This window comes from Salmo salar, chromosome 06 (genome assembly GCF_965601325.2).
Source record: "Salmo salar chromosome 06, fSalSal1, whole genome shotgun sequence".
NCBI lineage: Eukaryota > Metazoa > Chordata > Actinopteri > Salmoniformes > Salmonidae > Salmo > Salmo salar.
The window spans coordinates 37,096,952-37,161,416 of NC_138296.1; the positions used below are offsets into that span (position 1 = coordinate 37,096,952).

At 43.4% G+C, this 64,465-nt stretch overlaps 2 protein-coding genes across 2 annotated transcripts; both read right to left on the minus strand.

Moving 5' to 3' along the window:
- Positions 1-26,418: 26,418 nt before the first annotated feature.
- Positions 26,419-40,600, minus strand: LOC106607079 (uncharacterized). The gene is made up of 2 exons (XM_014203670.3): positions 40,294-40,600; positions 26,419-30,656 (listed from the first exon to the last, which is right to left on the minus strand). The coding sequence occupies exon 2, from the start codon at positions 30,149-30,151 to the stop codon at positions 28,418-28,420; it is 1,734 nt and encodes a 577-aa protein (XP_014059145.3). The 5' UTR covers positions 30,152-30,656; positions 40,294-40,600; the 3' UTR covers positions 26,419-28,417.
- A 4,872-nt stretch (positions 40,601-45,472) lies between these two features.
- LOC106607080 (uncharacterized) lies at positions 45,473-49,424 on the minus strand. Its single transcript, XM_014203671.3, has 2 exons — positions 49,163-49,424; positions 45,473-47,897 (listed from the first exon to the last, which is right to left on the minus strand). The coding sequence occupies exon 2, from the start codon at positions 47,800-47,802 to the stop codon at positions 46,636-46,638; it is 1,167 nt and encodes a 388-aa protein (XP_014059146.1). The 5' UTR covers positions 47,803-47,897; positions 49,163-49,424; the 3' UTR covers positions 45,473-46,635.
- Positions 49,425-64,465: the final 15,041 nt, after the last annotated feature.

Sequence of the window (64,465 nt, forward strand, 5' to 3'; positions counted from 1 at the left end):
AAGTCAGCACCTCAAGAGTAAATGTCAGTTGGCTTTTCATAGCCGATCATTGAGAGTATCTCTACTGCTCCTGCTGTCTCTAGAGAGTTGAAAACAACAGGTCTGGGACAGGTAGCACGTCCGGTGAACAGGTCAGGGTTCCATAGACGCAGGCAGAACAGTTGAAACTGGAGCAGCAGCACGGCCAGGTGGACTGGGGACAGCAAGGAGTCATCATGCCAGGTAGTCCTGAGGCATGGTCCTAGGGCTCAGGTCCTCCGAGAGAGAGAAAGAAAGAGAGAATTAGAGAGAGCATACTTAAATTCACACAGGACACCCGATAAGACATGAGAAATACTCCAGATATAACAGACTGACCCTAGCCCCCCGACACATAAACTACTGCAGCATAAATACTGGGGGCTGAGACAGGAGGGGTCAGGAGACACCGTGGCCCCATCCGATGATACCCCCTGACAGGGCCAAACAGGCAGGATATACCCCCACCCACTTTGCCAAAGCACAGCCCCCACACCACTAGAGGGATATCTTCAACCACCAACTTACCATCCTGAGACAAGGCCAAGTATAGCCCACAAAGATCTCCGCCACGGCATAACCCAAGGGGGGGTGCCAACCCAGACAGGAAGACCACATCAGTGACTCAACCCACTCAAGTGACGCACCCCTCCTAGGGACGGCATGGAAGAACACCAGTAAGCCAGTGACTCAGACCCTGTAATAGGGTTAGAGGCAAATAATCCCAGTGGAGAGAGGGGAACCGGCCAGGCAGAGACAGCAAGGGCGGTTCCTTGCTCCAGAGCCTTTCCGTTCACCTTCACACTCCTGGGCCAGACTACACTCAATCATAGTACCCACTGAAGAGATGAGTCTTCAGTAAAGACTTAAAGGTTGAGACAGAGTCTGCGTCTCTCACATGGGTGGGCAGACCATTCCATAAAAATGGAGCTCTATAGGAGAAAGCCCTGCCTCCAGCTGTTTGCTTAGAAATTCTAGGGACAATTAGGAGGCTTGCGTCTTGTGACCGTAGTGTACGTGTAGGTATGTACGGCAGGACCAAATTGGAAAGATAGGTAGGAGCAAGCCCATGTAATGCTTTGTAGGTTAGCAGTAAAACCTTGAAATCAGCCCTTGCCTTAACAGGAAGCCAGTGTAGGGAGGCTAGCACTGGAGTAATATGATACCATTTTTGGGTTCTAGTCAGGATTCTAGCAGCCGTATTTAGCACTAACTGAAGTTTATTTAGTGCTTTATCCGGGTAGCCGGAAAGTAGAGCATTGCAGTAGTCCAACCTAGAAGTAACAAAAGCATGGATTAATATTTCTGCATCATTTTTGGGCAGAAAGTTTCAGATTTTTGCAATGTTACATAGATGGAAAAAAGCTGTCCTTGAAACAGTCTTGATGTGTTCTTCAAAAGAGAGATCAGGGTCCAGAGTAACGCCGAGGTCCTTCACAGTTTTATTTGAGATGACTGTACAACCATCAAGATTAATTGTCAGATTCAACAGAAGATCTCTTTGTTTCTTGGGACCTAGAACAAGCATCTCTGTTTTGTCCGAGTTTAAAAGTAGAAAGTTTGCAGCCATCCACTTCCTTATGTCTGAAACACAGGCTTCTAGCGAGGGCAATTTTGGGGCTTCACCATGTTTCATTGAAATGTACAGCTGTGTGTCATCCGCATAGCAGTGCAATTTAACATTATGTTTTCTGAATGACATCCCCAAGAGGTAAAATATATAGTGAAAACAATTGTGGTCCTAAAACGGAACCTTGAGGAACACTGACATTTACAGTTGATTTGTCAGAGGACAAACCATTCACAAAGACAAACTGATATCTTTCCAACAGATAAGATCTAAACCAAGCCAGAACATGTCTGTGTAGACCAATTTGGGTTTCCAATCTCTCCAAAAGAATGTGGTGATCGATGGTATCAAAAGCAGCACTAAGATCTAGGAGCACGAGGACAGATGCAGAGCCTCAGTCTGATGCCATTAAAAGGTCATTTACCACCTTCACTCAGTGCTATGATGGGGTCTAAAACCAGACTGAAGCGTTTCGTATACATTGTTTGTCTTTAGGAAGGCAGTGAGTAGCTGCGCAACAGCTTTTTCAAACATTTTTGAGAGGAATGGCAGATTCGATATAGGCCGATAGTTTTTTATATTTTCTGGGTCAAGATTTGGCTTTTTCAAGAGAGGCTTTATTACTGCCACTTTTGTGAGTTTGGTACACATCTGGTGGATAGAGAGCCGTTTATTATGTTCAACATAGGAGGGCCAAGCACAGGAACAACTCTTTCAGTAGTTTAATTGGAATAGGGTCCAGTATGCAGCTTGAAGGTTTAGAGGCCATGATTATTTTCATCATTGTGTCAAGAGATATAGTACTAAAACACTTTAATGTCTCCCTTGATCCTAGGTCCTGGCAGAGTTGTGCAGACTCAGGACAACGGAGCTTTGGAGGAATACGCAGATTTAAAGAGGAGTCTGTAATTTGCTTTCTAATGATCATGATCTTTTCCTCAAAGAAATTCATGAATTTATTACTGCTGAAGTGAAAGCCTTCCTCTCTTGGGGAAGGCTTTGCGACAGCTTTGCGACAGCTTTGCGACAGTATCAAAAATACATTTCGGATTGTTCTTATTTTCCTCAATTAAGTTGGAAAAATAGGATGATCGAGCAGCAGTGAGGGCTCTTCGATACTGCACGGTACTGTCTTTCCAAGCTAGTCGGAAGACTTCCAGTTTGGTGTGGTGCCATTTCCGTTCCAATTTTCTGGAAGCTTGCTTCAGAGCTCGGGTATTTTCTCTATTTCAGGGAGCTAGTTTCTTATGACAAATGTTTTTAGTTTTTAGGGGTGCTACTGGATCTAGGGTATTGCGCAAGGTTAAATTGAGTTCCTCAGTTAGGTGGTTAACTGATTTTTGTCCTCTGACGTCCTTGGGTAGGCAGAGGGAGTATGGAAGGGCATCAAGGAATCTTTGGGTTGTCTGAGAATTTATAGCACGACTATTGATGCTCCTTGGTTGGGGTCTGAGCAGATTATTTGTTGCGATTGCAAACGTAATAAAATGGTGGTCCGATAGTCCAGGATTATGGGGAAAAACATTAAGATCCACAACATTTATTTCATGGGACAAAACTAGGTCCAGAGTATGACTGTGGCAGTGAGTAGGTCCAGAGACATGTTGGACAAAACCCACTGAGTCAATGATGGCTCCGAAAGCCTTTTGGAGTGGGTCTGTGGACTTTTCCATGTGAATATTAAAGTCACCAAAAATTTGAATATTATCTGCTATGACTACAATGTCCGATAGGAATTCAGGGAACTCAGTGAGGAACGCTGTATATGGCCCAGGAGGCCTGTAAACAGTAGCTATAAAAAGGGATTGAGTAGGCTGCATAGATTTCATGACTAGAAGCTCAAAAGACGAAAATTTGCTATCGTAAATGTTAGCAACACCTTAGCAACACAGCGATGATGATGTTTCTCCATTGAGCTTCTCCTTTTCTATCTCTGCCTCTCCGGTGTAGGGGCAGTGATGGAGCTCAGACTGACAGTAGTGAGGAGAATATAAATAGTTCTGTAGTGATGCAGGTATGGGGGCTTTGATGGAGGAGCCACATCTGAGAAGACACAGGGGAACTGTCAATGGCACTGCACACACATCAGTAAATGTAAATGCCATAAAACCTCACCCTTTTGTTGTGTACATACAGATAACTGGCAAAATAAAGGAAACACCACCAACATAACGTGTCTTAATAGGGCATTGGGCCACCACGAGCCAGAACAGCTTCAATGCACCTTGACAAAGATTCTACAAGTGTCTGGAACTCTATTGGAGCGACACCATTCTTCCATGAGAAATTCGATCATTTGGTGTTTTGTTGATGGGGGTGGAAAATGCTCTCTCAGGTGCTGCTTCAGAATCTCCCATAAGTGTTCAATTAGTTTGAGATCTGGTGACTGAGACACACACACAAAAAAAACACATAATCCTACTCATTACTCCAACTGACTAACCTACGTCCCTTTTGTTTTGAGCCGACTTCGCCGTAGGCCAGAACGGGGCACCTGGCTCACGCCCGGTTCCAAATTGAATGCAATTAACGCTAACCCGGTTCATGCCTTGGGCATGAATAGAATCCCCTCATTGGCACACACACACCCTTTAAACCCCCTATGCTCCTTTGACACGCCTCTTTCAAAGTCCCAGATCTCTCCTTCTTGCCTTAGCATCCATGATAATGGGCAACTGGGCATTTTTAAACATGACCCTAAGCATGATGGGATGTTAATTGCTTAATTAACTCAGGAACCACACCTGTGTGGAACCACCTGCTTTCAATACACTTTATCTTTCATTTACTCAAGTGTTTCCTTTATTTTGGCAGTTACCTGTACCTTTTACATCCACTTTTACACCTCAGTGGTGTGAAGAAGGTAAGAAAGAGAGGCACTCAAGTTGTCATAAGTGTTGGGAATTCTCATCCATATTTCCAAAGCAGTTTTGCTGCCATTGGGACTGTGCCTCCTTTACCACGGTGTAACTGCAGACTGTTAACTCACCCACTGTTCCATTCTTAGCCAATGCAGCTTTTGCCATTCAAGCCTTTGCTGCTGCCACTGGTTGTACAACCCCGCTGCTACATTTTGCCCTTCTGTGCACTGTGGTGAATTTTACCCCAGTGGCCTAAAGGAGGTCTCGCTGTTGCCATGACAATGTTTCAAATCAGGCTATTTCTCTTCTCTAATCCAGTATAGAGCATGTTCCTGTTCCTCAGTTTTTGTCATTGAAGAGTTACATGGAAATGTTTCCTATCATTATTCTGTCATTTGGCCCGGTGTGTTAATGTTTTCCATTCTCTGACTTCTCTAACTGTGTGTGTGTGTGAATGGAGGTGCAGTGGCTCCTCCAGTATGACTCATGCTCTGATGTTCACAGCTCCACTTAAAGGCTTGGCTAAGCAGATGGCTCCCAGACAACACACAATCTGACTTCATGTGCTGGCCTTCTCTCCTACTCACTCTCTCTCTCTAGCTCTTTCTCTCTCTCTTTATTTTCTCCCTAGCAACCCACCCATATGTCCCTTTTTCTTTCTCTCTGTTGGTTTGAGGACATTAGCAGTCTTTTTTTCCTGGAAGTTATTAGTTCATAACCCATATTTGCTGAAACAGTGAACAAAGAGCAGGATTACTTTAAAGTTCCCTTCTGTCTTCTTTCTGTCACATATTGTTTCTGTTTCTCTCTCACACACAAACTTTAGAAGTATTTACAGTACAGAGGAAATGTTTAATAGTTTGCATTGTGGTTGAGATACTTTCCCTTGGAATTCCTTACTTTTTTTGCATCAAGATTTTCAGTACAAATGCTTAGATATCAAAGATTAAATCAATTTAAATGAAATAGTAAAGATAATATAACGGAACTAAAAAGATAGTATGATGGTGTGGATTAGGATGCATTAATTACGTTCCAGAGGAATAAGCTAGGTGAGAGGCCTATTAGTGGAAAGATGAATATGAAGTTATCGTTGGAAATGAATGTGTATGAGGACGGGCTTGGAGGCTAAAATACATCTACAGTGCAGTGAGTGTACTCAACTCAATCCAATAGCAACTCGGCAGCACAGCTACATAGCACAGATCTGTTTACTACAGAGCATGTTAAAGCCTAGTTGTCAACCTGAACCTCAGAAGCCATGCTCACTTTTCTCTTTCAGTCTAATGGTGAGGACACATCCTCTTACCACAGAGATGGGCCTGATATGCTCCCAAGCTTTTACAAAATAATCTCTAGTTTTGCTTACTTGGTGTTTATTTGCCCATGGCTGAACCTCCACAAGGTCAAGTAAAAGCAGTGTGTCTTGACAAGAACTGAGATTATCATCTGGAGAACCTGGGTTTACAGGTTTAGTGGACCTCAATACTCTCTGCCTTAACTCCTGCTTAAAGCCCTCCAGAAATGTGTTGTGTGTTTCCCAGTACTGTTGACTGTCTGCCCTTCTGTGCACCGTTGTGAACTTTACCCAGCGCAGATACCCCCCCCTTGTCCTCACTGAACACATGCCTCTGGAGCTGGAGGACAGAGTCTTTTCTAAAAATAGAAATGTTCACACTCTGGAAACCTGTGAATGTCACGGGCGTCGTAGGGTTTAGACCAAAACGCAGCGGGAAAATGTATACTCATCTTCTTTTATTTAAGGACAAAGAAGGAAAACCAAAACAAACACGTATACAAAAAAAACCACGCCGACAAAGAACAGGCCGGTAAGGCACAAAGCTATACACAGCAACAAAATCCCATGACAAACAAACTCCTAATTATAGGACCTTCAATCAGAGGCAACGATAACCAGCTGCCTCCAATTGAAGGTCCAACCCCAATTAACTAAACAAAGAACTACAATAGACTAGACAGAACATAGAAATACACTAACATAGAACATAGACTAACAAACCCCGGACCACATAAACCAAACACCCCTCTACCTAAATACATAGCCCGAACCACATAAAACAAACACCCCCTGCCATGTCCTGACCAAACTACAATAACAAATAACCCCTATTACTGGTCAGGACGTGACAGTGAAGTTGAATGGTTTCAAAGGACTTATTTTGCCTTATCTGTTATGGTTATTTATTGGCTTGTGAAGTCACACAATATCTTGGCCTTATGTTGTAACAACCAGTGAAATATCCCTATGTAATTATTAACCTATAGTAAGGACCGGCAGTTATGCAGTACTTCCTACTTAAGCCTAAACCATAGTATTTTCTTGCCAAACATTGTTTAGGAATGTTACATAAGTCATTCCTATATATACTGCTCCAAAAAATAAAGGGAACACTTAAACAACACAATGTAACTCCAAGTCAATCACACTTCTGTGAAATCAAACTGTCCACCAAGGAAGCAACACTGATTGACAATAAATTTCACATGCTGTTGTGCAAATGGAATAGACAACAGGTGGAAATTATAGGCAATAAGCAAGACACCCCCAATAAAGGAGTGGTTCTGCAGGTGGAGACCACAGACCACTTCTCAGTTCCTATGCTTCCTGGCTGATGTTTTGGTCACTTTTGAATGCTGGCGGTGCTTTCACTCTAGTGGTAGCATGAGACGGAGTCTTCAACCCACACAAGTGGCTCAGGTAGTGCAGCTTATTCAGGATGGCACATCAATGCGAGCTGTGGCAAGAAGGTTTGCTGTGTCTGTCAGTGTAGTGTCCAGAGCATGGAGGCGCTACCAGGAGACAGGCCAGTACATCAGGAGACGTGGAGGAGGCCGTAGGAGGGCAACAACCCAGCAGCAGGACCGCTACCTCCGCCTTTGTGCAAGGAGGAGCAGGAGGAGCACTGCCAGAGCCCTGCAAAATGACCTCCAGCAGGCCACAAATGTGCATGTGTCTGCTCAAACGGTCAGAAACAGACTCCATGAGGGTGGTATAAGGGCCCGACGTCCACAGGTGAGGGTTGTGCTTACAGCCCAACACCGTGCAGGAGGTTTGGCATTTGCCAGAGAACACCAAGATTGGCAAATTCGCCACTGGCGCCCTGTGCTCTTCACAGATGAAAGCAGGTTCACACTGAGCACATGTGACAGACGTGACAGAGTCTGGAGACGCCGTGGAGAACGTTCTGCTGCCTGCAACATCCTCCAGCATGACCGGTTTGGCGGTAGGGCAGTCATGGTGTGGGGTGGCATTTCTTTGGGGGGCCGCACAGCCCTCCATGTGCTCGCCAGAGGTAGCCTGACTGGCATTAGGTACCGAGATGAGATCCTCAGACCCCTTGTGAGACCATATGCTGGTGCGGTTGGCCCTGGGTTCCTCCTAATGCAAGACAATGCTAGACCTCATGTGGCTGGAGTGTGTCAGCAGTTCCTGCAAGAGGAAGGCATTGATGCTATGGACTGGCCCGCCCGTTCCCCAGACCTGAATCCAATTGAGCACATCTGGGACATCATGCCTCGCTCCATCCGCCAACGCCTGGACAGTCTGCGCCGCAGACTGTCCAGGCGTTGGTGGCTGGATGCTTTAGTCCAGGTCTGGGAGGAGATCCCTCAGGAGAACATCCGCCACCTCATCAGGAGCATGCCCAGGCGTTGTAGGGAGGTCATACAGGCACGTGGAGGCCACACACACTACTGAGCCTCATTTTGACTTGTTTTAAGGACATAACATCAAAGTTGGATCAGCCTGTAGTGTGGCTTTCCACTTTAATTTTGAGTGTGACTCCAAATCCAGACCTCCATGGGTTGATAAATTAGATTTCCATTGATTATTTTTGTGATTTTGTTGTCAGCACATTCAACTATGTAAAGAAAAAAGTATTTAATAAGATTATTTCTTTCATTCAGATCTAGGATGTGTTGTTTAAGTATTCCCTTTATTTTTTGAGCAGTGTAGTTACCTTGGACTCTTTCTTACAGACAATTCCACAGTAACAGAGTGATGCTGTGTTATGCAGAGCAGCACAAGGGAACCCAAGAGCAGACTCAGACCAGGAAACAGGGATGAATGAACCAAGATATTTATTGTAACACAGGGAGAGATGAAGTGCAGATCCAGGGAAGCTCTGAAGAGTTGTAGGAAACCAGATGTGGAGGCTGAGGTTGGAGTGAGCTGGGTTGGGACAGGGTAAACAGGTCCGGAGGGGAATCCAAGGGAGTGGTGGTGTGGTGAGTCCAGAACAGGGTAGCAGGGTGGTGAGATGTGGAACAGGAGACAGGAACCAGAGTCAGAGAGGCAAAACTGCAGTGAGAGTAGAAACAGCGTCAGGCAAGGTAATAGGCACAGCAGGATACAGGATCTTAAATAACAACAACTAGCTAGACCCGTATACTGACTGAACAGAGATTACGATCTGGTAGAGTGGAAGTGGCAGGACTGAGTATTTGTAGAGGTCTTGATTATGGAGTGGGTTGCAGCTGCTGGGGAACTGCTCTGACTCCAGCACACCTGTCTCCAACAACACAATCACACACACACAGAGAGAGAAGAGGGAGATAACTGGGGGAATGGCTGCAGGTCAAGGAGACACCGGATGTCCACTAGGGGGTGTAGCAGGAGCAGATGTGACATGCTAAAACAGATTATTTTTCACTTTGAAATGTATGCCAAACAAAAAACAATGATACAAAAGTTAAACAAACCATACAACTCTATGCACAAGGACTACTTTTAACAATTTACGCAGAAAAAGTTTACAATTACTGTTTTTTGTTTGACATGCATTTTAAAGTGAAAATTTGAGACTCACCATCACTCTGTTACCATGGAATCCCCCTAAGTAATGTAATGTTTTCATAGTCTTGTATTTCATTTGTGTAAATATGATTTGTGAATATTACAAGTTAATGATTGATGCAACTTATGATAGTGATCTGTATAACTCATTTCTACTCCTAGTTCCAAAATCTGTCAGCAATGTCCCTAACAAAATTATTAAAAAGTTCAGCTAATGTACAGTACTTCTATTTTTGAGAACACAAAGCAAGTTGTTTGATTCTTACAACCCATATGGTGGCACACACCAGCTGATACATGACTTCTTAGACTTGATGTCACCCCACCAGCTGGCCCGCCGCCCCCTCCCGTGCCCTTGGCAGATTGTGCCGAGCAGGTCCTGCTTTACTTAACCTCCCTGGCTCCAGTCAAGGTGTTACAGTAACACGTTGCGTAACGCTGCATGTGAGCTCCCAGTCACATGGGGCCGTCTCTTCCCCCTCCTCCCTCCTCCCTACCCTCCAGGTGTTTGGATTAGTGGAGTAAGGCAAGAGAATAATAGTGAAAAGGGAGGAGCGTTGGCCTGTAAACTGGCTCTTCTCCTGTCTGTTTGTCCATTTATAGGCCCCTGCTCCCTCACTACTCAAAGGTCCTCACACTTTATTGGTCTGTTTTTGTTAATGCTACCGTCATCACTTTTTCTCCTCTGTCCAGCGATGAGAGTGGCTGTTTGCACTTGGGGCTGCTGTCTCTCCTAATGCAAGGTGAGACAGCTGCCGAGTCCTACTGACGATCTGTCAACAGATCAACAGGCACCTCACGTATGTTTTAGTGTCATTGCACCCTTTGACATCCTATGTAAGCTAACCAAACAGAAAGAGCTCTCTTTGTCCTGGGGCTGTTCAGTCTCATTCTACAACCAGTAATGTCATGTAATCCACCCCAACTCTGTGTGTGTCTTACTCTGTGGAGGATGTCCAGGAGAACAGTGCTCTCGTTTCAGTCATTTGATCTGTGTCTGTAAACAGATGAATGGACCTGTTGACACTAATCTACTGTAAGAGGTAATGGAGTCAGTGACTTTGTGGTGCCACTCCTGACTGTCTGTCTGTCCTACTTAATTCACGTGGCATGGCCCATATTGAAACACACGCTCAGTGCGAAACCTTACGTGCCCTAATGCCAGAAGCCACTCTGCGTATGGCTTTGAGAAGAGCACTGATTTCACCCTGCCACTTTGTTGTCAAACAAAGATAAGGCTCTGGGCTACTCATTAATGAATCAGAGGTTGAAAGCTAGTACAAGCCTACCTACCTTGTTGTGTGAGCAGGTATGTAATAGAGGAGCCAGTGCAGTATTGGTGGTGAGAGCAGGAACTCAGTGGTAAAGGTCAGTGGATTGTCTCTTGAGTGCCCCTGGCAGGTGGGCCTAGTGCTGCTGACACTCTGGAGGCCTGTGGGGACACCCTCCCTGACCCACATGGGCATGTGCACATCCAGCCGCTCCACTCACACTACACCCTGCCCACTGGGCAGCACAGGGACAGACCGGCATGGCTGAACTAATGCTGCTTGCAAACAATTACAGACTGAGTAGTATGCCTCATTAGCCACAGTAGTACACAGTATTTAAGTTATCATAAATATTCATGGTATAAGATGAAGAGACTGATTGATACAATAATGCCCATTACACAAGCATAAAGAAATAATGTGGATTTCTTTTTTTTATATATATATAATCGAGGGACTCATCCAAAGGTTAGATTCAGTCTAGATAGAGCTGCTGTGTGTAGTCTGTGACTGTAGGCTAGATTTAAAAATAAAAATAGTTCACTTCAACAAGTTACATTTCCTCCACTGCTACCACACATGGCTCCCGGCAACCACATTAAAGACAAAGAAGACTAAAAGAAAAGCTATTTATGTAATTAACTCCTCTAATTTCCAGAGCGGGTTTCTTCAATGTTTTTCCCTTCATGTAACCACAGGCTGCAGGCTGTGAGGAGAGCTAATGCAGATAGCATGACTGTGTGGCAGGTGAGAGGGAATGTAGGTCAGCGAGAAGGAGCGAGACCAGGGACACTGTCTGCTGAGAGACAGCTTTGTGTGAGACCCTGAGACTGCCTGCCAGTGGCACAATAGCACAGATCCACATGGAGGCTCCCCTGGAATTCAGGACCCCAGCCCAGGCCTTTGTGTTGGTCAGAGAGCCAGCCTCTGGCCGGGATAAGATATCCTGCAAGATGTCAATCAGCATGATGCTCGTTGCACCTGCACTCACAGGTGGTTTGGGCTGTAATCTGTTGAGAAGAACTGATATTTCACTATACAGCATAGTGAAGGGTCTCTCTGTGAATCAGGCTAGATATAACTTGTCAAATCTTGTACGTGCACAGGGAAGCAAACTCTAGTCAGTGTTGTGTGACTGGTAGGGAGGTGAATAGACAGTGGTCCGGTGGAGTAGCTGCTCTGCTCTGACAGAGATATTTGAAGTTGCAGTGACCTCTATCCTTTAGAGGAAATGGCAAAGGTCTGTGTAGGTTTGTCCTGACATCTGACCCCTGTAATCAGACTAACACAAGGTTGAGTGCTCTGGAATTGACCCACTTTTTTTCTCAGGTCTCATTCACCTGCAGGCGTTTATTAATGTGCATGCACAGCGACATTACGGAGAACACTTTGCTACTCATTTACAGATGTACAAGTTGTAGTAGTTATAACCGGTCTCTCCACCAGCAGAAGTAGTGGACTGGTCACACTAACTAGATTTACAATGCCTGGTTGATTTGGTGGTGATACAGCACCAAGCTCTACTGTAATGACCATCAGTGTAGGCTTCCTCTTTTCACACCAAAAACATTTTTTTTTTTTAATATTACATAACATGAGATTGACTTTCAGTCAAGCCTCTCGAGTTTCATACTGGTATCTCACTATGGGATTATATTCTCCATTGAGGTAAGCCTATCTTGAGATCCTCCTTCCTCCCAGGGTATCGTATTCCATCTGTAAACCACGGCTGTGCTGGTGTCTGCTGCTTTGTATGGCACTTCTGTCATCACTTCAATATGATTAATGCTTGTTTTTATTGCCATTTGGCTCAAATTCCCTGCTGAAATGAGACACTTTGTTTTGAGTGTTGATGAACAGTGGGAGCAGTACATCGATGAGCTCAGGTACCAGCTTGGCCTTGTTACCCAACAAGTGGGAACTACTGCAGGGTCACAAAGACGGGTCCTAAATCACCCACACTTGACAAAATCTACCTTTTGTTGCACCCTTCTGTTTTTATTGTAAAAATAATGATCTCCTATGCCTTTGCTTTATCCTTGTCATTCTTGAACTGCAAGAATTATTTCGAATTTTAGAATCACACCTCATTGAAATTGAAATACTAGTGACGCACAAGTCATTTTGCACACGTCAACTGTAAATATTTAAATATCTGGTGAGGCATACTATCAGCAATGTGTTGCTTTCCTGTTTTAGTTTTTTTGTATGTGTGTGTGTGTGTGTGTGTGTGTGTGTGTGTGTGTGTGTGTGTGTGTGTGTGTGTGTGTGTGTGTGTGTGTGTGTGTGTGTGTGTGTGTGTGTGTGTGTGTGTGTGGACAATTTTAACTATTCTTGTGGGGCCCAAAACCTTGACCAACTGGGGACATTTTGTTGGTCCCCACAAGGTCAAAAATCTATTTCTAGGGGGTTTAGGGTTAAGGTCAGAATTAGTGTTAGGGTTAGAATTAGGTTTAGGAGCTAGGATATGTTTTAGGGTTAGGATTAGGAGCTAGTGTTAGGGCTAATGTTATGTTTTGGGGTTAGGGTAAGAGTACGGGCTAGGTTAGGGGTTAGGGAAAATAGGATTTTGAATGGGACTGAATTGTGTGTCCCCACAAGGTTAGATGTACAAGACTGTGTGTGTGTTTGTGTATTTTATCAGTAAGACGGAGACAACCGTTGACCAGCGTGTAGTCATACAGCATTTCTTGCAGCCTGCCATTTATATGATGGTGTGTGTGATTTCCCAGTACCTATGATGGTCTGTATATGAAGCTGTTTGACCTGGCCTTATGGTGGAAGTCATTCATTCACCCACGCCCTGACAGTCAGCTGCCAGCAAACCAAAAGTGGCCTGCTCACGTTTCACCCTTGGTGAGGGAGGTTGATTTTCTCCTCTTCTGACTCACCCCTCCCCTTCAATAAACCAGACTCAAACACCCCCTTTGTTTTTGTCTCCTTAAAAGGTTGCCTTGTTTTACCACTTTTGCATTTCCCAAAAGACAAACAGTTATGGCACAGTATCAACACGACAGAAAAATTAAACACTGTTGAGCGATAATGGGTGCCTTGCCTGAGAGAGACCACGACAACACATTCTTCTAGTACACAGAACAGAACATGCATATCCTTAAGCCTGTAATCCGGGGGCTGTATATGGACAGGATTCCTGGAGAAGGGAGACCAGAGACCAGTTCCTCAGAAGTGAAGAAGACAAATCGGAGGGGGTGCAGGCATTGTGGGTAGTGTCTGCCATGGCCTATTTTGCCTGGAACTCTTCCCCCTTTTACCCCCAGCCAGACAGGCCACAGCTGCGTTGCCATGGGGAGCGGGTTCACTCAAGGTTCTGCTGGTGAAAACTTGTTTTGTGGTGGTATGAGAGGTGTGGCCTGGGACAGGGAGGGTGGGGCTGACTTACATTCTGCCTGGGCCTGCAACAGCAGTGTACTGTAGCAGATCCTCAGGAAAACCGCAGAAAGAACAGGGCTCCCCTTAACAGAAAGTCTCTCAGACTGAAGCGCAGCCAGGACTCACTGGAACTCCAATACACACACACATTCCCAGTCATTCCACACACTCTGGAACCTCTAAAATAACAGCTGGCCTGAGGGACGCTAAAAATCTCTTTAGGATTGACTGTTAAGTTGTTGAACTTGTCTCCGTGTCCCTCCCAAGGCTCACTGTCTCTCCCTGTTCCACCCACTAAATACGCTCATCAGGGCTATATTCCATGCGGACACATAACACCTGTTGCCACAGTGAAAGGGCAGATGGCTGGGCCATTTCCAAAGTCCCCACTGGGCACACACTGGTTGAATCAATGTTGTTTGAACCAACGTGGAATATATGTGGACTTGACGTCTGTGCCCAGTGGGTCAACACTGTCAGAGCCAGGGATGGACAAAAATGACAAAATACAGAATACCATAAAGATCAATGTATCAAAATAAACCACAAATTACTTGAAAGTAGCCGGCCCAAACAGCAACAATATTCTCAGTAATGGTTACAAAAAGTTTTACTTGCTATGAATGTTATATGTTGTTGTTTATCTATCTTAGTTGAGCAAGTCACTCTGGATAAGCTGTCTGCTAAATTACCAAAATGTAAAAAAGCACACTGTGTATTGTTTCGGGGCGGAGCTCATTAGAATAATACTCAGCATGCTTTGCAATTGTTCATTTTTACATATACCTTTATATTTAGTTCATTTGGCAGACGCTTTTATCACACCATAGTGCTATTAGACTTCTGATACCAACGCAGGCTGAAAGGGGGGTAACAAAATGTGAACCGCTATGAACAATTGCATGGAAAATGATTTGAAAATACAAATTACAGTATTTTGAAAATACTAAATATATTGGAGTGTAGTTCAGCCCAGCGTAATTCAAAGGACAAATACTCAAATAATTAATGTTAAGCATTTTTTTCCTCTCTCTCTCTCTCTCTCTCTCTCTCTCTCTCTCCTCTCTCTCTCTCTCTCTCTCTCTCTCTCTCTCTCTCTCTCTCTCTCTCTCTCTCTCTCTCTCTCTCTCTCTCTCTCTCTCTCTCATACACATTACATGTGAAGGCTGATGCATTTTTTGTGCCACAGATGAGGAAATTAAAACAAAGGGAAGGGAGGGTAATTTGCTTTAAGCCCGCCCCCTTTCACACATGCAAGGGGCATCATGCACCCCGAAAAATATTATGGGGCACAAAGCACATGAGGATGGATGTGGGAAGGCCCCGACGGGGGCAGGCCCCCCAGGAATTTAGCATTTTTCAAACACATGAAACAGCTTTTTCCTGCAATTCCTGTAGTCATAATCATTATGCTTAATTCTGCGTAAAAAACGATGGTGTTTTTTTAAATAAACTAAATATGCTTCTCTACATCTCAGCTAAACTCTGGGTAAAAAACAAAGGAAGTTGAGTCGTATTCAGTACATGCAGTTTTTGCTTGCTTTTCTAAAGCAGGGGTCTTCAATCTTTTCTTGTAGCTACAACATACCTAATACATACAATACAGCTTTAGTGACACCCCTGTCTCAAAAACGAATGGTTTTAGCTGCTTAAATTTAGTAAATTAAGCTTTTCCTCCCAACTGTGCCGTTCTGCTTGTAAAATGATGACTAACTTTACCCCCACTTCAAGTAAAAATGGAAAACTGCTATTGGTTAAACTATATCTACTTGATTATAAAGTTGAATCCCCCTTCTCCTAAAATGTAATGTATTAAGACGATTATCCTCTTCAGCGTCTCATCCCGTCAGCGGGATCAAAATCCAGCGAAAAATCATATCGCCAATTAGCATTAAAAAAAATCATAATTAAAAAAAAAAGAAAATTCATATATATTTTTTTTTTATAGATACACCTCTCCTGAATCGACCCACGTCGTCCGATTTCAAAAAGGTTTTACAGGAAAAGCAAATCATTAGATTATGTTAGATGAGTCCATCGTAAAAAGCAGCAACATAGCCATTTTCCGACCAACCACTTGCATCACATATAACCAAAAAACAGCTAAATGCAGCACTAACCTTTTACAAACTTCATCAGATGACACACCTAAGACATCATGTTACACAATGCATGCATTCTTTTGTTCAATAAAGGTCATATTTATATATAAAAACAGCATTTTACATCGGCGTCTGACGTTGACTAACGAATTTCCCCTCAAATGCGTCCCGGGAAACAATGCTACAATTCCCTAAATTACTATCCTATAACGATTTTTTAAATTTATATTGTCAATCTAACATTTATAGATGAATATCTCTTGAGAACACCTGTCATACCAGATTTTAAATTAACTTTACTGGATAATCACACTTTGCGATAAAAGGAGATGCGATACTCAGAAAATGAGCTAATATACAGAGCTCGGCGCCATCTTGGAACAATCGCATGTCACATCTCATCTTGTATAATATTGTCAATAATCGCCTACCTTTAGTTGTCTTCATCAGAAAGAATCCCAGGTCCACAACAGATGTATTTTCGGTCGAAAAAGTCCATACTTCACGTTCCATTAGCCTGCTCTTGGTAGCGCGTCCTTGGGCTCTCTCCAAATTCTCCGATGTGCGCAGGGCTGAAGTTTCGGATAAAATGATTCTCCCGCCTGTAGGTTCGTTCAAACATGTCAAACGTTGTAAAACATTAATCTTCAGGGCCTGTAACACCAAGAGAGCCAATAAGATTCGAGGGGGATGATTTAATTGTCTTTCAAACTGTTTCCAAAGGTGGGGGTAGACATGGCCGCCGGCGTCATAATGGTGATGGCCCATCCCCTGTGACCAATTTCCAATGAGTCTCATTCACTGAGTTTCGACTGTATAAGGCTCAAACCACTGTGAAAAGACTGGCGACATCTAGTGGAAGCAATAGGAAGTGCTCACTGAACCATGGTTAACGGTGTGATTTATAGGGAAAGATGAGAAGTCGAGTCCACAATTCTGAATTCCACTTCCTGTTTCAATCGGTCTCGGGGTTTTGACTGCCATTTGAGTTCTGTTATACTCACAGACACCATTCAAACAGTTTTAGAAACTTTAGGGTGTTTTCTATCCATATATAATAAGTATATGCATGCCCTAGCTTCTGAGTTTGATTAGTAGGCCGTTGAAAATGGGAACGATTTTTTTCAAAATGCGCTGTGGCGCCCCCTATCCTAGGGTATCCTCAAGAGGTTTTAAGACGATTTATTATTTGATAATCTTGCCGTTTGCTAATAGCAGCTGTTTTGCTGGTTATACAAAGTTTAGCAATATGTTGTTGAAAGATTTGCGCCGGAGGGGATGGCTGCCGTTTTATGGGCTTGTTTTTTTCACATTGTTTGTAACTTATTTTGTACATAATGTTGCTGCTACCGTCTCTTATGACCGAAAAGAGCTTCTGGACATCAGAACAGCAATTACTCACCTATTTTTTTCTTTAATGAGTCGGACGAGAGGGATTTACTCCAAACACTTGAACAGGCCCTCATCCCCATCATTCTCAGGAGAAGATGGAGGTATTGCGGAAGGAGATCAGGGTGCCTTGTGAGGATCCGGCAATGAGTGGCTAATCTGCCTTTGCAATCGATACTATTGGCCAATGTACAATCGCTGGCTAATAAAGTGGACAAACTAAAAGCACGTATATCCTACCAACGGGACAATAAAAACTGTAATATCCTATGTTTCACCAAGTTGTGGCTGAACGATGACATGAATAACATACAGCTGGCGGGTTCTATACTGTATCGGCAGGATAGAACAGCAGCCTCTGGTAAGACAAGGGGTGGGTGTCTACGAATATTTCTAAACAACAGCTGGTCCACGATATCTAAGGAAGTCTCAAGGTTTTGCATGCCTGAGGTAGTGTGGTCTACAACTTATCATGAGATACTCTATCTACCTAGGGAGTTTTCATGTATAGTCTATTTACCACCACAAATCGATGCTGGCTCTAAGACCGCACTCAATGAGCTGTATACGGCCATAAGCAAACAGGAAAATGTTCATCCAGAGGCAGCGCTCCTAGTGGCCGGTGACTGTAATGCAAGAACTTAAATCAGTTTGACCTAATTTCTACAAACATGTTACATGTGCAACCAGAGGGAAAAAAACTCTAGACCACCTTTACTCCACACACAGAGACGTGTACAAAGCTCCCCCTCGCCCTCCATTTGGCAAATCTGACCATAATTCTATCCTCCTGATTCCTGCTTAAAAGCAAAAATGAAAGCAGGAAGCACCAGTGACTCAGTAAAAAACCATGGTCAGATGAAGCAGATGCTAAGCTACCGGACTGTTTTGCTAGCACAGACTGGAATATGTTCTGGGATTCCTCCAATGGCATTGAGGAGTACACCACATCAGTCACTGGCTTCATCAATAAGTGCATCGATGACATTGTCCCCACAGTGACTATACGTACATACCCCAACCTGAAGCCATGGATTACAGTCAACATCCTTACTGAGCTAAAGGGTAGAGCTGCCGCTTTCAAGGAGCGGGACTAAGAAATCCCGCTATGCCCTCCGATGAACCATCAAACAGGCAAAGCGGCAATACAGGATTACAATCGAATCGTACTACACCGGCTCCTACGCTTGTCGGATGTGGCAGGGCTTGCAAACTATTACAATCTACAAAGGGAAGCACAGCCGACAGCTGCCCAGTGACACAAGCCTACCAGATGAGCTAAACTACTTCTATGCTCGCTTCGAGGCAAATAACACTGAAACATGCATGAGAGCACCAGCTGTTCCAAAAGACTGTGTGATCATGCTCTTCGCAGCCGATGTGAGTAAGAACTTTAAACAGGTCAACATTCACAAGGCCGCAGGGCCAGACAGATTACCAGGACGTGTACTCCGAGCATGCGTTGACCAACTGGCAAGTGTCTTCACTGACATTTTCAACCTCTCCCTGTCCGAGTCTGTAATACCTACATGTTTCAAGCAGACCACCATAGGCCCTGTGCCCAAGAACACTAAGGTAACCTGCCTAAATGACTGCCGACCCGTAGCACTCATGTCTGTAGCCATGAAGTGCTTTGAAAGGCTGGTCATGGCTCACATCAACACTATTAGAGAACTGGCCACCCCTCATAGCCTGGTTCCTCTCTAGGTTTCTTCCTGGGTTTTGGCCTTTCTAGGGAGTTTTTCCTAGCCACCGTGCTTCTACACCTGCATTGCTTGCTGTTTGAGGTTTTAGGCTGGGTTTCTGTACAGCACTTTGATATATCAGCTGATCTAAGAAGGGTTATATAAATACATTTGATTTGATATTATCCCAGAAACCCTAGACGCACTACAGATCCACAGATGATGCAGTCTCTATTGCACTCCACACTGCCCTTTCACACCTGGACAAAAGGAACACCTATGTGAGAATGCTATTCATTGACTACAGCTCAGTGTTCAATACCATAGTGCCCTTAAAGCTCATCACTAAGCTAAGAAGCCTGGGACTAAACACCTCCCTCTGCAACTGGATCCTGAACTTCCTGATGGGCCGCCCCCAGGTGTTAAGGGTAGGTAACAACACATCCGCCACGCTGATCCTCAACACGGGGGCCCCTCAGTGGTGCATGCTCAGTCCCCTCCTGTACTCCCTGTTCACTCATGACTGCACGGCCAGGCACGACTCCAACACCATCAAGTTTGCTGATGACACAGCGGTGGAAGGCATGATCACCGACAACGACGGGACAGCCTATAGGGAGGAGGTCAGAGACCTGGCCATGTGATGCCAGGACAATAACCTCTCCCTCAACGTGATCAAGACAAAGGAGATGATTGTGGACTACAGGAAAAGGAGGACCGAGCACGCCCCATTCTCATTTTCCCCCGGGGCTCTAGTGGAGCAGGTTGAGAGCTTCAAGTTCCTTGGCGTCCACATCACCAACAAACTAACGTGGTCCAAGCACACCAATATAGGCGTGAAGAAGGCACGACAAAACCTATTCCCCCTCAGGAGACTGAAAAGATTTGGCATGGGTCTCAGATCCTCAAAAGGTTCTACAGCTGCACCATCGAGAGCATCCTGACGTGTTGCATCACTGCCTGGTATGGCAACTGCTCGACCTCCGACCGCAAGTCACTACAGAGGGTAGTACATATGGCCCAGTACATCACTGGGGCCAAGCTTCCTGCCATCCAGGACCTCTATACCAGGTGGTGTCAGAGGAATGCCCTAAAAATTGTCAAAGACTCCGGCCACCCTATTATAGACTGTTCTCTCTGCTACCACACGGCAAGCGGTACCGGAGTGCCAAGTCTAGGTCCAAGAGGCTTCTAAACAGCTTCTACCCCCAAGTCATAAGACTCATGAACATCTAATCAAATGGCTACCCAGGCTATTTGCATTGCCCCCCCCCCTTTTACGCTGCTGCTACTCTCTGTTATTATCTATGTGTAGTTACTTTAATAACTCTACCTAGATGTACATATTGCCTCAATTACCTCTACTAACCGGTGCCCCCGCACATTGACTCTGTACCGGTACCCCCTGTATATAACCTCGCTATTGTTATTTTACTGCTGCTCTTTAATTATTTGTTCCTTTTTTTTGTGGTATTTTTCTTAACTGCATTGTTGGTTAAGGGCTTGTAAGTAAGCATTTCACTGTAAGGTGTTGTATTCGGGCACATGTGACAATTATTTTTTTTTTTACAAATGTTAATGTCCAGGTCAAGAAAGCTTGCCAGCAGCCAGAGTACCCGCGGTTACAGCAAGTGTAATTAGCTCCAATTAGTGTAATTTGCTCAATATAGAAGTGTTGCCCTTATTTTCTACTAGTCTGTTATATTTGTATTTATTATGGATCCACATTAGCTGCTGCCAAGGCATCAGCAACTCTTCCTCGGGTCCGGCCAGGACCAGAAGTCCCCAAAAGAATAGTAAACAAACAAAAATCTGACCAACTGGGGACATTTTTGATGGTCCCCAGTTGGTCAAATGCTATTTCTATGGGGTTTAGGGTTAGGGTTAGAATTAGTGTTAGGGTTAGAATTACGTTAAGGGTTAGGAGCTAGGTTTAGTTTTAGGGTTAGGTTTAGGGTTACGGTTAGGTTTTTGGGTTAAGGTTAGGGTTAAGGTTAGGGTAAGAGTACAGGTTAGGTTTAAGGTTAAGGTTAGGTTTTTGGGTTAAGGTTAGGGTAAGAGTACGGGTTAGGGTTAGGAGTTAGGGAAAATAGGATTTTGAATGGGACTGACTTGTGTGTACCCACAAGATTAGCTGTACAAGACAGTGTGTGTGTGTGTGTGTGTGTGTGTGTATACACACACCCACACTCTGAGTGTACAAAACATTAGGGAAACCTGCTCTTTCCATGGCATAGACTAACCAGGTGAATCCAGGTGAAAGCTTATTGATGTCACCTGTTAAATCCACTTCAATCAGTGTAGGTGAACGGGGGAGAAGACAGGCTAAAGAAGGATTTTTAAGCCTTGAGACAATTGAGACATGGATTGTGTATGTGTGCCATTCAGCAGGTAAATGGGCAAGACAACATATTTAAGTGCTGCTGAGTTTTTCACACTCAACAGTGTTCTGTGTGTATCAATAATGGTCCACCACCCAAAGGACATCCAGTCAACTTGACACAACTGTGGGAAGCATTGGAATCAACATGGTCCAGCATCCCTAAGGAACTCTTTCTACACCTTGTAGAGTCCATGGCCAGACAAATTGAGGCTGTTCTGAGGGCAACTCAATATTAGGAAGATGTTCCTAATATAACCGGACCTCCGGTTGAATACCCATGTTCTAAAATATACCAACCTTGCCAGCAAGCATGCTAGCTAAGATAGTTAGACAAGCTAGCTACTGTAACTTGATTGATAGCCGGAAATGGTTTCCTGGTAGCTAGTTATGAGGTTTGGAAATTGGGAAGCTATCTGGGCTAGCTAAAGCCAACTTCCTAAAATTGCTAAGTGGCTAGTAGCCTAGTATTACAGAGAGAAAAAAGCAAAATGTGACAAATCTTAATGGGGCACATGCCCCTGTGCCCCCTATGGGCATGACGCCTATGCACACATGCACGCACGCACACAACCATGACCAGGCTGAGGAACTATGTTCTGGGCTCCTAAACTGAGCCATATGAATGGAAAACAAACACTTGTAACACTTCACACTGAAACACAGAGCCCTGTGTTACTCAACACACAGTAGCAGGTTGTTTCATACTCCCATAATGTTTTCTACACCAGATCAGTAATCCTTTCATAAATTGCCTGTTCACAGGCATATTGCACACATTTTTGGAGGATTGCCAAGGCCCCACCGAAACTAGGTCTGGCGTATGCCCTGATCTCAGCGACAAACTTCATATCTGGTTGATTGCCAGTTGTTGTTGTATTTGGTTGCATAATAAACCATTCTACACTACCGGTTATCCCTGACATTTTAATGTGTATCATAAACTATTATGATGACCATAAAGTATATGTTTGAATGAGATTGTCAGAGTCCTGTTTATGACTTTGACTAATTTTATAGTGCTGCTTGCCTGCTTTTGTTTTTGTCAGCTGCATATGATCACACTTTTAGATTCTGCAAATGATCACACTTTAGACTAGAACGTGATTGTGACAGTTTTAATATTGTCTCGGAAATGTCTACTAATGTACTAATAGTATCTATTAGTGCTTTTCAAGATAACTTTTGAAGGTTTTCAACGTCACATTTGTTTTGTTGTGCATAACAAGTTGCGTCATATTGACGATGCTGTACTAGTTTATGAAGCCAAGTGTTACAGAGCTAGCTATCGTTTTAATCAGTGATTTCATCACATTGAATGTGTCTGTTTGCAGTGATAAGCCCTGTCATGAGGCCCACAATATCTCCATTGTCCCCCTGCTGTGGGTAACCCAAACAGCAGAGATCACCTGGCTGAGAGGGAGGGTTGTTTGGGAGGGGCACCACCACCTGTTAGGTGACGCATGGCCTCTGAGCTCATGAAGCTCTGCTCTGGTCCAACAGGAAGGAAACTCGGGTAAGAAACACAGCCAGCTCTTTGTTATTACTTAGACTTATGCTCCGCTCCATTACTGCCCCTCCTTTCCCCATTGCTCTCTTTCTCTCTCTCTCTCTCTCTCTCTCTCTCTCTCTCTCTCTCTCTCTCTCTCTCTCTCTCTCTCAATTGTTTAAACCATTTCTATCTCTTCTCTCCCTCGCTTATCCCCTGATTCCCCATGTAGGCCTCTCTCTCACCCTCAGTTTCCCACATGTTCCCCTCTCTCTGTTATATATTCTGACCTATTTTCTAATAAGAGCTACATTATATGGTTACATAAGAGCAAGACTGTCTCTGCAGTTGATACCCTGATTCAGTCCAGCTCTGCTGTGTTCTGTCTCACAGAGGGGTGCTGGCACTGGAAGACTCCCAGCACCACAGTGCCTGAGGCTACAGATTTGGGAGCCCGTAGGTCCTTAGTGAGAAATGATGAAAGTGTGAGCTCTTATTCCTTTGTCAAATCTCCAGCCCTCACCTGCGTACCATTCAATTCCAGGACTGCAGCAGTTGACTAAAATGAAATTAAATAAATGAACACCCGAACATATCATTGAAATACTTTTGCCCCCAAAACAGCCTCGATTTGTGGGGCATGGACTCTACAAGGTGTCGAAAGCGTTCCACAGGGATGCTGGCCCATGTTGACACCAATGCTTTCACCTGGATTCACCTGGTCAGTCTACGTCTTGGAAAGAACAGTTCTTAATGCTTTGTATACTCAGTGTATAAACCATATCGTTTATCTTATTTACATTACGACACTCCTTATATCACGTCAATAGACACACCTATGTAAGTGACGCTTGTGATTGGAGGTTGGGTTGTGACTGGAGAGGAGTTGGTCTGAACGCAGGGAGGAAGGGGTTAGAAGTAGACTTTGAGATGGGCCACTCCCCAGGTCTATTCACTGAGCCGCTCTGGACCAGTTTGAGGGCTGTTATGTTGCGTAACCATTATGTAACAGAGTTTAATGGGACACACAGCCCCTCATTCACTCCCCCCTGCCTCCCACCTACTCACGTTTTTTGCACAGTTAAATGTATGTCTATTGCTAGGAATGTTTTGAATCTTTCCATTCAATTCCAATGCTCTTTTGATTTGATGCATAGAGGCAAACAATACCAGGATATTAAAGCATGAGCCATGTAACCTTTTTGAGTACTGTTTTCAAAACAGAGATTTGTATACTCGTATGTTTATTTAATAGTTATGTTTATTCCATCACTGTCAGCATTGTATGATAACAGCCATGCTAGAGTTTTTTTCAAATAATGAACCGCAAGGAATTGCTCTTTTAGGCCATGCTTTGTGGAAAAATGTGGTCCTGTCAACAGCGGAGAGGTGCGACTATGCATGCCATTTTTGTGCTGTGTGTGTGCATGGTAGGACCTGATGGCAGTCGGTGGTTTTGAATCAGGGTTGTAGTTGTCGCTTACCACAGCTGAGCAGGGATTAAGTAGTGGTTTGGACTAAAATTCAATACCTGTATTTTCCTCACATAAAAAAAAAGAATATTTAACCATTAAATACATGTCTTTCATCAAATGAGTAGGTCCATATGTACTGTAAGTATCATAGTCTTTCACAGCCTGTGGTTCAGGTGTTGCGTGCTGTAGAAGCTGGGGGAATTCCACTCTATAACATTAATACCTGACTTTGATTTGCCCCGGCTGTGAAACCCAGAGGTGTCTGCAACCTGCCCCAGAAATGTGTGAAAAGGTTGCAGCGTGTCAGACTGGACATGAGACAGGCCTGTGTAATCCTGTGGCCCCCTCCCACGCTGGCTGCTCCACTGACCCTCTTCTCCAGGCTGGGAGGGACAGCCAGGTAACTGGAGAGCCTTGTTTGTGCTCTGTTTTCCAGGAGGTCTATTCTGCAGGAATCATTTTGTGACACGCACATCCAGCCCCCACCTCTCTCTCCTCCCTCCCTCCCTCCTTTCCTCTCCTTTCCTCATGCCTTCCTCCTTCTCTCGTTCCACTCTCTCACGTTGACCTACTTTTCTCCTAACCTGTTTATGGAAGCGACCCCGTGCTCCAATCAAATCAGGAAAAGGGGAAACACAGCAGAATCCAGTAGACGAGTGCTGCAGTTGTCAGGGAATGTCACCTTGACACTATTGCAGGGTGACATCAGTCGCACCACCCAGACCAAGCATGGGCTGAACACAAAGTAAAAATATTTTGTGTGCGTTTGTGAAGGGCATTGAGGTGTCAGCCCTCAAAGAGCTACTTTGTTTGCAGGCTTAGTCCAGGTCACTCCCTTCCTTTGTCTTTGTGTTGTTATGAACATAACCTCGTTGTTGTGTGTTTTGGGAGGGCGGCAGAGAAGATAGCATGAGAAAAAGACGCTGCCCCACTGGGCTCTGCCTTGATTTACAGCCCCATGTATTCTTCTCATGACAGGTCTGCTGTGACACTGAACTTGGGCCTGGAGAGTTGGCAGCAGGGACGGACTATTTCTGTCCTTACTTTGTAGGTCAAAGAGCCATGGACATGCCTGCTGAGCGAGAGCCTGAGAATAGGCTGTGAGGTATGTTAGGACTGGGCTTAGAGAAGGAGAGGAAGCTTGTCCAGTTTTCCCTCTGGGTAAAGTGGTTTGTGTCTGGTTGAATGAGGCCTTTATAAAGTGGACTGGGGCATAAGAGAGGTCTTCCGTTCCGTAATCTATAGGTGTATGTGCGTGCGCGTACATCTGAGGGCGTTTGTGTGTTTAGTGTGGTTGTACGGGACATCTCTGCCCTGCATGCGTAGGTCCGCAGGCTTATAGAGAGTTAGCGGCAGGAAGTAGGCCACTGTTACATCAGGGAGGTCAGACGGGCGGTCTGTCTAGAAAATGTGTGTCAGTGTGTCATTCCAAAGCTCCTCTCATTTCAAATTAATCCTGTGTGTCAGGAAAGTAAGGAGCCCAGGGAGTGACTGTAACCAAGCTATTTGTGAGGACTGGAAACAGGGTGTCCCCACACCTGCTAAAAGAGATGAGGACTCAGAGTCTCTGTTAAACATGCCTGTAGTTACAAACACCTAGGTTAGGCCATCATTTGTGTCTTGCCTTGATTTAGATTGTGTCTGTCTAATCATTGTACCTTGCGGCTCTGCTTTGTGGCTGTGTTAAATTAGTAGGCAGTAATTCAAATGACCATAGAAGAATGTTGGTTGTCAGCAGCTGCTCTGTATAAATTATGGTTTGTTTATTACGCTAGCTAGCATATGGTTATTATTATTCTTTGCAGTGTTATAACTAACCTATGAACCAGTTTGTATTCAGTATCAAGTGATAACTACAGGGAGGTTTTGGTCTTTATCCGTATGGCATACGCACAGCTGCTTTTCAATCAGACCCATCATGAACTGTGTGTATCCCCCATAGACAAGAGTAAAGAAAGGAGAAATCTGACAATATTTTTACGATATGTTGAGAAATTCAACATCCTTTTTATTGTTTTCAATCTTGAAATGCCTCCATCTTCCATGATGAATATTAGTGTCTTTACATACACAGCCATGTCAAAAAGAAGGGGGGGTGGCGACCTAGACACCACCTACTGCTAAACACCACACAAGTCTCGTCTGCATCTTTGTCTTTTTTAAATCTTTTTCATAAAACCATCAGCAAAAACACAAGCATCACTGATTTAAAACACATTGAAAAAAGGGAGGATGGGGGTATGGCGCAAATACATCATCACGGTCAATAGGAGAAAGACACACGAAGATAATAACAGAACAACACTTATCAGAAAATAAATCAATGACATTAACATTACAGTGTTGTCTGGGAGAGGGAAAGCTTTACATTTATACACAAGTGGCAAAAAAGCTAAACATGGTACATATACTTTATAAAACTGGGTGGTACAGTGCAGGCTTCTCATTGTCACCCAATACGAGGAAAATAAAGGCCGGGGGTGGATGCCCCATGTATTACACTACAGAGGCACATTAGAAAAAGGGGAAATCCCTATTTCATTAACAAAGTAGAGATTGTCCTTGGTTTTTACAAAACTTAATTGCAATAGCTCTGAATATTCTAAACCAGGTTTTTCTAATGTCATGGGCTATTTGTGTAATATAGTAAATTAGCCTCTGTTTCAGAGATCCAATTACCTAGTATCTGGGTTTAACTGTGTGTCTCTAGGGCAGTGGATCGACGTCAGGTCAGAAGCCTGAGGTTCTGAGCTCAGTGCATTGTGTAGTGTGCTGATTTGCAGAGGAGACTAAGTGGTGGGAGAGTTAAAATATCATACAGATATCATTTAGATTATATTACTATATTTAAAATAACTCCCTCCCCTATATTTCCCCACTTTACGGTTTTAACTTGAGCTTTTATATGTTAAAGTTTATACACATTCATATTTTAGTCTATGTTCCTATTGGCTTTTCTGCAGTGGTGGGCGTAGGAATAAATACACTGGGCTAAGAGATGGGAACAGTGGAAGTCTAGACTGTTGATGATGCTCAACTTTAGGCCAGCAGCCTAGTTCTGTCTCAGATTGACTTTGATTGAATGGTGTCTAAGATCTTCAAAAATCTACTGTAATAACAGGTAAGCTGCATTTCAAAAGCTATTGGCCATGTTTCTGTAAACAGAGTTAAAGTGATTACATTAAAGGCTTTTTAATTTAAATGGAGTTTGCAACAGTAGACACAATGTGACTGTACAGTAATTCTGACAAAAACAGGATGATAACGTCCAAGTCCTTTCTTGCCTCAACAGTATGTCGCATTGTTGTGACATTATTTGTTTTTCTTCAAAAATATATATTTATAAATTATTGGTATATTTACAGTAATATACAAACCAAGTGCTTGAACAAGAAAGATAATGGATGGGCTGTGTGAGATCATGGAGATGGGAAGGGAAATATGGATTGGTAGAGGTAGGGTTAGGGAAGAGGGATGGAACTTCTCATTGTGTTGCATCTTTGGTCAAGGGAATGTTGCCAGAATGTTGCTGCTATGTTTGTCTAACGCCAGATGTGCACAATAGGAGGGGCACTGAAAGCTGACAATATAGTTCCAATAATGGTCAACTTATATTCTCATTTGAAATGACCAACTGTGGTTTGACGAAAAACGATATGAAAGAGTTTCATCCCTCCTCCCATTTATAAACAAAAGTCCTTCTGTAATTATAGAGAAGATGCAGGAACTGAAAAGTGTATATACAATATATACACATAGAATACTGTTCCCCCAGATGTCCAGCCCTGTTTTGGGCTTCAGTCCAGCTTTTTAGTCCCAGGACATGAAGGTGAGGGAGGTGTAGCTGGGGGTAAAGGAATGATAGTGGATTGAGATTGAGGAGGGGAAAGGGAAAGAGCAAATGTTGATCTAAGGCAGCATCAGAGACACCTCACAATGTGTTGTGTTGCCCTCAAGTGTTCTATAGGCACTTAGTCTCGTCTGTTACGGCGTCCGCTTGATGACTCCTTTTTCCCACTCTCCTCCCTTGACTCAGCTGAGGACGGCTGCTTATAGAACCCTGTGGGGGGCTGGCTCTCACTCTCCCTCTCTTTGCCGCTCTGCTGTTGCGTGAGGGCCAGGTAAGGGTGCTGGGGCAGGGGTAGGATAGAGGAAGGAGGAGGGGTGGTGGGAGAGTCCTGCTGGGAGCTCATGGCTTTGTGTTTCAGACGCAGTTTGTGAGGCAGGGCAGTGCCCTTAACCTCTGCCTGTGTGTCCCTGCTTTGGCATTGGGAGGAGCCCTGCGGGGAGGGCAGAGGGGACCCTGGCTGGTGTGAGACAGACAGGTGCTGGAGGTAACTCCCGGTGTCAGAGAAGGAGGAGGACGGGGACTCGTCGTCCGTGGAGGCCTCCTTGTCGGAGCTGCGGGGGTCATTGTCACTAGAGGAGGTTTCTTTGCCTGAGGTTGAGTGTTCTTGGTAGTACGCCTCACTCCTGGCCCCGCCCTCATAGGTCAGTATGGGGGGCTCCTCGTCCTGGGCGCTAAGATAGCAGTGACTAGCCTGGTTGTGGTACAGATGGGACGTGACGGCCTCCTGTTTTTGGAGGATGTCTGGAGCGAGGCCCGTCTGGGTCTTTTGCTCCTGTTGCAGAGCTCTGTACACCTGCCTCTCTCCTGCCTCGCTGTGGCAGTCTGAGTAGTGGTACGGAGGGGAGTCTAGTGTCTTCCTCTCCATCTGCTTGGTCACCTCTGCCAGTCTCTCTGAGCTGTCCGTGTGGCTCTCTCGAGCCTGGGCCAGATGGCTGGCCTGAGCACTCTGCAGTTGGGCTGTCTGTTGATCTATGTCCTGCTGCCTTTGGCTCTCCCCAGGGTAGGAGGCACTACTGGAGCGGTATAGTATGACACTCCTCTGTTGGGTGGGAGGAGGGACTTGACTGGTCTGGCTTGTGATGCTCTCCTGGTGGTGGTATGAGTGGGAGTGGTGCTGCTGGCTGTGGTAGACCGACTCTATCTCCTCCTGGTGATGTGTGGAGGACAGGCTATGGTGGACGTTGAACATGCTGCTTCCAATGTCCATCTCCAGGCTGCTTTCCTCCTGCTTGATCTCGTAGACCGTAGGTTCTGGGCTGTCCCGGGAGGATCCGTCTGACATGTCTGAAAGGGATCCATGGGGGGAGTACGTCACCAGTTGACTATGCCCTCCTCCGCTCCCTGACTGCTCAGTCTCCGAGGAGTCAGAGTTCATCATCACCTGGGAGCTGCTGGAGTAGCCGCTGGAGTAGTAATTGGATGTGGAGGATCTCCCATTGCCTCCATTGTTACCTCCACTAGTGAGCTGCTGGCTCTTCTCCATGTAGGAGGCAGTGGTGATAAGGCCAAAGCGCAGCTTCAGCTGCAGCAGCTCCGTCTTCAGGCGGCAGTTCTCGTCATTCAGCACCATGACGCGGTTTTCCAACACCATGTCGTTCAGTCGTCGCTTCTCCCTGGAGCGTTTGGCCGCCTCGTTGTTCTTACGGCGCTTCTCCCAGTAGGATGCATCCTTCTTTTCATCAGAGATGAACTCACGCTTGCGTCTGCAACTCATGCTGGGCTTGACGAGACGCCCCTGGCGAGAGGGGGTTCCTTGAGGCGATGGGAGAGACTCTTCGTAGTTAGAGTATGTCTCTAGGCTGTCCAAGTTCTTTTCTGAGCTTGCTGATTGGAGTTGTGAATTCAGGCATTCCATTGTTGCTCAGTGGAGGACAGTTTGGAATATTGCTACAACCACTGGAAAGGAAACTCAAGGAATGGGGTGATAAGAAAGAGTGGGATTCAGCTATATCTCACTGAATGAATGAGCTTATAGTTCAAGTGTCTAAACTGGCCAAGAAGATCAATAAACGGCAGAACTCTGCATTAATTCCCCTCATTTATCCAATGTATGTTCAGCCTTTCTCTAGGCAAGTCTCTTCAGCTTTCTCACAGAAAAGTGGGTCAAAGCTGCCTTGTAGAGAAAAAAATGAGTTCCTGGAGTGGAGAATGTGACAACCTTCACTGAGCAATTCTCTAACCTTCTTTTCTTTGTTTTGTTTTTCAATCTTTTTGCAAGAGCGCTGTGCTGAGCAGACAGAGAAGTGCTCTACTGCTCCAGGCGTGTTGCAGGATGTAGGTCACTCAGTCTATCTCGGCTTGTCAGTCTCTTGGGAGGGGCGCTACCTCTCTCCTTCTCCAGTAGGTTGCAAGATGAAAGGCTGAGGAGACAAAGAAAGAAAAGGCAAAACTCTTAATCCTCGTGGACTGCTGTCAACCACTATGCATTCAGATTGAAGCAATAATATCTTCTTTATGTCATTGTTAATGAAATCCATTTTAGTTTTTGGCATGCCTGGTGATCAAAGAATTTTGAGGGATAATTAATAATACGCTCCTTCTCACATCCTCCTGCTTTCATCTATGTTCTGCATGTCTGGCTTTGACTGAATTGTTACCCCTGGCAACCAGTGAATATTCACTAGACCCTAGTAACCACTGTCTGACCTCATGGCCCTTCTATTGAGCTTCTCTGTCGGTGGTCCATGACCCCTTAAGGTGTCAGCATGCTTCAATTCGGCTGGCGCCTTGCCAAACCGAACGAGTGTGCTTGCACACTCCCTTAAAATACCTTCGCTTGGAAAACTAGAAAAAAAAGCGGCAATAGTATTTTGTCCATATTGAGATGCCGTAGCCAATATACACTTCCTCAAAATAGTCAGAATTAATCTATGATAAATCAAGAAATCTGTCAATAATTTTGACGTTTTTGCAGAGGAGATCTTAGTCGCTCAATTTTACATCTAACTGGGGTGTTTGGTGCAGTATTTCTCAATGAGAAAATGTGCATGAAAATGATTCTGTACCCTTACACAATATATGCACAAACTCTTCCGAACTGTTTCGGCTGGGAAGCATGCAGACGCGTTTAGCCCTGCATGTTGACGTTGACTTGCATGGTGTAATAAACATGAGGCCAATATAGTCGTTTCTGAGTTACTATCTTTTTCTGAGTAAGACATTACACATTTGCTATTGTGACATTATTCCTCCACCTTTGTAATCATAACTGCATGTCTGACAACCAAGTCGAGAGCACATGATTACCATGTAAACTCAGAAACAGTAACACTACCCGAAATTACATCATTCAAACACATGGAATGATTGGACATTGAATTTGTAAGCTTTAAACAGCCGTTATTGACTTATTTCATGGCTGTTCTAAATAGTCTTTCAGGCAGATTTATTTTAAGAGCCAGGACAGTGAATCACACAGGTGCAGTGGGTATAGGCTTCCCCTCATTCCATTTTAGAATTCTAGGTCAGGAACAAAGATTCCAAAACAACCATATTAAGAAACAGCCCACTACGTTTACATAGAAATGATCATGAATTGGAGAATTTACTGTAAGTGTAATAACTGTAAAAATTCACATTCTATTTGGACAACCAGTTCTTGGCAGTGAATGAAGACAAAGGTTCCCCGCCAAGGAAAAGAGGTGGAGAGGGCACGGGATTTCAAAGTAAGGGCGGATAAGGATGTTGGGGGTTAATTAATGAATATAGGTCAAGTCTCAGGAAGGAGGAGGCTGGAGAATGTGCCAAGCTCTCTTGAATTATGATACCAGGGTGGTCAGCCTCATAACTATGAAGTGTCTGGGAACCTGCTCAGCAGGGACTCTCCTGGTAATGAGGTAAACAGAGATAGATGTGTCACTAGCCAAACCACTTAAGTATGATTTTCATGAATAAGCCAAATGGCTTTTCATGTTTCCAATTTGTCTCTGCTGGTTGTGTACCAGTTAGCCTATTTTATCTGTGTTGCTGAATAACTGGTTCAATATCAATTACATTCCATACAGGTGACTTGAGGAAAGCAAAGGAATTCAACAGGCATCTGAGGATGGATTCTTCCTGGAACATTTCTGAGGTAACTCATTCAGACTATGTTCCCTTGTTCCATGGTTCCATTAAACTGGTCTTGTATTCTTTAAAATCAAATTACTTAAATCAAATTAGTTGCTGGCCAACAGGAGTTGTTTTATCCCTGCTTCCCTGCCTCATTCATTCTCATTTTCTTACTGAACATGAGTTGAGACACACTGATTCTCTCTGCCTCTGTAATCTCATAATCTGTTTTTTCCATGGGTTATATTCTCTCAATAGTCTGGGGCAAAATTATGTAACTGCCAATTGCTCTACACTTTTCAAATGTGGGTTCAACACCAATTTTTCTTTCCAGGCACAATTCAGCAACAAAATGAGCGCAAATCTAGATGGGATATTACACCCCTAGTTCTTAAATTCAACATGTTTTGCTTCCCACAAAATGATGACAAGCCTTCTAGGTATGGGTCATTTGGGTCCCAGTAGAGACTAAATAGGGATACAGGCTACGATTATGCCTGGAAAAACGGTTGAGACAGGGCCTGATAATGCACTGCTAAATGCAGTACTTTAAGGTCCTCATTCCCCAAGCCATTTGCGTGTGGCTCAGGGGCAGGGGGGAAAGAGTGGAAAGACCACAGAAACCAGGGACCACTCAGTAAACACTGGCTGTGACTATGCTGGAATATAGGTCAGTGGAACCATGGTTGAGGCAGGGAGAGAGATACAGAGAATTAGAGAGTACTCTATTTATAGAGGTGAAAGATGCACGGAGCGAGGGACAAAGAGATTGAGAGAAGGTAGACAAAAGAAAGGGGAAAATGAGCTCAGATGATAGCACCTCGCAGGATGTAAACAAACGGGGTACTGTACCAGCGTTAACAACATATCACCCATGGAAACAAAAGTAAAAAAGGGGGCAACTAATCATGTCAACATCAATCTCTCGTCATCGAACAACACACTTCAGCTACTCGCCCGAGCCTCCCCAGCTTCTCCTTCACCCAAATCCAGATAGTAGATGTTCTGAAAGAGCTGCAAACCTGGACCCGTACAAATCAGCTGGGCTAGACAATCTGGACCCTCTCTTTCTAAAACTATCCGCCGCCATTGTTGCAACCCCTATTACCAGCCTGTTCAACTTCTCTTTCGTATCGTCCGAGATCCCTAAAGATTGGAAAGCTGCCACGGTCATCCCCCTCTTCAAAGGGGGAGACACTCTAGACCCAAACTGCTATAGACCTATATCTATCCTGCCCTGCCTCTCTAAAGTCTTCGAAAGCCAAGTTAATAAACGGATCACTGACCATTTCGAATCCCACCGTACCTTCTCCGCTGTGCAATCCGGTTTCCGAGCCGGTCACGGGTGCACCTCAGCCACGCTCAAGGTACTAAACGATATCATAACCGCCATCGATAAAAGACAGTACTGTGCAGCCGTCTTCATCGACCTGGCCAAGGCTTTCGACTCTGTCAATCACCGTATTCTTATCGGCAGACTCAATAGCCTTGGTTTCTCTAATGACTGCCTCGCCTGGTTCACCAACTACTTTGCAGACAGAGTTCAGTGTGTAAAATCAGAGGGCATGTTTTCCGGACCTCTGGCAGTCTCTGTGGGGGTACCACATGGTTCAATTCTCGGGCCGACTCTTTTCTCTGTATATATCAATGATGTCGCACTTGCTGTGGGCGATTCCCTGATCCACCTCTACGCAGACAACACCATTCTGTATACATCTGGCCCTTCCTTGGACACTGTGCTAATTAACCTCCAAACGAGCTTCAATGCCATACAACACTCCTTCCGTGGCCTCCAACTGCTCTTAAACGCTAGTAAAACCAAATGCATGCTTTTCAACCGTTCGCTGCCCGCACCCGCCCGCCCGACTAGCATCACCACCCTGCACGTTTCTGACCTAGAATATGTGGACAACTATAAATACCTAGGTGTCTGGCTAGACTGTAAACTCTCCTTCCAGACTCATATTAAACATCTCCAATCCAAAATCAAATCTAGAATCGGCTTTCTATTTCTCAACAAAGCCTCCTTCACTCACGCCGCCAAACTTACCCTAGTAAAACTGACTATCCTGCCGATCCTCGACTTCGGCGATGTCATCTACAAAATAGCTTCCAATACTTTACTCAGCAAATTGGATGTAGTCTATCACAGTGCCATCCGTTTTGTTACCAAATCACCTTATACCGTCCACCACTGCGACCTGTATGCTCTAGTCGGCTGGCCCTCGCTACATATTCATCGCCAGACCCACTGGCTCCAGGTCATCTATAAGTCTATGCTAGGTAAAGCTCCACCTTATCTCAGTTCACTGGTCACGATAACAACACCCACCCGTAGCACACATTCCAGAAGGTATATCTCACTGATCATCCCCAAAGCCAACACCTCATTTGGCCGCCTTTCCTTCCAGTTCTCTGCTGCCAGTGACTGGAACGAATTGCAAAAAATCGCTGAAGCTGGAGACTTATTTCCCTTGCCAACTTTAAACATCAGCTATCTGAGCAGCTAACCGATCACTGCAGCTGTACATAGTCCATCTATAAATACCTACCTCATCCCCACACTGTTTTTAAATGTACTTTTCTGCTCTTCTGAACACCAGTATCTACTTGCACATCATCATCTGCTCATTTATCACTCCAGTGTTAATCTGCTAAATTGTAATTCTTCGCTACTATGGCCTATTTATTGCCTACCTCCTCATGCCTTTTGCACACACTGTATATAGACTTTCTTTTTTTCTACTGTGTCATTGACTTGCTTATTGTGTTATTGGCTTGTTTATTGTTTATTCCATGTGTAACTCTGTGTTGTTGTCTGTGTCACACTGCTTTTGCTTTATCTTGGCCAGGTCGCAGTTGTAAATGAGAACTTGTTCTCAACTAGCCTACCTGGTTAAAGGTGAAAAAAAAAAATCCACTGCGCAAAGAGATTGACTTTAAAAAAAACTAAGCTGCTCATCTCCTCTGCGGGCGGCTGGAATTAGCTGGAGACATGAATGGAGCTGGAGTGTTTGCTGATTAATGCATCACAAGCTCTTAGTCTCCCACTACTGCTACAGGAATAGAGCATCATAATAAGTGTGTATCCCACCGAAGCACAGCGTGCCACCCTTACCCGTTAATCAGAACATCTAAGCATCAAACCTATCCACTTCAATATAGTGTATCAAATATCTAACCGCAGGGTACTGAGATAGTGATTGCCAATGAAAGCTTCATGTGTTTTTATGAAAAATGTAGTGTGACCTGCCAGAACAAATGCCAAATAGTAAGAAATTCTACTGCTTCCCTTTTCACACATCTAATATGCTTACGAGGCTCTGTGTTTCAATGGAACACTCCTACGCTTGTGGTAGACCATAATGAATTCTATGTCCAATTTCATGATAAAAGGTGAACAAAAAGCTGCATCTCATCAGAGTATAAATCTGTTACCGTTTAGCACACATCCTTTTTATACTTAATAAATATAAAGTAATTCTACCACAGGAAAGGGCTTGGTTACATTTGTGAAGTGATCAAAGAGAATCTAAATGTATGCCATTTACAATTATTGGGTCCAAACAACCACACAAAGCTATATATGGTGGGGCTTGAGATCAAAGCTTGTTTTTGTTGAGCTCTTAAAGTAATGGGAGCAGGAGTAAAATAAGGAGGAGGCCCCCAGACCGGGGTGGAATATTTTACTGAGACTGAGGAACTGAACTGCCCCCAGGGGGGAAGAATGCAAATAGATGGCTTTTTCACAAATTCCAAGTAGGGTTGGGCCGATATATGATTAAATAGAATAGTGACATTTGACATTCACGATATATCGTGATGTGCTGTATCAATATGTTGAAAATGAAGTGTAAATGAATTAACTAAGCCTTGTTTTTTTCCCGGCAAAATTAACATTATTTAATGAGAATGGAAATATATCATTGGAAATAATTACAAAAATTGCACAGTCTAGAATGATTTAGTCATTAACGGTGCAGAACGATAATATCGGATATCACGATATTTGGAGTAGCACATCGTAGAAGGGGTCTCCCCAAATATCGTCCAACCCTGATTCAAAGACTGGGGTTATCTTCCCAAGGAAAAGTACAAATTCTTGGACATGCAGGCGGTGTTCCAAGTCAACTCCTTGTTCCATAAACACAGCCATATCAGCCTCTGTTAAAAAGGAAAAAAAGAGTGACCCAGTGCAGTCCATGTGTTTCCCAGTCACATGTGCTCCCTTGGCCTACTTCTCTGCCTCTCCCTCCCAGCCACAGCAGCACAATAACAAAGCACCTACTCTATCCTTCATTATCTTTCATTGTGCCAGGAAACCCTGAGAATGTCAGGCAGGTCAGGATAAACCCCACTCCACATCGTTTACCACCAACTCCAATAGTAGTGAAACAAGACATTGTGCACGCTGCTCTAGTGAAACATAGGTAATCTCATCCTCATGATAATTATAGCCATGTTTTTACCATGTTTTTAGCAATAAAATAAGTAAGCCTACTAATACAATAAGGAATATAGTAGCTGATCATTGCATTGCAATTACAAGCAATTTATGGAAAGATTCATGAATCCTACAGAAAAGGGGTGTGGCACAGAAAGGTGAGGATTGAAGAAAATGTATAAAAGGCTAAATGAATATGTTTCTAATTGTGTATCACTACGATATGAAGGAAACCTAAATGTATAAAGGCTAAATGAATATGTTTCTAATTGTGTATCACTACGATATGAAGGAAACCAAAATGTTTATTAGGTGCATTTATCTGCTGCCCATCAGTGTTTCTGTTCTGCATGAATGGGTTGGGTGTCTTTGTTAAGGATAGGATTTATTTTGGTAGGTTTTTATTCTGGTATTATAGGGGGCTCTGCAGCACATCCCCTCCCCGTTATGACTAATGTGACCTACATTTGGAGCTGGCATAGCGGTCCACCTTATGCGCCAACCAATTAGCCCTCCTCAGCAAAGCACAATAGAGGCTATGGGTTTCCGCTGATTGCGTCATCTCCCCTACCCATATCTGTTTTAATTACTTAAATTATTTATTATGCAACCCACATCATTACTAGAGCCTTTAGTGCAATGTGTTACAAAAATGTAACGCATAACCAAATGCTTTGTGTAATTTCCCATTGTAACATAGCACACCTGTACCATAGCACACCTGTACCATAGCACACCTGTACCATAGGCTATATTCTAAACTACATGGTATTGATAGAATTCCGGTATGAATTTTCATAAAAACATGAATAGCGTGAATAGCCTACACCCTTACCACGGCACCAAAAGTAGGCTAGACACAAGTGCGCATGCCATCACTAAACAACAAATGTATGAGCTGCGGGCACCGGGCGGGGGCACTCATTCCACAATCATTCCCACGTGCAGTGTGGGGGTACTTTCAACATTCAGACTGAGCAGGATGGTCTTTTATAAGACAAGTTACAACAAGTGTGTGAGCAGTATTAATTCTTATATGCATGTAGCCTAATAACTGCATAGGTTATACGTTGAGATGGACATGCAGCGCGCAACAGTGTTGCTGATACGGAATTGTAGACTATAATGCAGGTTACATAGTTGCTGTAGTGTGTTACATTGTCGAAAATTGTTTCCCAATATAACTAGCCTACACAGCAGGCACATATCCACGTCACATCACAAGTGTTCTGCCCTCTTCAACATACCACTACTCTTTGTGGTGTCTCTGAACATACCACTACTTTTTGTGGTGTCTCTGAACATACACACTACTCTTTGTGGTGTCTCTGAACATACACACTACTCTTTGTGGTGTCTCTGAACATACACACTACTCTTTGTGGTGTCTCTGAACATACCACTACTCTTTGTGGTGTCTCTGAACATACCACTACTCTTTGTGGTGTCTCTGAACATACCACTACTCTTTGTGGCCTGCCCCTCCTCTGAACATACACACTACTCTTTGTGGTGTCTCTGATAAATGTACCTTTTGCATATTATAACAGATCCCCGGGGAAGTCATTCAAGGCAAAAGCAAGTTTCTTGCACATAGCTTGTTGCCCTGTTGCATTCGCTACCCATAGGCTAATCCAACAACTTGTCACAACTTTGAGATAGGCTCACATTTGACCCAGTAGCCTAAATAAGGACAGAAATAAACATGCCCAGTATATCCAGCTCATCATTCATATCCAAAACAATGTTTTCAGAGATGTAGGACAGCACAATATTCCAGTAGCCTTTACTCTAGACTCAGTTTGCCCCACTGAATCTAGAGTAAAGGAAAGTTAACGGGTTGGCTAACCTTTCACAAATAACTACTAACCACTGTGGGGCGGCAGCATAGCCTAGTGGTTAGAGCGTTGGGTTAGCAACCGAAAGGTTGCAAGTTCAAATCCCTGAGCTGACAAGGAACAAATCTGGCATTCTGCCCCTGAACACTGAGCACTGTTCCTAGGCCGTCATTGAAAGTAAGAACTTGTTCTTAACTGACTTGCCTAGTTAAAAAAAATATATAATAATGTGATGGAGAGAAATGTGTCTGATAGATGTAACATAGAGCCGGGACACTGAAATAAGTGCGTGTTACACTTGGTAAACACAGAAGGTGCTTTAGGCAAAAACAAAAGTAGTGTGGATGGGTGGGTGTATAACGCGAACGTCTAGCAACCCAAAGGTTGCATGTTTAAATCTCAATATGGACAACTTTAGCATTTTAGCAACTACTTTCAATACTTGTCAACTACTTAGCATATTAGCTAACCCTTCCCCTAACCTAAAGTTAACCTTATCCCCAACCTTAGCTAACCCCTAGCTAGCTAATGTTAGCCACTTAGCTAATGTTAGCATTAGCCACCTAGCTAACATTAGCCACAACTAACTGCAATTCGTAACATATCATACGAATTGGAATTCCTAACTTATCATACGAATTGGAATTCCTAACTTATCATACGAAATGGATGGTTGACATCCATAAATGTATGCATACCATACGAAACACAACATATGAATTGAAGTGTCCCGGATTTAGATTTACTATGTTACGTCTAACCCTGAGTCTAGGTGTAGACCGACAGGGATTTTTTTCCAGTTGCCTCCCATGGAGTCATAGCCTTACCCAAAAAGACACGTTTCGTGCCATAATGGTGCCGTTTCAAGTCATAACAGTGTCCTTTTAACTCACAAGCATTTAAATTAAAATGTTAATATTATATATAAATATATATATATATATATATATATATATATATATATATATATATATAAGTATGGACAAGTATGGACATTTATTTCACAAAAAATACATTAATTTGCCTATTGTAGATTATATATATATATATATATATATATATATATATATATATATATATATATATTGAATTGTCTATATAATTTACAATAGGCAAATTCATTTATTTTTTGTGAAATAAATGTCCATACTTGTGTTACTAAATAATAGAGGAATTAATCCAAAGAAAAATCATTTTACCGTATTTCAAGTTATTGTATCTTTCAATATTTTCAAAACTCTACTATGATGGGGGGGGGGGGGGCAAAGCTACTCCAAATATGTGTGTTTTCTGTGGCCCCTGCCACCCAGCGTTCCTTGTTCTGAAGGAATTCCATGCACCCCCTTCTCCTTATCATCCCCCTATACATTCTGCCACTAAATAGGGGGGAAACGCCTCGCCTTGACAGAACATACATATGGTTCAACGTCCGTCACCAACATTATAAACACTTCCCGTTGTGCCAAAATGTTTGCAACAATATATCATTGAACTTGAAAGTCATGCAAAACAAAAATGATATAGTCTAAGCGAAGTGCCACTAAGTAACAGTGAAATTTGTATTATTAAACAATTGGATTGAATTGTTTTCACTAATAATAAGTCACATTATATACATGAATCGACTGGACATTTAAAGGCAATCCATATAAAATAAATGCTTACCGTGTATGTGTAAATAAAAGCCCACAGTGCGAAGTCTAATATAACAGCCACGTTTCTGTTCAACAATTCCTATTTCCGACTACTATCGAATTCAAATGTGCGATCGTCCTTCAAGTACAGTGCGAGCTCCGTGATTAGTGCCTGTATGTGAGCATGAATTCTGTGTCGCTTATTTTGAATCTGTTCTCTTATTACGTTAGGGACTTGCTACAATTTCCTCCTTGCTCTCTCAATGTCTCCAATTGTATGTTAGTAGGTCAGTAGTTGCATAACAGGAGTCTTTGGGTGCCTAGTCACGTTTTGTTTCTCGCTCGCGCGCTCCGTATCTGCCCCCTCCCCTTTCTTCTCCTTGGAATTCTGTTGCGGAGAGATGGGGAAGAGGAGAGAGGGGAGGGAGTAAGCTAGACTTGCTGAGATGAAGGGTGAGATACCCCTAATTAGGTTAATAGAGAGAGTGAGAGAGAGACTTGGAAAAATTGAACGGTGGGGAGACATTTTTAGAAACAAGCCTTCAGCAGAAGATGTATAAAGAAACAATTGTATCCAACAGCTGTTGTTTGGGGAAGAAATGTGTGCCACTTAGGCCTAATACTCCAGACGGCTCAGTTTTTCCCTTTTAAATATAGCTTCATTTTTTTCATTTTTATTCTAATCTGCAAACCAAAATCTATTCACATTGTCTCTCATTAGCACATGAGTAAGTCTTTCTTCATATTCAGAAGATTGAAGGCATAGCCTACATGGCCTAGGCTTTAGCTTAATGTGGAGCAGGTGACATGGGTTTGAATCCAGTCATACACATTTATCAGGAGCTACAATGATCAGTTACAATTGTGACATCACATAGCTGCAACCTGGATTCAGAGGTAGACATAATATAGTAAACGAAAATCCAGGACACTCAAATTAGCTATGTTATGTTTGGTATGGTATGTATTCCTTTGTGGATGTCCATCATCCATTTCGTATAATATGTTCCGAATTACATTTCGTATGATATGTTCCGAATTACATTTCGTATGATATGTTCCGAATTGCAATTTGTTGTGGCTAATATTAGCTAGGTGGCTAACGCTAATGTTAGCTAGGTGGCTAACGTAAGCTAGGCTAGGGGTTAGGGTTAGGGGTTAAGGTTAGGGTTAAGCACAGGAGGTTGGTGGCACCTTAATTGGGGAGGACGGGCTGATAGTAATGTCTGGAATGGAATTAATTGAATGGTATTGAACTCATCAAACTCATGGTTTCCATGTGTTTGATACCATTCCATTTACTCCTTTCCAGACATTATTATGAGTTGTTCTCCCCTCAGCAGCCTCCTGTGAGGTGAAGGTTAGGGTTAGGAGTGAGGTTAAAGGGTTAAAGTTAGGGTTTGGGTAAGGATGTAGCTAAAAAGTAATAAATAGTTGCTAATTAGCTAAAATGTTCAAGTTGTTTGTGATGAGATTCGATTACGTGTTACATGCCCACCTATCCACTCTACGAAAAAAAGTATTCAAATGTATGCACTCACTACTGAAAGTCGCTCTGGATAAGAGCGTCAGCTGAATGACTAAAATGTAAAAAATAAATCAAATGCAACCATTCCAAACGTAACATGTCACGCTATTTTGAGTGTTCCAGATTTCTGTTTACTATTTTACGTCTAGTCTGAGACCAGGTTGATCACTCATGCCAAGCAAGAACAGGATGAAAATTAGTTTTAGTAATTTGTAGACATATTGCAGTAAGATGTTTGATTTTGTTATGACATTGGCTCTCATTTCCAGCAGCTGTGGCCTTGTGGTTCGATGCATCTGGTTGCAGTTTTTGCATAACCACTTGAATCTCAAGAGCTCAGTACCTCATTCTCATCTGATAAAGACATTGAAACCTCTTTATACTGTAGGCTACTTTATTGGTATCCTCCCTCTTTTGACACACTATTTGTCATGTTTTGCATGAAATGTACAATGCACACCATTCAGTAATGAAAGTCTTAGTTGTCGTCTTACACCATATATAAGGTAGCACTTTACATAGTTTTAAATACACAATTGTAACACATTGGTTGAATTTGTGTATTTTTGATACTTCCCAAATGGTGAACTAAAATATGACTGCAATTGTATTTATTTCTGTTATTGCCAGTTCAGAAATGTGTTACCCAGTACAGTAATGACAGGGTGAAATGATTGAAATGGAGTTTAGACTTTTGGAATGTAATCTGTGACCCTTGACAAAAATTATTTGTCTGAAATATATCCATATCCTTTTGCTCATTTAATGCATATCTTGACTTGGAATGAGCAATATATGTTAGGCCTAGGCCTATGTCCTAGCTGGATATGAAGATGCCATGTAGTTAGAGAAAGGGGAAGGTTGACTGCTCATTTTCACTCTCATTCTGCTTTTTTTCTGGTAAATGAATTCCTGGTGGGACAGGCTCGTGATTAGGAGGTAGACTGTGACCTCCTGTGCTTTGTGATGATTACATCCTCTTCCTCTCTCCAGTCCATCTGCCCTCCACTATCTGACCTTACAAGCTGCACCTGTGCCTGTTCTGTCTTGCGTCACAGAGAGCCATGGAAACAACTGGAGCGATAACGGTATTATTTAATGCATTTTGTTGCGTCCACGGCAGTTTTGATTGGAACAAAAGGACTGGCTGGATGCCTAGAGGGCTGTTTCCAATTGCAGATGCTTTTATTTGATCTTTCTCATTATCTTCAAGGCCCTGGTTCCTTCTCATGTGACCGGAGAGAGCAGCAGGGCATGGAGAGATGAAGTCTGACTTCAGGCTCAATCTTTGTTCAGCATATGCTCTCTGTCTCTGTCTCTGTCTTTCTCTCTCTCTTTCTCTCTTTATTCAACCGACCCACTTGAACTTTCAAATGCACTTTGTGGATCTACCTGCAATGCCACGCCTTTTGTTGTTTATCATTGTGCTATTGAACACAGAGTCACAGACACAAGGGCGGCTCCATATGCCTAATTTGTTTCGCAAATGAGCAGGTTGACTCACCATTCGTGATAGGTTTTCTTTGTGTTTCTTTGTATTGTGGATAATGAATGGAGGTAGCGAGCATGCAGCAATACCTTCCTCATACATGTCAATGATAGAAACAACCTTGAGAGCAAATGCATATAGATGTTTTATTAATTTGGGTCATATGGAGGCTTAGAGGATTGGTCCTAATTTTTCTATGTCTAGTAATTGCTGTTTACCTGAAGATGCCACTCATTGCCTACTCTATGTCCATCTCATCATCTGGAGAGAACCCCAAACATGGATCAAGCACCGCCATGCTTCCGTTATACCCCTCTCTCTCCCATTCCTCTTTGTTCAGAGCTGAAGCATTGGCCGTGAACTTGACGCACCCCCCCCCCCCCCCCCCCACTCCCTCTGTACCCCACCCAACCACTCCCCCTCCTAGCTACGTATGCATGGGTTCCCATGGCAACTGTCGCACTTCCTGCCTAGCAACCGGCGTTATCTCCCGCTGATAAACAGGGGGGACAGAATGGAGAGGGGAGTAGCAGGGGGGTTTGCGGTTTAAGGGGTGTGTTATTGGGGTGGTTGTGTAGTAGTGAGCTGCTGCAGTAGTAGCTTCATTAACTCCTCTCCTCCACCCCCACCCTTCCTCTTCCTCCCACTCTCACTACAGGAATCCCCAATTTGACTGAGGAACCTGTGAATCCAGCTGCAGGTTGAGGAGAGCCTCTCCTTTGTAATGAGATTGGAACAGCACAGGGCTCAGTGAATGGAAGATGTTCTGCGCTGGTGGATACATGGAGTACATGGAGCCTCTACAGAGGTCTACTGTCAGCTTGTTTTCTCTTCATCTTGATTGATTTGACTTGTCCACATTGACACACATGCTTGTTTAGATAGGCCTATCTCATTCAATGTAGGGGTTGGTTACTAGGGGCAAATAATAATTAAATGACTTGATGGGTTGAGTGTTGTTATTGAGTGACATAGCAATTAAACCTTGGTGTAATTTTGCCACTACACCTGCACCAAATAAAATTTGTGACACTGAAATAAACACATAGGCTACTTTGTCACGATCTATAGTGCGTGCTCTGAATGACAACAATCGCACCATCAGCTAGCCTACTCAACAAATGCTAGTATTTGCTGCCACCTAGTGGTTTCTAAAGTTATCATTATGCTATTATATTTATAACGTAGCTCTGATCTGCTTTGGTTTTTCAAAGGATTTCATATGGGAAATTAATTCTGTTCAGACAAATTATAGGTTTTAAAAATCATTGGTATGACATATCTGAGAATAAGTAGGTAAATCTCTTAGTAAAGCATCTGCATGATGAGTGATCTTATGGGTGCAGTGCGTGGAGTGTAATTCATTTTGTTATGATGAAATCTTGTTTCGTTAATGTGAATGTGTCTTCAGGCCCAGTCTAGCTCATACCACCCACATCCCCTGTAATGACTATAATTGCAATTCCTCTGTAGCTGTGGCCTTTAATACACACAAGCTCATGACTGGCATGCAGACTCCACCCCTCAGGACTCGTTTGCTCCTGTCTGGATAGACAAAGCTCTATAGTCTCACCTGTCCAATCTGTCTGGCACTGCTGCTCTTCCTACATACTTAGCTCTGTGTAAGTTAGGTCTCAGACAGGAGAAAAATGTGACAGAGGATATTCATTTAGGTTGAATATTCTAAATGGTTGACTTTTGTGCTTACTGATGAAATATGTTCTCAAAAGGCTGCTACTTAATCCCTGAAGAAATCTTTGAGTCGTTGTAGAACAATTACTCCATCTGTTAGATAAAGTGAGACAAAGCAAGATACATTATTTAAAAAAACAGGATACATATTTCCACAGTCTAAGTGGAGACATTTAGACTGCAACATGTTGTTTTCTCATTGACTTAATAGACGGAGGAAATCTATGCTAATGCACGCTTTAGTGGATATAATGGTGTCCTAACAGTGGGAGGATCGAGTGCAGGGGTGGGCAATCATTTTTGCTCGAGGGCCACATTGGGATTTCAAAATTCAACAGACGGTCGCACACATTTTCTCTTTACTCAAACCTCCCGCGGGTCAGATTGAATGGGCTCACAGGCCGCTGCCCATCCCTGATGCTGTATGTTGCCATTCCTGATCAAGTGGCTGCTTGACTTTTAGATGATTAGAAAGTGTATAATCAAAATGAGACAAAAATATTTCCTTTCAAAGATTTATTCACAAGTACAAAAAAAATGTATTTTCATACAGATATTCACATAACAACAAATATTTTCATCACCTAGATACAGTTTACAGTGCATGTCTAGTAATTACACAGACCATGTATTCTTTGGACAAGGCTAACAAAAAGTATTCGACTGAGACATGAAAACAGTTTCACTAGTTGCCAGACACAGTGTGTTGTCCTACATGAAGCATATCACATTTCAATGATTGACATGGTGTGTGTCTGTCCTCATTGCTATGCTGTTGACTGTGCGATGGAATGATAGAGTATTTGTTGATTCCCAATTGTCATCATCCAAAGTCTATTGTGTTGCAATACATTAAAGAGATGACAATAGTTCAACGTCCCCATTCAGGGACTGGAGACCGTCACCTTTCAGGTTATCTGTCCTGTGTCCTTTCTATGGTTGTGTTTACAGTTTAAAAGAATGTGCTGTTCCTTCCTCATACATATTCAAAACCAATTAGTGCCAATGCCACAGCACTAATAATGAGTTTGTTGAAGCTCCAGTTGAATTACAGTGTACATTAGTTCAGCACCAGTTCACCCCAATGTCTCAATCACTGACATTGCTTTGTCTGTGGTTGTGAGACCTTGAGAAGCAGCATTGTTGTACATGCAGAGTGGAGATGACAGTCAATAATACAGTATTCTCTGGAGAGGTGAGGAAGTGTCCTCTTGTGTCAGAGTGTTTTTGAGGGTCTCACAGTGTATGGGGCAGAGGGCCACAAGTGAACCAACACATGTAGCTTTGTGCTTTAATAAAGTGATGATGGGACTTTGTCCCTGTTACAGAAACTGTTCTCAATTGAGGCGCAGATGAGCGTTTAGGATTTAAGAGTAGAAAATCAGGACAACTCAAAATTAGAGGGTAAAAATACACACTCCTAAACATAAAGGTAAATAGTTGGAATTGAGTAGTTGGGGTGGATCATAGTCCAGTTGGCCCAGGGCATTAGTTTGTCACAGTAGCAGCTCTGTGTGCCAAGGTACTGTGGTGTATAGAGTCTCTGTTTTCCTCTATCTCATTTTCACCATGTGTGTGTGCTTATGTTAGTATGCTAGCTCAGATTGAGCTTCCTCTTCTGGGATGGGACAGTTCACCGAGCATCCACTGACCCAGTCCTGGGCTCAGTTCACTTTAGCCAGCAGCTGCTCTGAGAACAGCTTCTTGAGCTGGGCCACCTCTTCACTGAGGGAGCTGAGGTGGGACTTGAGGACATTGTTCTCTGTATGGTAATGAGACTCTGTCTGGCTCTGTGGGGGTGTAGGTTGGCCATACTGAGTGGACTCTTGCTGTTGTCGCCCCCTCCTGGTCTCCTCTCCCTCCTGCTTATGTGGCCAGACTCCTGCCCCCTCAGCTCCACCCAACATGATGTGTCCGCTGGCTGTCTCCCGGGGACCGTCTCTTGCTCCCATTGACTGTATGGGGCTGTGCCTGTTGTCCTCTCCACTGCTGAGGATCTTGAAGCGCATTTTGTGAGGAAAGTTCTTAATGCCCTCCACAGACTCCACTTTCCCCATCATCACTCTGGAGAGCTCCCCAGGAAAGTGTCCACCGTGGTGCACCTGCGCCTCTGCAGGGGAGTGGTGGAGCTCGTAGCCCAGCTCCTCTGCTCTGTGTGGGGACAGTTTGCCATGATCACTCAGTCGGTCCTCAAAGGAGAGGGGGCTCCCTAAACTGGAGCTGCCAGGGGTGGAGAACCCAGAGTCCTCTGACATGCTGCCAGCGTCCCTGGAGCCTTGCACGCTGAACTGGCCCCCATGGGCAGCAGGGTGGCTCCCTGGTCCACTGGGCAGATAGTAGTGTGGAGCCAAGGTCTGTGGAGCACAGGGGGCTGTGGGGAGTGGCAGGATGGGTGTGTTGGAGGGATCTTTGACCAGGCCGAAGCGGAACTTGAGAGCCAGCAGCTCGGCCCTGAGACGTGCGTTCTCCTCCAGCAGCGCCAGCACGCGATTCTCCACCACCATGTCGTTGACGCGGCGCTTCTCCCTGGAGCGCTTGGCCGCCTCGTTGTTCTTCTTGCGCTTGTCCCAGTAGCCGTCATCCTTCTTCTCGCTGGGAATGAACTCACGCTTCCGTCTCAGGGCGTTTCCAGAGGTGGGCGGGTCATTGGTGCGCTTCAGGGCAGAGGTGCGTCCGAGCAGAGAGCGGGCCAGCAGGCTGCTGGAGGTCAGGATGGACACGGCCTCGTCTGTGAAGGACAGGGTCCCACCAGGTGCAGCACTGGACTCCCCACCACTTTGCTCCCTCATGTCTTGAGAATCTTCTTCAAACATCTCACTGGTCACGCTCATGATTTTGCTGTGTTGAGATTTTCTGTTCTTCAGATAGTGTCTCAAAATCCAGTGTCGTGGAATGGTATGGCGGTAAATAGTTGCAATAATCCCACCTAGCGTTCGAAAGAGGAAGAATAAATGGAGAGGGGGATTTAGTTGTTATGCAAGACCAGTTACAACACAATGTTATGTAACCCCATTACATTTTCCAGTTAAATTTGAGCTACTTGCACAACAACCCCACATGACCCTTGAATAAGAACCATGATGTACTAAGTGCTAGACAGACATGTCGATCCGATCTCTTTTGAAATGTGGGCTCCTGTCAGTCTAAAGGTTAAACGGTTAATTATAAGATCTATATTGGTATTTCTTTTATAAATATAAGGCTAAAATGTTATTGTTTTTTCCTCCCAATTCTAAAGAAAGCTTTTATTTATTATCCCTGTCCTGACGCAATGACTGGAACTGAAGTCGCTTCATCAGACTAAATCAGTGTTAGCCTACATGTAGGTTAACACAGTGTTAGATAACACACCCCATCAATCTCTAGAACAATCCGCGCAATGACCTGCATTGATTGCCTTGTCTATTTTTTATTTTACTAACACAAAATGGCTAAACAGTTTGAGTTCACGACCAGACGTTATATCTTTCAGGAATCGAATTGCATCAAGGACATTTATTAGAGCACTAGCCTAGTTTGCAAGTTGATGATACTCTGCGCCCCACTGTTATTCCCTCCGTTAATTTACAATCGGTTCGCTGTCTAGATCGAAATGTTAACCTAGCTACAGTAAATCCCTAAACGAAGACTGAACTGGTTCTTCTCTAAACCTTTTAGTGGATGTCATTCTAAATTCCAGTCAGATATACAAAGGGAACGAAATAACGTATTGAAACAGCAGTGAAAGTTTCAACAAACTATTGCAATGAAGGTCCTTTTAAGCATAATTGCATACCAGTTCCACTAAATCTATTCAGATCATCTCAATTCATCATAATTCTGTGACTGTATAGTGATCTACTGAATAGATCACTGGCGAAGCCTAATAATGACATTTGTGGAGTAGTTGTGTATGTGTGTATGTATGTATGTATGTATGTATGTATGTATGTATGTATGTATGTATGTATGTATGTATATATGTATGTATGTATATATGTATATATGTATATATGTATATAACATAATTTATTTTACTTCTAAAGCTGAATCGAAAGTTGGTTATAGTTTTCTTTACTTTACTACATAATTGATAGGCTTCTGTTGTAGGCAACAATGTCACATTTCTGCTCCGTATGCGATTGCCTATTCTCTGTATTATAATGAATGCACTGTTGAAATACACCTCATGAGTGAAAATTGTGAAATTACCTTGTGTTGGATTCGCGTTGTCTCAGAAAAGCACCGATCTTTCAATTTCAGACGCTTGTCACAATGTAACAGAGCGATCGTAATAATTCAGCAGCTTCGATTCAGCACTGGGTCATCGAATACACGGGATACTTTGTTTCCTGCACGGAGTAGGCTACTGTTAGCCTACTCAATATTAGGCTACTAGTCTCTCTGACACCTTGCGTCTGGCGTTACTGCTTCACTTGGAATGCTGCAGCTCCTATTTGTTTCTTTCCCGGTGAAGTTCAGCCGAGGACGTTTCCTATCCTCACTTGAACCAATGGGCCGCGTATGTGTGGTGCGCTCACTGAGACCGCCTTCTCTCCATGCCAAGACCCACCCCGCAAGAGAAAGCTCGCATAACGTTATCCTGCTCATGCATCATCAACTGAACTGGCTAGCCCATCCTTTCGTAACAATTAAGTAATATTGCCATCTCTGGCTCCCTCTCACTCTCCCTGCAGATTTCCAATAGACCTATACTCTTCAACCAAATACCAGCTTTATGGACGGCATGCTCGGTATCACGTCAAAGTGAGTGACAGATCAGAGTTGTTGGAATAAAATTGAGAAAGAAAATGCCAGCAGTCATTATGTAAGCACTTCACAGATTTTCAGCATATGGTGATCTCCACTGAATCCATTGTCATTATAAAGGAGATATTCCTAAAAAAAAAAACGGTGTGTTTCTGGAGGGATATAGTTCAGGGAAATACTCTGTTTTCCATATTGCTTCTTATGCAATGATCCATCTTTCACAGTGTCAATGAGCTCCATAACATAAGCCAAGAGATTGACCTAGCCTTGTGAAATATTCTCAGAATCTCAGAAAAACACAGTATAGGCCTATTACATAACATAATGGAACATACTACAGAAGTGTTTTGGTTTACTTACAGAATAATACAAAATGCTCTGAGACCAGGTTGCAACCATAGGGGTCCATTGAAAACAGTAGAATTCAGCAGTCACATGAGCTTTTAGAGTGGAACATACTGTATGCATCAGTGGAATGACCACCAAGCATCTTATGAAAATAAATCCTGGGTTTAAAAAAGTCTCTCTTGAATTAGTTTCAAATCCAGACCATAGGCAACAGCTTGAGACTTTATGAAATTCTTTCCCCCGCTGTCAGTCTTGTTCCTATAGGATTAATACATTTTTAAACCATATTCTTCCATCTATGGAATTTTATCTGGAAATAGATAAAGACAAAGTTTTCAAATCTAAATTGGTTAAACTACACACATACACAGAGTATATCAAACAGTAGGAAAATCTTCTTAGTATTTAGTTGCACCCCTCCCTTTTTGCCCTCAGAACAACCTCAATCAATCGGGCAAGGAGTATACAACATGTGGAAAGTGTTCCACAGGGGTGCTGGCCCATGTTGACTCCAATGCTTCCCATAGTTGTGTCAAATTGTCCGGATGTCCTTTGGGTGGTGGATCATTCTTGATACACACAGAAAACTGTTGAGCATGAAAAATCCAGCAGCGTTGCAGTTCTTGACAAACCGGTGCGCCTGGCACCTACTACCATACCCTGTTCAAAGGCACTTAATTATTTAGTCTTGTCCATTCACCTTCTGAATGGTACACATACACAATCCATGTCTCAATTGTCTCACGGTGTAAAAATCCTTCTTTAACCTGTCTCTTCCCCTTCATCTACACCAATTTGAAGTGGATTTAACAAGTGACACCAATAAGGGATCATAGCTTTCACCTTAATTCACCTGGCCAGTCTATGTCACGGAAAGAGCAGGTGTTGTTATTAATGTTTTGTATGCTCTGTGTATAATACTCAATGAACTGGTTGCTGATTTCATAATATATCATATCTGTTCTTAGGCAAAACGAGATGAAATTAATTACAATGATTAAATGAATAGCGACTCATCATGTACTTTTGATGTTCATCTGTTTATACAGTGTGATGTCCATTGACCACTCGGCCTACAATAGCCAGGCGCTGCAAGGCGCTAGTGATGTCATTTCCCAATTATCACCCCTTCTGTCAATTTGGTACGACCGCTGGCGTTCCTCCGGCCCTCTCCACTAACTATGCAACCACTACGCACCCACCACAGCTGGCACAGTGCCTGCCTTGATCCTCTCCCCCTCAACAATCCCTTCAACAAAGCCTGTGTGAGTGCTTGCTGTTTGTGCGGGTCTTGGTTGCAAAATTTATAATTTGTGTTTGATGCAAAGCAAAGATATAAACAAACAAAAGATCACGTGAATCCTTCTTTAGTGGCGGTAGTCTGAGGCCCTCTCCTCTGACGTTACTAAACCGACCAGTGTGTCATTAGTAGCTAATGAGGAGGTTGTTCTGGGTCAGGATGAATTCCAGCCCATCTGGTCCAGCAAATGGCACAAAGTCTTGTTTTTTGCAGGGAGAGCACAATCAGTAATAGTACTGGTGTGCATGCAGTAGCCTCTGTTTGGGATGCAGTACAAACTAGTCTCTTCTCAATATATTTTGTATTAGGTTGTAATACTTACAAAATGCAGGTTTCTCATTAACTATCACATTACAAAGTTACATCAGGATTTTGCTCCTTTAAACTGTACTATACTGTGCTGTGAAGGTTCTAATTCTATGGGGGCAGGGTTGAGGAGTAATGGATTAAATTGAAATGTGTATTTGAACCCAATAATGGTTGAATTCAAGAAGTTTAAGTTGTAAATCAGTCATTGTTTTTGAAATCAGTGGACAGTCAGTGAAAAATGCGCTCTTGCATCAGCCTATGGAATAAAAGTGGGGCTTTTATTGCTCAATCTAATTCATGCTGATAAAAATAAATCCATAGGCCTAATGGACACATGCTCAAACTCACACCCTTTTGATAGACTTATAGGGGCAGTCTGTAGTTGCTACATCCATTTTGGACATATAAATTATTTATAGTAATATAAAGATATAATTGAATCGTATTATTATATGTAGTAGAAAGAAATGGGTTAGAAGAAGACAAATATAATATCCATATATGGCCAGCTACGTAAACTTTAACATTGATTTATCCTGCAATAGAAGTTGTTCAGTTGGTAACATACATTTTTTGTCTTCTCTAATGCCTCTTAAGTGGAAAGTAATCTAAAAGTAACTGAATGTAACAAATTACGTTACTGAGTTTGGGTAATCCAAAAGTTATGTTACTTTGGACAGGTAACTAGTAACTGTAAAGGATTACATTTAGAAAGTAACCTACCCAACCCTGTATTGGGTCAGGGATTAGTTGGATAACCCATTTTCTCCGGTGTTCTTCTGTACAGAACTCAATGTACATGGTGAGGTCACTGTCCTCCTCACTGTGTTTGCCATGGCTATCATAGGCCAAAGGAGATCAAACATCATGGGGCCAGGGGCTAGTATATCTATCTATCTTACTGCAAGCTGGGTTGGGGTAGGTTGGAGATAGCTGGAATGCATGCATGTATTCACAGACGTAATTGAACAGGCCATACTCCAATTCATATAATGGTACTCAATATCAGTGTCTTCAATTGAGTTAAAGGAACACTTTGATGTAACTGTAACTACGCTGTAACATAGCCTGCTTTTTTGCCTTATTTGCCTGAAATACACATTCACTCGAGGCATTACACACTCACATCATATAGTGATCTCTATAAATATAAATATCTCTGTCCTGCTTGCCAAGTGGGTGGTACACAGTGGCACTCACGGTTAGGCTGTTTATCCCAGCAAGACTGAATGACAGAATTGACCACTGGGAGAGGACAGGGAGGTTTTAGTGAAAGATGGTGGTACAGGGATGTTGTGTAACGTCCTCTGGGACACACTGGGATCGTGCCTAAAATACCAACATGAGGAGTCCACTGACGAGAACAAAGGCCATGATCTCTATACTATACTGTACTGTACATTCTGTTCTATTGACACACATGAATGATTGCTGCAACCTGGTCTCAGAGCATTTCATATTATTCTGTATGTAAATCCGAGACACTCCATTTAGTATGATATTCTACGTTTCATATGGTATGTATTAATTTGTGTATGTCCATCACCCATTTCGTATGATATGTTACGAATTACAATTCGTATTATATGTTATGAATTTGCAAAACTTACAATATGTTAGGAATTCTAGTTAGGTGGCTTACGTTAGCTAGCTGGCTAATATTACCTAGGTTAGGGATTATGGTTCATTTTAGGAGTTAGGTTAATAGGTTAAGGTTAGGGTTAGGGGAAGGCTTAACTAAAAAGGTTAAGGTTAGGGTTAGGGGAAGGGTTAGCTAAAAGGGTTAAGGTTAGGTGAAGGGTTAGCTAAAAGGGTTAAGGTTAGGGTTAGGTGAAGGGTTAACTAAAAAGGTTAAGGTTAGGGTTAGGGGAAGGGTTAGCTAAAAGGGTTAAGGTTAGGGTTAGGGGAAGGGGAAGGATTAGCTAAAAGGGTTTAGATTAGGGTTAGGGGAAGGGTTAGCTAAAAGGGTTAAGGTTAGGGTTAGGTGAAGGGTTAGCTAAAAGTGTTAAGATTAGGGTTAGGTGAAGGGTTAGCTAAAAGGGTTAAGGTTAGGGTTAGGGGAAGGGAAAGGATTAGCTAAAAGGGTTAAGGTTAGGGTTAGTGGAAGGGGAATGATTAGCTAAAAGGGTTAAGGTTAGGGTTAGTGGAAGGGGAATGATTAGCTAAAAGGGTTAAGGTTAGGGTTAGTGGAAGGGAAAGGATTAGCTAAAAGGGTTAAGGTTAGGGTTAGTGGAAGGGGAATGATTAGCTAAAAGGGTTAAGGTTAGGGTTAGTGGAAGGGGAATGATTAGCTAAAAGGGTTAAGGTTAGGGTTAGGGGAAGGGAAAGGATTAGCTAAAAGGGTTAAGGTTAGGGTTAGTGGAAGGGGAATGATTAGCTAAAAGGGTTAAGGTCAGGGTTATGGGAAGGGTTAGCTAAAAGGGTTAAGGTTAGGGTTATGGGAAGGGTTAGCTAAAAGGGTTAAGGTTAGGGTTATGGGAAGGGTTAGCTAAAAGGGTTAAGGTCAGGGTTATGGGAAGGGTTAGCTAAAAGGGTTAAGGTCAGGGTTATGGGAAGGGTTAGCTAACATGTTAAGTAGTTGCAAAGTAGCTAAAAAGTAGTAAGTAGTTGAAAAGTTGCTAATTAGCTTAAATGCTATAGTTGTCCGTGATGAGATTCGAACTCGAAACCTAGATGTTCGCATTGTACGCACACTCATCCACTATAACCAACCACCTTAGCCTTAAGTAACCATCTATCTTATGTAACCATACAAAACGTAACATGTCATACTAATACCAGATTTAAATTTACTATGCTACATCTAGTCTATGAGACCAGGCTGGATTACTGCAGGAAAATATTTCACGACACTTCCTGCTCACCTGGACCACACCTTGTCAAAGTTTCTCTCTCTTTCTTTCTTTCTTTCTTTCTTTCTTTCTTTCTTTCTTTCTTTCTTTCTTTCTTTCTTTCTTTCTTTCTTTCTTTCTTTCTTTCTTTCTTTCTTTCTTTCTTTCTTTCTTTCTTTCTTTGTGTCTCTCTTCGTTGTTCCTGCCCCCCCTCGCACTCTCTAGTCAAACTCTTTCAACCCTGTTGGCCTGTCTTGGATCATATCACAGCCTCATTCCAGAAGCTGTTTATTGTGTCTCAGTTTAGATAATGGGCTGTAACACATTGTCACGTTGCATCACTTATCTGCCTTGCACTCATTGACACGCTACAGTTAGGAATGCTCAACACCATGCTGTAGTGTCTAGTAAAACTACAGCATATCAGTTATTGCCGTTGAAGACACCACAACCTGAAATAAAACTGTCATGTCCCAATTTGACTCACCTTTATAGGCTCAGCACCATCTATCCCTCCACTTTAGCCTCCACTACCCCCTCCATACAGTCACACGTGCACTGTGCTGTAAAATACTATTTTAATTCTATATAGAATTATTCCACAATCTTGCAATATTTAGTTTTCCTGAATTTAGAATTAACTTGAAGCTCTGAATCAATGCTCCTCTGAGAGTTCCACACAGAAACACATTCATGTAACTCCCATCGAATCCTCTATACACACAGCCACATCCACTGCTTCATAATCATAAGCATATGAGTTGTATTCCCGCTCCTAAAAATAGAACATGACTCATTTTGTGTAACTTGGGGGTCTGTTTCATAATAGGGGGGCTTAGCACCCCCCTCCTTAAATGGGCAATATGCTATTGCTACATACATTTCTTGACAAATTAATTATATATACCCATTGATTCTTATAAATGCCTTATGAGCATATTTTAACTGCCATGCCCCATCAGAACCCAAAATATAAGCTTATTTTACTCCATTGTTTGTAAACAGTGCAATTGTAAACTAACACTGTATAGGCTCAAAACATGGTTAAAACTATAATTTTGTTATCATGGATGGTCAGTCCTTGCATCCATAGCTTTGTCTATGGATTTTAGAGTGAGTTACATTTCTCCAGCCCCATCCCTCAGCTGTTTACCAGAACAGCAGCAGCATTGTTATAGTTTGAACTGCAGATTGCCCCTTTAACTCTATACTGTGTCTATCACTCTCCATCTACTAAATCCAAAGCACACGCACTAACTCACAATGAACACTCAATGAACACACAGAATTTACTCTGTGTTAACATTTTGCCTTGAGGCAAAACCGTATGCGTTTCAGTATTAACCTCCGACACACACATTAGAAAAACATGAGAAAAACAGAGCATTGTGACGAGGAACACAAGACCTTAGAACCCTTCCTTCCACATGCTTCTATTCCTGGATTCTAAAATACGTCACACAGTTGCCACAGCAACCACTGCTGGTTGCAGAGAGGAGGGGATGTGATGAAATAATCATAAAATGGGCGGGTAACAAATGGAAAATCCTGTTTTCACATTCAGATCAATAAACCAGAAAAATACTTTCAGCCTAAAGTTATTTTCTTCACAATATGTTGAAAAGCACAAATGTTAATGATGCCGATGCAGACAGAGTATGAAAGCCATGTCTGGACGTTCTTATTTTAGGTCGTGCTCTGTAAGCAGTTCTCTAGCTCAGTGCCAGGTTGGCTCCAGGAAGGAGCCCAATCTGCATTATTTCCTGTAACTGGGAGGTAATGACCTTGTCACCTAATGCCATTATGTGACTCAATGTGTCACCAATCCATGTGTTGTTCAATGGGCACACTTTGACCTACAATCCTGGCTAGCTGCAGAGCGGATGTGACAGCTGTCTAGTGTGCAATTGTAAGAGGCAGTGCTCATTGAAAGTAGTCCCTTTTTTCTTTAAACATAGATTCTGATAAACACTTGTATTGGTTTCAAAGAGCATAAAAGCATATGGAATATAGCCTATTATGCAATACAAGATGTTATTGCCTTCTTCCACTCTACTGAAATACAAATGAACAAGGAACTGAATGTATTTATATTTGTTGTGCAACTACTCTACTATGACATCTGTCATGAAGTCAAACGCATTGTTAAGTTGTCATGAAATAAGGTACAAATCCTCAAAGCTTATGACGGAGGGAGTTGTGTGTGGCAGGGGGGTCTTAGTTGTATTATTCTTACTGGTGGGTCGGTGTTGTTGAACAATCTATAGCACAGAGGGGTGGGGTAGAGGGAGTGCATGACTAGGGTTATGTAACCCATGCTGTGCACTTACATAATACATTCATAATCAGCCTCAAGGACAGATATAGATGGCCTAGTTTCCACCTTGTGTCTGCCAGCATACCAGTGGCACAGTGTCCTGAACACTAATTTCACTGCTGGCTGCAGAAGGAAAAGGCTTGGGATTGTTCAGCATATGTATGGTTTTCCCGATTTTTTTTATGTCAGATATAGTGATATGTGTCTAAGGAAGACAAAAAATGCATTTGCAGTATAAATGTTGAGACAAATATGGCCACAGATGTTTTGGTGTGAGGCTGATAGACATATTTGTTTGGTTTCTAATCCCTCCTGTAGTTGACAACCTTTAGACATGACATGACACATGAAGGCCTAACACACTGCAAGGCCCTGAGCCATGTCAAACAGATTATTTTCCAAGTGTGCATGCAAGAGCAACCCTGTCATTATTCTATTTATACTTTCACAGCTCCAGACTCTTTCAGTATGCCATGCTCGAGACATTTTGGAATGTTCCTCTACTTGTGTCACCTCTGCTCTTCCACCAACATTGCTGAGCTAATGACCAGTTCCAATACTGATTCCACCACACTACCAAAGCTAAAACAAAACTCCCTTTTTTTCCCACTGCTAACATGACCATATCAGCACAGCTTGGCTCAGTGTAACTCTGTTTATTGTGAAACCGCTAAATGACCTGTCAATCAATATCAGTTGGCCTATGTTTAAAATAGTTGTTGCATCATCCTCAGATAACCGCCTCCCTCTCATTAATTTGAAGTTGAAACATGTTGTACTATCCACATTAGTGCTGTAGTGTCAGAGTGAATCCACTCAAATAAAGGAGCTAGGTTACGGTTGTTATCAGAGAGGACTTCCTCCATCATACTCACTTATTCCGTTGCCAGAGACAACTAAGTACACTTCATAACACCCTCTGATGTAACATGTTTGGATCAATACTGCCAGACACATGCTCAGATAGACAGGGGTCTTTCCATCACTGTAATTACACCAATTCATTTTCAGAGTTAGTTAGCAGAATTGACTGCTTTGTGATTATTGAATAGTTGCATGACTGGGAGTGAACCCATTAGACTCACATGGTCCTATTCTCCTCAGTTTGTCATGTCCTGACAGCACATGTCCCCCATTTGCAGAACCTCTGAGTACAAGTAGCTTTTAGGACATACTTAGAAGGCGGGTTAAAATTAGAGTAGAAGGAATGTACAAATCCCAGAGAGCACTAATAGAGGTACGTAGAGAAGCACTTTGTTACAGCCTATTCAATAGACTGTATGTAGTTTCCCTGTTCCTTACTCTGTTGCTGGGCAGATTATTGAGCTAATTTAATGAAGAAAAGAGAGGGAGATATAAAAGCATGTGATGCATTTTTAGATAAGGTAAAGGGAAAATACATCAAAAATATGAATGACAAAAATGTAAATTAAAAACAGAGACAAGGAAACTCATCTGAAACTTTGCCCAATCATTTTTTTTTTATAGGGCTTCACTTTAGCCTGCGTTTTCAGAAAAACCCTTTCGAGATTCATCCATGTGTACCAGTATTGACTTCAGTTCACATCCATGTTGTAGCTGTAACGGAAAACAGTGACTTTCATGCTGAAACTACAGTATGTCAGCTGTGTACACTGCATGCTTTGGTCTGTATATCTACAGAGGTATGCAGCCAATACAAGTATCTGCATGTCAAACATATCTTTCCCCCTGAAAACTAAACTGGGTATTCACAGCTTCAGTGATGGAAACACCTTGTTGGAATAATGTTTTGCCCATGATGTGATGTCGAGGTTTATGTAATGTCTATTGGTGTTCCAGAAAAAGATCCAAAGGCTTTCTCAAGTAAAAGTACTGGACGTACGGTCTTTCCACTAACTCCATAAATAGAGTAATGGCAGTACAGAGAAAGAACTGTGAAAAAATACTTTGAACAGTTGGCTGTAAGAGCTTAACCCGAAGTTACTTCAGCCCCTGATCCTCTGAACAAACCCCATGACAGAGCAAGCCTCCAAGGCTAATAACACATTCTGATTGGTCAGTGATGGGAACTGTCATCTACTGTCATCAGATATAGGCTATGTAATTGTGACATGTGGACAATAGGTTGGGCTGGACCTCACTTGCTTTCATTCTTTTCCTGGATTGAGAAACCCTGGGTTTTTTCAATTGCTCCATGCTGCTACTTTGACAATTGATAAAGGATTTATTGTGGAAGTGTACAATAATGCATACTGGTGTTGAATCACCACAGAGAAAATATTCACAGCTGGTGGAGTCTAACTAGCTTGGTATATACCAGACTGATTTACCGCTGTAGCGAACCAGTCATGGGTCATTCCATGTCATTTCAGCAAGCCATGACACCCACCATCTCAGATTGTTCTGAAATCATTTCTGTAGTAAGAAGCAGATAAGATAAGCATTCCGTAAGCATTATTTTGTTAAAATATAATTTGATATCTGAGGAATTAAGCTGATTGATTGCACCCAAATTGGCAATTTTAATATATAGGATTCATATAATCAATAGTTATAGAACCTAACAGCCAATTTGGACCAAACGTTTTTCTAACAATGAGTAAAACATGAGGAATCCAAAGAATTAGTCACACCCCACGCCAATCCCACCCCAACAACGAGTATATAGTGTAATTTCTCTATGATTGACAAGTAGTATGGAGCTGTGGCTCAAGGTTTTGTTTCTTCATCCTATGTAATGTATTATCAGTAAATTTGGTGTCCCCCCTGTTTTCCCCTAGTGGTCAGAATGGGACATAAACCCAACAGATTCAATGATAAATGTCTCTGAACATACTACACTGAACAAAAATATAAACGCAACATCTACAGTGTTGGTTTCATGAGCTGAAATAAAATATCCCAGAAATGTCCATACACACAAAAAGCTTATTTCTCGCAAATGTTGTGCACAAATTTGGTTACGTCCCTGCATTTCTCCTTTGCCACGATAATCCATCCACCTGACAGGTGTGGCATATCAAGAAGCTGATTAAACAGCATGATCATTACACAGGTGCACCTTGTGCTGGGGACAATAAAAGGCCATTCTAAAATGTGCAGTTTTGTCACACAACCCAATGCCAGATATGTCAAATCAAATCCAATTTATATAGCCCTTCTTTCATCAGCTGATATATCAAAGTGCTGTACAGAAACCCAGCCTAAAACCCCAAACAGCAAGCAATGCAGGTGTAGAAGCACGGTGGCTAGGAAAAACTCCCTAGAAAGGCCAAAACCTAGGAAGAAACCTAGAGAGGAACCAGGCTATGAGGGGTGGCCAGTCCTCTTCTGGCTGTGCCAGGTGGAGATTATAACAGAACATGGCCAAGATGTTCAAATGTTCATAAATGACCAGCATGGTCAAATAATAGTAATCACAGTGAACAGGTCAGGGTTCCATAGCCGCAGGCAGAACAGTTGAAACTGGAGCAGCAGCACGGCCAGGTGGACTGGGGACAACAAGGAGTCATCATGCCAGGTAGTCCTGAGGCATGGTCCTAGGGCTCAGGTCCTCCGAGAGAGAGAAAGAAAGAAAGAGAGAAAGAAAGAAAGAGAGAATTAGAGAGAGCATACTTAAATTCACACAGAACACCGGATAAGACAGGAGAAATACTCCAGAGATAACAGACTGACCCTAGCCCCCCGACACATAAACTACTGCAGCATAAATACTGGAGGCTGAGACAGGGGTCAGGAGAAACTGTGGCCCCATCCAATGATACCCCCGGACAGGGCCAAACAGGCAGGATATAACCCCACCCACTTTGCCAAAGCACAGCACCCACACCACTAGAGGGATATCTTCAACCACCAACTTACCATCCTGAGACAAGGCCAAGTATAGCCCACAAAGATCTCCGCCACGGCACAACCCAAGGGGGGGCGCCAACCCAGACAGGAAGACCACGTCAGTGACTCAACCCACTCAAGTGACGCACCCCTCCTAGGGACGGCATGGAAGAGCACCAGTAAGCCAGTGACTCAGCCCCTGTAATAGGGTTAGAGGCAGAGAATCCCAGTGGAGAGAGGGGAACCGGCCAGGCAGAGACAGCAAGGGCAGTTCGTTGCTCCGGTGCCTTTCCGTTCACCTTCACACTCCTAGGCCAGACTACACTCAATCATAGGACCTACTGAAGAGATGGGTCTTCAATAAAGACTTAAAGGTTGAGACAGAGTCTGTGTCTCTCACATGGGTGGGCAGACCATTCCATAAAAATGGAGCTCTATAGGAGAAAGCCCTGCCTACAGCTGTTTGCTTAGCAATTCTAGGGACAATTAGGAGGCCTGCATCTTGTGACCGTAGCGTACGTGTAGGTATGTACGGCAGGACCAAATCGGAAAGATAGGTAGGAGCAAGCCCATGTAATGCTTTGTAGGTCAAGTTGGCTTCCAGTTGAAGCTCGCATCTGCTACAAGACCATGGTGCTTGCCTACGGAGCTGTGAGGGGAACGGCACCTCCGTACCTTCAGGCTCTGATCAGTCCCTACACCCAAAGAAGGGCACTGCGTTCATCCACCTCTGGCCTGCTCGCCTCCCTACCTCTGCGGAAGCACAGTTCCCGCTCAGCCCAGTCAAAACTGTTCGCTGCTCTGGCACCCCAATGGTGGAACAAGCTCCCTCACGACGCCAGGACAGCGGAGTCAATCACCACCTTCCGGAGACACCTGAAACCCCACCTCTTTAAGAAATACCTGGGATAGGATTAAGTAAGCCTTCTAACCCCCGCCTAACCCCCCCCCCCCCCCCCAAAAGATATAGATGTACTATTGTAAAGTGGTTGTTCCACTGGATATCATAAGGTGAATGCACCAATTTGTAAGTCGCTCTGGATAAGAGCGTCTGCTAAATGACGTAAATGTAAATGTAAGTTGTGAGGGAGTGTGCAATTGGCATGCTGGTTGCAGGATTGTCCACCAGAGCTGTTGCTAGAGAATTTAATGTTCATATCTCTACCATAAGCCGCCTCCAACGTCATTTTAGAGAATTTGGCAGTACATTCAACCGGCCTCACAACAGCAGACCACCTGTATGGTGTCATGTGCATGAGCGGTTTGCTGATGTCAACATTGTGAACAGAGGGCCCCATGGTGGCGGTGGGGCTATGGTATGGGAAGGCATAAGCTACGGACAACGAACACAACTGCATTTTATCGATGGCAATTTGAATGCACAGAGATACCGTGACGGGATCCTGAGGCCCATTGTCGTGCCATTCATCCACCACCATCACCTCATGTTTCAGCATGATAATGCACGGCCCCATGTCGCAAGGATCTGTACACAACTCCTGGAAGCTGAAAATGTCCCAGTTCTTCCATGGCCTGCATACTTACCAGACGTGTCACCCATTGAGCATGTTTGGAATGCTCACTATGTGGGGGGTCCGTGGGATGTGGGGGGTCCGTGGGATGTGGGGGGTCATGGGATGTGGGGGGTCCATGGGATGTGGGGGGTCCGTGGGATGTGGGGGGTCCGTGGGATGTGGGGGGGTCCGTGGGATGTGGGGGGTCCGTGGGATGTGGGGGGTCATGGGATGTGGGGGGTCTATGGGATGTGGGGGGTCCGTGGGATGTGGGGGGTCCGTGGGATGTGGGGGGGTCCGTGGGATGTGGGGGGTCCGTGGGATGTGGGGGGTCATGGGATGTGGGGGGTCCATGGGATGTGGGGGGTCCGTGGGATGTGGGGGGTCCGTGGGATGTGGGGGGTCATGGGATGTGGGGGTCCGTGGGATGTGGGGGGTCATGGTATGTGGGGGGGTCCATGGGATGTGGGGGGTCCGTGGGATGTGGGGGGTCCGTGGGATGTGGGGGGGTCATGGGATGTGGGGGGTCCATGGGATGTGGGGGGTCCGTGGGATGTGGGGGGGTCCGTGGGTGGTTTTTGACCATTTCTTTAATTACTCAAGTCTAACTCATTGTTAGAATGGGATGTTAGCTACTATATTTATTTTATATGATTTGAATCCTATAAATGAAAATGGCAAATTTGGGTGCAATTAATTAGGTTAATCTTTTAGAGATTAAATTATATTTCAACAAAATAATGTTGCAGGAATGCTGTAACATTATCTGTTTCTAACAACAGAAACAATTTCAGAACAACGCTTTTTGAAGTGGAACTACCCTCATGCAGGCTTGTGGGATCAGGCGGCTCGCGAGGCTAGAGTCCAACTATTCATCATCTAATTGTGACAGCCTTGTCTTTGTTGTTGGCCCTTGTAATGTTGTCTTATTGAATTAGACAATTGTTTTTTTTAGGGGGGGAGGGGCTGGGGAGTAAAGAAGGAGAAAGGGAAAGAGCAGGGTATAGTGAGGACAATGGAATACCATAGTTGGGTCATTTGAGGACTGTTGGTTGTTATTACACCATGGACCCTCTTCCAATGTTGGTTTATTCATTTCAATTAATTTATTCAGATGGCAGAACAGGCAAGTCAGAATCTCCTGTAAACAGATGTTATATATATCTTCTAGTGGTGTGTAGAACCAAAACGGTCTGCCCTCCTGGAAGTAAGGTTAAATATTTGTGCTTCCATGAATTTACATTTCAAGTTTTACAGAATATTTTCTTCTTTGAGATGCAAATGCACTAAAACTGTTTCCCAAACATGAACCTTGGACTCCTTCATTATCTACACAAAAAGTGTTTTTTTTCCCTTATCAACCTTTCTTCTTTTTATCCACCTCAAAGGAACTCATAAATGTCAGTTACATTAGATTGAAAGAAGAAAACAGGCTTTTAGTGGTCATGAAGTACTCATTGATGCTTATCTGTTCCGCGGAAGAAAAGTTGTACACATCTATCTGGCAGACGGGCAGAGCCACTTGTGAGCTTCCTGGTGGACTCTGTATGATGGGGTAAGGTGGGTGAGTCATCCTCTAGGCTTGTCTCTGCTGGCAGTTTGATGGGCCCCATCTCATCTCAGGGTATTTGAAGGAGTGGTGATGTCAGAGCTGTCACAGCTACACTCTGCCTGAGGCCACACAGACTGCTCCTCTTATTGACGAACACAGGGAGAGTGAGACTGGAATGAATGGACCATACTGTCTCTCTCTTTCACTCCTGCATCTTACCTTCCTCTCTCTCTCACCCTCTTCCTTCCCCACTCCCTGTTTTCTCTGCTGTTTTCTGGCTGGAGGCATGCATATTCATTTTCCCGGAAGAAATGACGAAAGTCAGCCAATGGGTTTCCAAGAAATGCTGGAACGCTGTGTGAGGCTTGGCATCGCTCCAATGGCTTTTGTTAGACTCAACTGTATCAATTGCATAATAAACACTACACTGCAGGCTTTGTATACAAGCCTATGAGTCAGCGAGGGACTCATATTTCAATGGTATTTCAGAAATAGAAAAATGAATCAGTTTAGCAGGCGGTGTTGTTGAGCTGTTATTTTTGCTTGGTGTTAACTGGTGCACATCACAGGTAGCAGTGTTCTTTCACTAAATAGGATATTAGTGACTCATAGCTGAATTAGTCACACAAGTTGCATAAATTATTTTCAGTCGTCAGCAACACCCTGATTCATATTACCCTTGGTGTGACTTTGTGGAACTACTGTACTGTATAGGAAATGCTTTCTCCTATTTGTAAGGGTGATATCACCATCTTCTGGTA

Coding starts and splice junctions, on each gene's coding strand:
- LOC106607079 (XM_014203670.3), bottom strand. CDS start 30,151: ATGGAATGCCTGAATTCACAACTCCAATCAGCAAGCTCAGAAAAGAAC.
- LOC106607080 (XM_014203671.3), bottom strand. CDS start 47,802: ATGAGCGTGACCAGTGAGATGTTTGAAGAAGATTCTCAAGACATGAGG.